Here is a 61,824-nt window from a genome sequence, read left to right on the forward strand (position 1 = left end):
ATATTGTATATGTATATATAAGTCTGATGATCTCAGTTTGGCCAAAAAAAGGCCATTGTAGGGACTATTTATAATACTCCCTTGCTTCCTTGCAATACATGGCCCGCTGACTTGTCATCAAAATAGAAGCAAAGCAAGCATCAGCTAAAAAATCAATGTACTAGGTTTTGAGAAACTAGACCCGCAGAGGCAGAGCCCATCCCTATGGATCAGGATTGCCCCACGGCCGTCCTACCCCCTAACTTCCCCTATTGTCTCCCTTAGGCCATCTCCAGTCATAGGCTATATCTCAAATATAGCCCTAAAATATTGTACAACTCATCTTCATTATGAGCTAACAAAATTTTATTAAATTTGGAGGCACATTTGGCCTCTAGCCCTCCAACGGGCCACATGTGACTCAACTTTGGCATATGCCAAATTTTTTGTGGGCCCCCTGCATGTGCTTTTAAATGTTTTCAATTCATGTTGTTTAAGAAAAAAAAAAGTATAAAAAAAGTATTGGTCATGACCGTTGCAGGTTAGACCATTGAAAACCAATCTTTTTTTTTTTTTTTTTTAAATGTGGTCGCCTTTTTAAATGTCAATTCATGTAATTAAGAAAAAATTATTAAAAAAATTATTGGCCATAACCATTGGAGGTCAGACCATTGAAACCCATCCTTTTTCTTTTCTTTTTTTTAATTTACATGTGGTCACCTTTTTAAATGTTTTCAAGTGTTGTTTAAAAAAATTATAATTTAATTAAACAATATATAGTTGTAGAATGTATGAGTATTGTATCATAATTTTTTCTCAAAATAATAAAATATGAAGGACCCTAAAATATAGCCCTGCATGGTTGAAGATGGAAAAATTTAACCCTGCACTATTCTTTAAAAAATTAATATTTTGGAGGCTAAATTTTTAGTCATAGACTACATTTAGCCCTATGACTGGAGATAGCATTATTATTGAGTGGGGTCAATTGGACCTTACTGAATTTTTCCTTTTTTGTCTGAATACCTTACTGACTTGTCACCTTAATATTTACATCACAAGTGCAAGAACACAATGGGATGCGAAGAGACCTTTTATTTTGCTAGCAACACGTGATTTGTTCGAAAGTTCTTTTAGAGTGTGTTGGGATGAGGTATTTAGAGATGGGATTTTAGGTAAGTGGATCTTGAAAGTCCCATATGACTAAAAGTAACTTTTAGTTGAAGTTGGCTCACCATAAATGTGAAAGGAGGAAGAAGAAACGTGACAGGACCCACCTCGAATTTCTCGAATTCGTGATGAATCTGTGGTATTTTCGACATCAAACTGATAACAGGCCCATTTACTAACAACATCCTCTTCTCCGAAAACAAAGGAAAAGAGGGTTGAGACTTTCTACCCAAAATTCGGCAGAGTCTCTCCTGAAAAATGGACTTTTCCCAAAATTTAAACCTGTCAAAACACTGTAATAATAATCTAACCAGCAGCACACACAATACAAAGGCACACAGTTTACAGAATAGGCCTCCGACCTTACATCCAACCATACATGGGCGATAATAGAGCAATTTTAAAGAAATTCAATTTACAACCAAAAACAAATGTTCAACGGAAACAAAAACAAATAGAAGTTGCCCTACAGAAGTTCAGGGCGTGGAAATGCGAATCTTGGCTCAGTTGCTCAGCTCAGATCAAGCTATTACCTGGGGGGCACAAAACATAAAATTGTGAGTAGACAAAACAAGTTTCAACATAGTTATAATCAACGTACTAACCCCAACTGTTTTAGAAAACGATGACAAAACATGCGTTCAAAACCGATATATAAATATATAGTCAAATTAAAACCAAGGTAAAACCCATATCCCGTAATGGTATACTAATACCCAAACCCACTCAAAACTTTTCCTTTTTTTTCCCAAACCACTCTCACCCAAAACGCGTGTTGGTGGCACAGTGAGTGAGCAAGGGCATAACCAGGAATTTTTCAACGGGTAGGCTAGCTAAAGTTATTAGCTTAAAATTTAATGATTATTTTTTTTGGTACTTACAATTTCTATAGTCTTTCTAGAAATAAAAGTAAACGTTAAATCATATAAACCAAGCTAGTTCATAGCTCCATAAACTAATTTTCAATAAATTTTAACATAAACAAATAGGGTTTAACACCATAGTGGATTGAACATCTAAGGCTTTTTACCTAGATTGACCTTAGGTTCCCTTCATGCATTCATATCATACATGAAAATTGTTTTATGTAAAAATATTGACTAAGTATAAAAAATAGGTTTTCGAAATAATCATTTTCTCAAGATAATGAGTGGGGTTAATTGGACATCAATAGAGCTTTGAAGAAAGTATGGTTGAGTTGGTAAGGTCTCTGTATTGTGTGTAGCCTCACCAGCGTTCAAGTCATGCCGCCAGCAGTCCTCACTAGTACGCGATCTATAATTTCCTACATAAATCCATACCCCGTGGCAGCTGGCAGCTGGATGCCACACGTAAGTCATTCCGGCTCAAGGTTGTGAATCTACCTTGGCGCTGGTGGTGTGAGTAATCAATCTCCCCTTAAACTTTTCTTCATTAAAATAAAAAATAAAAATAAAAAACCAAAAGTAGGTCCGGCCCTTACATAATATAGCTTTGTAATTTAATAACTTACTGAATTTTTATTTTTCGGTCTGAATACCTTTCCAACTTGTCATCTCAATACTTCAAATCTTCTTATTTTGTTTATTATGATTGTATTTGCAGATGACGATAGGATTATCAAGAGACACTTCTTTTCTTTTGTGTGTGCTATGCCGAACCTAAACTTTTGTCATGATTTTATTTTTTGGCAATTTTTTTAACGAAGAGAATCTTCTATAGCAACACGTGATTTCTTCATATATTTTTCTAGTGTTTGTGTTGGATATATCTTTTCATGTTAGAATGTCAACTCATATTATTATTGTTTTTGTAAATTAAAGCTTTCGGTGGATGCCCCATAATAATGTGAACATTAATTTTGATTGAAGCCCTTGGGTTAGCTAGGTGCAGCATGGTTTGGTAGAGATGTTATTAGGGTGGGTTGCAAGGAGCCTAAGCCCCGAACCTAATCCTAAAATGAATAAAAAGCAGTTACATTAATTGGTGCAATTTTATTGACTTACATTGAATAAATATCACTGATTTACAATTGATACGAAAATTCTGAGTTATTTACACTACTCCCCCTCAAGTTTGGACTTTTTCACAAAATTCCTTGAGGTTTTAATAATTACATGAACACCCCCTCAAGTTTTAAATTGTTTTCACAAAACCTTTTTTTGGTGATTTTTCATTCAAAGATTGATGATTTTAAATAAAAAATTTCTCCAAATGACAAAGTTAGCCTTTGAGATTATATTGCACATACATTCATTCATTGAGGTTGATTTTGTTGTTTGCACACATATGAAATCATCAAGTTTTGGATGAACAATCAACGAAAATTGGTTTTGTGAAAATAATTTGAAACCTCATGAGGTATTTGTGTAATTTCTGAAACCTCATAGAGTTTTGTGAAAAAAAAAAAAAAAAAAAAACCTATAGGTTGAAGACTACCCAACTTTTAATGAAAATACCAATCCTATCTAAGGATACTACCTAATTGATTATAGTACCAGTCATTAGTTAGACGTATTGTATATACTAATTGATTATAGTACTAGTCATTAGTTAGACATATGTGATATACAATACGATTCGTAAATATTGTGGTCCTTGTATAGAGTTACCCCAGAGCTATATAGACCTCGATTAGACGTAGTTGAAGCTTATGGCCAACAAAAACCCCGGGCTTGCACAGAAAAGATAAGGTTATAATAAAAAGGATAACAAGGTCTATATCCCAGTGGAAAAATATGTCTTAATTTGCATATTAGTGGTTTTAGATTCAAGTGTGTGAGAAAACCACCCTCTTTTAGTATCACTTATATCAAAAGAAAAGAACAAAGGACACTAAATAATAGAGTCCATGTAATTTTTGTTTGTATGGATTACCAAAGTTTTTTTTTTTCATCAAAGAGAAGAACTTCATGCAACTTTAAAAACATACAATAAAACAACTGTAAGGATGGGAGGGAATATATGTGGCCTAGTATGAACTTTGCCATACAAAACTCACTATTGAGGAAAATTCGGTCAAGAAAAAAGGGTACCACTCCACCTCCTAAAAGCATTCACAAACATGATAAAAATTACCCCAACTCCCTATCTTTTTCCATAAGTAAACCCAGTCAAGGAGGTGCGCCATCCTCCCAAAAGAACCTTGTTCCATCCTTCAATCAAAATTTGGCAAGGGCATGTACCACACACCATTTGCATTATCACCTCCCTATCAATTAGCAGCCTTCTAATATCTTCCACCACATTGCCAATGTTACACCACCAATCTTAACATGCCCTTAAGCATATATAGACATTGCTTCTGTATAATTCGTTGCAAGAAGAAATCGGGTGTAACCATTGAAGGCCATCATCATTAAGCCTTCACGTACAGCCACCAACCCTATTCCCAGAACATCCAATCCTAGCGCACTGCACATAAACAATTTCCCTCATTCTCACGATAACAGCTCCCCAAGCCTCTAGCATGTCCGTCCCTGCCCACCACTGGCGGAACTAGCCTATGGGCTACAGACCAGGGAGGTTACTTATTTTAAATATAGCCAGTGAAAGTCCAAAAAAGTTGGAGCGCAACAATTGGTGGTTTTTTTACTTTTAATTTTATGATTCACCTAATCTAAACTATACGGAGAGGGATATCGAGTGTAGAGTTGGTAGCACATAGCCAACTTGGCTAGCCCATCTCACATTTTGATAACGTGTTTTTCAAACTTGACTAAATATGAAATGCTTTTAAAATATAATGAATGATTTTAAGCTCTTTAGCTAGCCCACCCGTTGAAAAATTCCTAGTTCCGCCATTGCTGACCACTACGCCATCACAATTACACATGAAAGTTTGGATTGGTGGTTTGATTCACCTAATATGTATTGAAGAATATGAGTCTCACATCGGAAACTTGACTAAATAAAATGCAAAATATAATGAATGACTCTACTACTAATAACACCAAGGCCTTTCATGACACCTACTTTTGTAGGTAGTTAAGTTAGGAACAATATCGGTGTTGTTAACAGTGGGCCATTGGCCCATCTCTCTGAATTTAACATAATATCAAAGCGAGTTGATTGATTAGGCCTAAATTATTGGGTCTTTACCCTTACCCCTTACCCAACATGTGGTGTTCACATGTTAGGCTTGAATGTTTACCCTTACCTAATACGTGGTGCTCACATGTTGGGCTTGAATGTTTGATTCCGATGTGGACTTGGCTCCACATGTGGCCTACTATGTGATGGTCTCATGTGAGGGGGCGTGTTGAAGAATATGAGTCTCACATCGGAAACTTGACTAAATAAAATACAAAATATAACGAATGGTTCTATTACTAATAACACCGAGGCCTTTTCTAATAAAACCCTACGCCTACTGGACTTTATAAGTGACTAAATTAAGGACAATATCGGTGTTGTTAACAGTGGGCCGCTGACCCATCTCTCTAAATTTAACAATATGTAAGGAGAGATTTGAATCCTTCGCTCTCTCCAAACTAGCTTCTAAAATCGCATGCGTCTACATAGTCCTCTCTACTATCTCTTCCATCCTAGGCACTATCTTCCCATGCAAAAGTTCATTACATAACTTCCAAACACGTCAGACACTGCATGAAAATCTTGATAAGCCACAAAATGTTCCACACACCCAGCTTCATAACAAAGGACAAGAAACAACTCAAGACACCCAAACTTATCCACACAAAGCATCCAGCTCATGAAAACCATACGTGGAAACGATTTAGATGATGACCATCTGTTTGCCCGTTTTGCGTTTACTCCTATGATGGAAGGGCAAAGTTCCCCACTGCCTTGAGAACCATAGACTGGTCAACAAGTCAGCTTTCTTTGGTGTGCGAGCGTACCACTGCTAGTAATAAAAATTCTAGCAGACTTAGTTTGGAATTGATAACTTGCGCCCCAAGTTACTGATTTCTGCAAACAAACGATTGTGAATTTGGGTGAGGAATATCTCCCAAGTAAGTTCTTTTCTTGCCTCAGACTGGTGAGGACTTTAACAATTTATCTCAGTATAAAGAGGTTGTTCTGGCCAGAATGGTTGATGGAATTTAAACTGTTTTTAGGCAGAACTGCCTTTTACAAAACTATAACAATAAATACTCATGCTAGAGAGATGAAGATACAGTTGGAACTCCATTTCGAGATGGAAGGTTACATGCTGGACTGAAAATGCCCGGCTGGATCGAGGCGCTTAGGTGGATGGACCATTGACAACCTTGACTGCTAAGCTTCAACTATAAATCGATACCAAAGGTTGATTCTGGCAGAGCTTCAATGTACCTTAAGCTTTTGTGAAGCTTCAGTGGGCGAATGCGGCTTCTTGATCTGTAAGGGCAGTGGCTATTCTCGAGGACTTCAATGGGCTAGAGACTGCACTGTAAAATTTGTTGAGGTTTTCATGTTTGGGAAAAGCTCAAGCTCTACCTGTCTTGGTTTTTTGCTAAACCAAATTTGTAACGAGAGAAATCTCGTTTTGAATGACTTATTTTCTAAGTCTGAACCTTGGGAATTCTAATCTAAAGCTGGTTTTCACTTGGAATTCAAGTGAGCTTCTAGTTGATTTTGAGTTGTTTGTTTGATTGATGACTTGAGTGTTGGATTGATTGTTGTTGTTTTTGTGTCTTACCCTGTTCGCTCCTTCTTATATTTATAGTAAACTGTTTCTTCTCTGGAGTAGGGTGATTGTGTTTATTTATTGGGCGGCAAAGATATCTCCCCCCTTTTTCTCTTCTTTAATGGAAGGAAAGAAAATAGGATTTCTTCAGTTTTGGCAGATAGGCTCTCAAATAGGCAATCACTTCCCTGATTTTCTTGAAAAGGAACCTAATCTCTTTCCCAATTTCAACTGCCCCTTGTGATATTTTACCCGTGATGGTTAGTTTGATTCCTTTTCTGGACAGCTCCCTGCTTTCCTGCTTATCCCTCTCTGAGATTGTAACTTGCTTATCTCCTTGGGAGAATTACCTTCTCTGAAAAGACAGAAGAAAAATCTCTGAATATACATATATATATATATATGTAAGAGGGATTTGATCTTCAGTTTTTTCAGAATCAACTTGATGTCATGAACCCTTCAATCACTTCTTCTATGACAGTTGCCATTGCTGACTTTTCTTTATCCCAGAGATGTCACGTGGGATTGTTCCTATTTCTGGGCTCCCTCTTCCTATTATATTGGGCCTGTGAGGCCCAGATTAGCCTTGTTTGCTCTGATGAGCCTTGGGCTGGTCTCTTACAGTTTTTTGGGCTTCCATCTTTCTTTGATTTTTTGCAGCTTTATTCGGGCCTAATTTTATTTGGGCTGGGTGTGTCAATTTTTGGCCCAAACACCATCATATTTTGTGTAAATATATAGACAAGGGGAAAAGTTGCAGCCTTGCAAGAACCCTTGTTATACAATTCTTCGAATAGAAATGAACAAATTCCATTTCACACAATCAGGAATGATCTTTCCATCTTTAGTAAGAATCTCAACATGGTATCAACACCTCTAATAGCCCACGATTTTTATCATGGTCCTCCTATTTTCGTCATTCTTTCCTTTCCCTTTTCTCTGCTGTAAAACTCCTTTTTTTCACTTTATTTCCTGGTCACCATGGACGCCTCACATGATGCTACAAACCCATTCTCAGAAGTTCACGAGTATCAGACGTTGCGCCTCACACCTATATGCCTCCTATTACAGCTCAACATATAGCCTCTCGTGTTCCTCTCAAACTATGACTAGCTAGTGACACAGTTGGATGTTTCCAATGCCTTTCTTCATGGCACTCTCCAAGAAACAGTGTACATGCATCAATTGTGGGCGAGTTCGTACTTAGTTAGGATTTGGGTTCCTTACTATGTTAGATTTTGATTACTTACCCATTTATCTAGTCCTATTATAATTGAGATTTATTTCCTATTGTAATTTAGATATATTTCCTATTTAATTTAGGGTTAACACATCTTTGTACTTGTATAAATACCTTCATATTGAAGAAGAATAATAATATGACCATATAAGAGCATAATTGAATATATGCCCTACTTTGTTTGACTTGGTATCAGAGTCAGGTTTTCTTGTGACCTATTTAAGTGTTCTCCTCCCCTCTTCTTCAAAAAGGGAAGGGAGTGAAAAATATCTATTTCTCATTTCCATAAAGATATTGCCTATTTCTTGACTCTGATGACCCCTTCTCTTCAGGGGGAGAAGGGGAGTAAAGAGAAGTTATGTCTGCGTGAATTAGGTAAAGTAGATATGAAGGAATTCTCCTTCACTTTGGCTGTTGTTATCATTGCTGTTGTTGTGGTCGATGTTGCCTCCATTGATGTTGCCCACCGTTAATGTTGCCGCCACTGATGTAGCCTTTGTTTGCTTCGTTTTCCGTTGCTATGGTAATTGCCACTAATGTTGCTATGTTCTGCCTTATCTACTACCATGCTCACAGGGGTTTCGTGTTACGCCTTATCTACTGCCGTGCTCACATGGCTTCGTGTCCTGCCTTATTTACTGCCATGCTTATAGAGCATCTGTGTTCTGCCTTATCTACTGTCATGCTCATAAGGTTTCTGTGTTATGCCTTATCTATTGTCGTGCTCTTCTGTGTTCTGCCTTACCTACTGCCATGCTCACAGGGATTCTGTATTCTACTATGTGCCCTATTTTTAGGGTTTGCTCTTGTATTTCCACTGCGAACTTTGCTTTAGTTTGTCACTTGTTTCACTAGTGGTTGACGAAAAGGCCTTCTCTACAATTGGTGCTTCTCAAGTATGGTATTCTAAGACTCGCTTGTCAAGTTGGGCATGTGAAATATCTTTGCCCCAACTTGAGGAGGAGTGTTGGCGAGTCCTTGCTTAGTTAGGATTTGGGTTCCTTACTATGTTAGGATTTTGATTACGTACCCATTTATCTAGCCCTATACTATTTCCTATTGTAATTTAGATATATTTCCTATTTTATTTAAGGTTAACACATCTTTGTACTTGTATAAATACATTCATATTGGAGAAGAATAATAATATGATCATATAAGAGCATAATTGAATATGTGCCCTACTTTGTTTGACTTCAACCTCCAGGCTTCTGGATCTTTCTAAGCCAAATCATGTCTGTAACCTCAATCGTTCTCTTTATGGTTTTTAACAAGCTCCCCAAGCTTAGTATGAAAAGCTCTTCCACTGTTTGCTTGGGCTTAGTTTCAAGTCTTCCATAGCTGACTCCTCACTCTCTGTTAAAGCTAACACTTGTCTCACTTTGATTCTTGCCTATGTAGATTATATTTTGGTCACATGTACCTCTCCTTCCTCATGCCATCAACTCATTGCTACTATTATAGTCAAACAATATGGGTAGAACATTTTCAAATATATTCCATTCTCCAAAAAGATGTATTTATAATAAAAGGTTGTAACCCTAGTAGGGTTATACAAGGAAATAAGATAAATTCCTAATTACACAATATTTGTACCAAAAGGAAAGAAATAAGAGTCCTAATAGACTAGGAAATAAATCCCCTAATTAAGGTAGGATCTCACTAACACTCCCTCTTAAGTTGGAGCAAAGATATCACACATGCCCAACTTGTCAAGCGAATTGAGAAAGACAGTAGTAGACACAACTTTTGTAAATACATATGCCAGTTGATACTCGGATGATATAAACAGAAAAGAAACAATCTCACTATCCACCTTCTCTTTAATAAAATGTCAATCAACCTCCACGTGCTTTGTACGATCATGTTGCACATGGTTATGAGCAATCGCAATGGCAGCTTTGTTAACATAATACAAATCCATGGGTTTATGGGGTGCACACCTAAGATCTCCCAACAATTTCCTTAACCATAGTAACTTGCACACACCTTGAGCCATTCCATGATACTCGGCTTCGGCACTAGACCGAGACACCACTTTTCTCTTTTTACTCTTCCAAATAATAAGATTACCACCAACAAATATGAAATACCCAGACGTAGAATGTCTATCAGTGACTGAACCAGCCTAATCAGCATCGTATACCCTTCCACATCTGTATAACCATACTTGGAAAACATTAACCCCTTGCAGGAGTTACTTTCAGATATCTCAAAATATGCATCACAGCACCCATAGTGATCTTCACTAGGAGAATACATAAATTGACTCACTGCATATGTAATATCAAGACGTGTATGAGCTAAATAAATCAATTTCCCCACAAGTCATTGATAACGCTCTTTATCAGTAGGGACTCAATCAATATACAACCCCAACTTATGATTCTATTCACTGGGGGTATCAATTAGTTTACAATCCAACATTCTAGTTTTTGCAAGTAAATCCAAAACATACTTTCTTTGGGACAGAAAGATATCATGTTTAGATCTGGCAACTTCAATTCCAAGCAAGTACTTTAAATCACCCAATGATTTCATCTCAAACTCGGAAGTCAGATACTTCTAAAGATTTTGCATTTCTACCTTTATGACGCTTTAGAAACAAAGTATAATCTGAGTTACTCTGCACATACCCAAATTTCTTTATAGATATTGCAAACCTCCCAAACCATACTCTTGTAGACTGCTTTAATTCATATAAGGATTTTCACAGGTTACGCGCAACACTCTCCTTGGAAGTCATAGGAATACTAGGAGGAAGATCCATGTATATTTCTTCCTTGAGGTCACCATGTAGGAACGCATTATTTACATCAAACTGTAACAAGGGCCAGTCATGACTAGCAGCCAGGGACAAAAGCACACACACAGTATTGAGCTTTGCTATTGGAGAAAAGGTCTCCAAATAATCCACTACATAGGTCTAAGTATAACCCTTTGCTATCAATCTAGCCATGTAACGATCAATGGAACCATCAGCTTTATGCTTCAAAATGAACACTCATCTACACCCAACAGCTTTCTTCCCTCTTGGTAAATGGACTAAATCCCAAGTTTCATTCTTATTCAAAGCTTCCATTTCAACATTCATAGCATCTACCTATTTGGGTCAGAAAGAGCATCCTACAGCTTAGTTGGCACATATACACTAGATAATTAACACAAATATAATGCATATGACTTAGACAAACGATGAGTTGACACATAATGGCTAATGTGATATTTAGACATAGCATGTATATCGGGAGAATATTGTACTTTAGGTTTCCCATGAGTGGTTCGAAGTGGTTCGTAGGGATAACTGATAAGTTGACACAAATAGATCATCAAAAATTACATCACTTGATTCACTATCACGAGTAGATTGGGGCACTGGAAGGACAGATGGGGGTATTGCATCAAACACATCTTACAAGAATCACTGTCACTCTTTTCACATATAGGCGACCGGTCGCTTGCTTCAGTGCGACTAGTCGTTTCGACACCAAGAGCATTTACTTCATCTCCAGATATGGGCAACCGGTCAAGTTCCAAAGGACGACCAATCGTTTCTTCACAAAGACCACATGTTTCATCTTCATATATGGGCAACCGGTCCTTGGCTTTAGTGCGATCGGTCATTTTCTTCCCTAGAGTAGTATCTTCAAACACATCATTCTCCAATTCAAATCCAAGATTATCCAATCCAACACTCTCCAATTCACTCCCCCTCTCCCCTGAATTGGAGAGGATGGAGAAACATAATAAGACACTTCTTCATGGAAATTCACGTCCAAAGTAACATATACCTTCTGGGTAGGTGGATGATAGCACTTGTAACCCTTCTGAGTAGAAGAGTAGCCAACAAATACACAACGCAGAGCATAAGGATCAAGTTTACTTCATTAATGAGAGTAGACTTGAACATAAGCAACAAACTTAAAAACTTTATGGGGCGACTTGGAGACGGAGACAAGGGAAACATGTTCACCAAACACATCATGCGAAGTCTTGAAATCAAGAACCCAGCTAGGAGTGCAATTAATCAAATAGGCAACAGACAGAACAGCATGCCCCAAAAGATGATGGCGAACAGACATATCCAATATGGGTGAGCGGGCAACTTCAAGCAATTATCGGTTCTTCCTTTCACACACACCATTTTGTTGAGGGGTTAAAAAGGGTTGTCGTTTGGTGAATAATACCTTGAGCACGGAAGAAATAAACCAAAGTACTTTTCACATATTCTCCTCCATTATGAGTCAGGAATACTTTGACTCGAGCCTAAAATTGAGTAGACATCATAGTACAAAACTCTAGACGGATGGAAGCAACATCCTGTTTATTTTTAGCAAGAAAACCTAAGTGAGACAGTTACAATCATCAATAAATGTGACGAGCCAACGAAATTCGTTCGAAGTAACGCGAGCCGGACCCCACACATCATAATGCACTAAATCATAAGGTTTTGCAGCTTTACTGTCACTCAAAGGAAACACAGAGTGAAGGATCTTAGCCAAAATACATGTCTCATACTTAAAGCTAGACTTATCACAAGAGCGGAATAAAAATGAAAATAGACGCTTAAGGTAGCCAAACTATAGGTGTCCTAAGCAACGATGCCATAACCAATTTTTTTTTTTTTTTGTCTTTGACACTGCAACTTTGAATAGTACTAACGACATGATCACGAACTGGTGCAGAAGGCAATGTCAAATAATATAACCCCCTATCTGTTTACCATGCCCAATCGTCTCGTGAGTCTTGAGATCCTGAAAAGAGTAATGTGTAGGATAGAAAGTAGCAGAATCATTAAGTGTATAAAGTAATCGACCAACAGATAACAAGTTGCAATGGATATTGGGAACTAGTAACGCACGAGACAATGACAGAGTAGGAGTGAGAGGGATTGTGCCCTTGCCAGTAATTGGAGAGGGCAAGCCATTAGCACAAGTTATGTATGGGTCACAGGTGTTACTAGACAACTCATAAAAAAATTTAACATCTTAAGTCATATGATCAGTGTAGGGGCTTTTTTCTTCCGGCAGCTACAAATGGGTTGGGCCGACGTAAAGGGAAATTGCTGAAATTGCCCCCTGTGTCTGAGTTCCCAAATCAAGCCCCAAAAGAGCTTCGAATGGGCAGTAGAGCCTTAGGAAGCGTTCTGGTTACCTTCACCAACAAAAATAAAGGCTGCTTACAAATGATTTCTTGATGCTTACAGATAAACTTTTAAGCTTGGCATGAGAGGCATGTGACATGGAAGCAAAATTAGCATGAGTTGAGCACCAAAAAGGAAATATGGCTTTCTAGGGAGAAAGATGAGTGTTTAAGGTAAGGAAGAAGAGGTTTGCAAGCAGATGTGGCTGAGAAGAGGAAAAGAAAGATCTATGTTCTTACGGCAGCTTGCCAAAAGAAGAAAATGGGGAAGGAGGGTGAATAGTGCACGAGGTTGTTGGGCTTTTGCAGGTAAGAGAGGAAGCTTGCTCTCCAGGCTTGGGTTGAATTTGTTAGGTAGGAGAAGCCTCAATTTATAGCCGTTGGAAACCACTAATTTTCAAGAAACCTTAATGGCTTCTACCCATTTTGGCTAAGCTTTTCCCTCCTTTCTATATTCCCATGGCTTTGATGAAATCTCTTCTATCTATTTGCACCAGATCAGAGTTTTTAAAGCTCAATGCCCTTTTTTCCCGCAACTGTCTCAATGGCAGACTTCCATTCCCAGCCATCTCTTTTATTGCTTTCTTCTCTTTTTTCCATGGCCAAGTCTGATGGGGGAATGAATTGGGGTATGTATGCTAGTTCGAAGAGTGCTTCTCTTCCTGGTAGCTTACATGCTAATATCCCTTGGGTCTTTGCATGTTTCTTTTGCTTTGAAACTTGTTTCTTCCTTCCTGTTAACCAACGTGGTCTTCCATGGCTTCTTCATGGTTTTATCCTTCAGCCAATATATGGGGTTTGTTTGCTACCTCTATTTGTATGGGTTTTCTAGGATAGGAAGTCAACCCTATAAACAAATGGGCCACCCCTGTCAAATATTGGGCTATATGGGTTAATTTTAGTGGATCATTTTGGTTGGGCTAGTTTGGTTGGGCTATTTTGGTTTGACTATTTTCCCATTTTGTGCTTACCCATATGATTGGGCCTAAAAAATGGGCTTGGGTTCCGAGGCTCCCAAGCAACCCGGAACCTCCACTTCTCGGTCCATCAATGGGCCTCATGACAATTTAGTACCATCCATACCACAACCCACTCAAGCAAGCCTCGGGCATTTGAGTGGCTTGGGCCCACTTAGGCTTATAGCGTGGTTGGGTGTGAGGTAACGATTTTGTGCTTGGCATGGCATGTCGCTTGGCATATTTTAAATTTATCGTCCTTGGGAAGGACTGCGATGTTTAATTTCGGCATGGGCTTGTAAAGCCAGTATACTTTATCTCAACCCCTAGCATGGCGAATTTATTTAGCATGGCACGTGAACTACAACTCACATATGGCGAGTTTTTGTGTACTCCGCTTTATGTTTTTTCTTAATGGAGTGTCGTTTTGGGCTGATAATTTATTCGGGCCCAACATGGATTGTTTGGGCCTCAACATTAGCCCCCTTAATTATAAGGGCCATGGGCAAGTGCTAGAATGGCCCGAATAATTAAACCCAACCCAAAAAAATCAGATTTGTATTTGTAGGGAACCTCTCCTCTTCCCGCGTGCGAAATGACGACGTATCATAATTGATCCCATCAATTATTTGCAGTTTCCCAACACCAAATGTCTTCTTCCTTTCTTTTTTATTATTTTCTTTCTTTCTCTTCCCTTTTCTTCCTCTTTTCTCCCACCAGACCCAACTCAAAACTGAGTGAGAGAGTGAGATCAGGCGAAAAACATCTACCTCCACCATGGGAAAAGAGCCCAAGTCGATTTCGACCCCGTCACCCTTCTCCCTTCGAAGAAGCACCTCTACCGCTGCTAGAAGGGACCTTTTTTGCGCAGGTTTTCCTTTAAGTTTCTCAATTTCGCTCCCTTTCTTGGTATATTCAAGGTCACCCGCTGGGATTTTAGCAAGGAATGTCCCTTCTCTAGCTTTCTCTTGGATTTATTGAGGAATTTGTTGGGTTCCTTTCATCCATGAATATTGCCCTTTGTTTTGGTAGTCAAGCATCCACTCCTTTTGACCCATCCTATTTTTTGTTGGAGTAATCGTTTAGCAAGGAAGAGTTTGCGTCAGATTTTGGGATTATTCCCCCTTTTGATTTCTTTCTTTTTGCACGCTGCCGGAAGAGTGTGAACTTTGTGAGAATAAATCGTTGGTGTAGATTGCATCCTTTTCTTTTCTCCATTTTTTCTTCCCCTTTTTAATCATGTGGTGGCCCTTTTTTGAGCTAGTGAAAAGCCTAAATTTTGCATGATGCTTTTTTTCTATGCAGGTGTATACGTCTCTAGCACAGCAGGGGAAGGTGAGTCTTGGAAGCTTTGACGTTTTGCTCTTTGGAACCTCGAATCTTCCAGCCTTCTAACTTGGATATTTGGGGCTTCTGCTTTAATCTTTTGGTAAGTAACTCCGCAATTTGAATATCCCAGGAATAAGTATAGACTGGTGCTTGGCCTAAGCTTACTCTCCTCTTGTGGAAATAGAAATTGACAGAATGCATGCTTTACAATGCTTGAATCTTTTTGCATTTTGAGGGAGAATTTGCTTGTCATGAGAATTGCTTGAGAATTTTGCTTGCCATGGATAAATTGCATGCTGCTTTGATATTTGCTTAAGCGTTTTCTTTGGTGTGAGCTTGACTTGCCATGCTTGGTGTATATTTTGCGTGTGCTATGTTCTTGACCACCTTTTTTTTATTGAACTCTATGCATCACGAGCGTATGCTTGTAACCGCATGATTAATACATAGGATTAGAGGCTATTGAAAGCTGGAGGAAAGCACCATTTGTTTCCTTTTATGAGCTTTGAGCTTGGACATGAATAACTATTTATTTTTTTGGCTTTATAGGGATAGATATAAACATGTGTATGATGGGTCTGCAAGAATGCCATGTAACTCATAGGGATTTTTCTTGTTTTTGTGAACAAAGTTACTAGGAGGTAAGTGGTGTTCAGTTTGTAACACTTTCTTTGTGAAATGATCTGCTGGAATGATTGATTGAGCATGGAATGAGAACCTTGCTTGTCATAAGCTCGAGTAATAGATTGCATGATGCTTCAAAAATTTTGTTGTTTATGCATTTCGCGTGGCATGAGATAGCTTGGTTTGCTTGGCCTGTAAAGTTCATATGGCTTGCATGCTAGTGTGGAGATTTCTTGGCTTTTAACACAAAGATGCTTTGCCCTTTTGCAGCATATTCTTTGTTGCTAATTCTTGTAGGAATTCACCTAATAAGTCACAATGATTTATGTGATCAGTGGTGGCTTATTTCCCCTTGCACGATGGGTTGAAGCATGGACGACTACCTTCATAGCTTAGAAACACTTGCCAAAACTTGATCATAGGCACTGGGTAAACTTTGGAGGCTACTCTCATTTCCAGGTGCTGTATAGAGAAAATGCATGTTTCCGGCGGCTACCCTTGCAGCATCACTAAGGGCTGGCCAGAGTGGTTCGAACACGAGTTAATGGACCCAACTACCAAAGACGTTTTGTGGATGATTGAAGATCGCAAAGGAAACATCGTTTTTTTACCTTACAGCAGACGTCTTTGGAAGTGCTTAAGCATGTGTCTTATTAGGACCTTGCGTGGACTTCCTGCTGGATACTTAAAAGAAGTTATAACACACTGTTTTTAGAGCACGAGCTGCTTTTAGCATGAAGATATATCCATGATCCCCTTAAGCAAGAGTTGTTAAGCCTTCAGGAACACGAATTGGAGAGCCAGTGTCGTAAGCTACGAGACCTTCTCCTTGACAAATGATTGACTGAGAATGGCCCTTGGTGCATGGTGGAAACATCAAAAGGATCATCTCATAGCGCTTCTTCTATTCTGTTTTAGTCATGCACCGTGATCTAGTTGAGGTACCCGATTCTCCTTCTTCGCACTGTAATATATATATATATATATATATTTCTTTTAATAGAAAAGGCATATCTTCCAGCACCATCTTTCTTTAACACTTGTCCTTATTTCACTTTGCATGTTGCATTTCTTTGTTGTAGGGGCTGGCTGGCTCAGTGTGTAGTAGCTTTTACTTTTGAAACTGCATGGTGTATCGATCTTTAGCACAGTTGACTGCATTTGGGCTTGAGCTGTACCCTTTTTTTTTTTTTTTTTTTGGAGAGCTTAAAGCTCATGTTGTTGGAAACTTGAAACAAAGCTTTGTTGCATACTTTCTGTCAGAACTTTTGATGTAGAATGCTTGAGATATTAAGCTTCGGCATGTTTTGTACACTTTGCTTGGTTGGAAATAATGAAATGCATGAATTGTTGAGGTTCAGAATGCATTGAGATAATGATTTCCAGCTTGTTCTATACACTTTACTTGGTTGAAATGCATGAGTTGCTTGAGATTTTAACAGGTTGGGTTGTGGTAGGTGCAAGGTACATGCTGCCAATTTTTTTACAGGATCACAAAAGTGTTTGCCCCATTGCCTCTACGTTTTTTTTTTCTACTTCCACAAGGCCTTCCTTATGTGATCTGATTTTTCTTCCACAGCACCCCAACACATACAGTATCTTCAAATATTGCAAGGGCTTGGATGATTTTCCTTCATAGCATGACCTTCCCCTTTTTTTTTCTTTTTCTTTTTTCAGGCTGAGAGCATCCCACAAGTCGCGGAGGATACACTTCTTACTCCTCCTCTTGGGATGTCCAGCGTAGCTGCCAACACTTGCCATGCGCCTTCCAGCAACGCAGCCTCTTACTCCTCCTTTCCTAAGCATATCGACACAACTGCCGGCACCTCTCCACACCTCCATGATCGCCTCATACTCCTTTTTCCTAAGCACATCGACACAACTGCGGCACCTCTTCACGGCTTCCAGCGATCGCCTTACTCCTCCTTTCCTAGTCACATCCGACACAGCTTCCAGCATTGCCGCCTCGTGATGAGATTAATGATGACAGCCATAAAGACGGTGATGTTTCCACCTCCGTGAGGCATTTATCGGAGAAAAGCATGTCTTGGCAAGATTAGGAAAATTCATTCATGGCGTTCAAAGCCTTCTTTGATGGTAGTGCTAAGATCCTCCGATCTATCAATAAGCTTCTTCCGCTCTTTTTGGGCATTCTTCATAGCCTCCAGGTACATAATTTTTCTTTTCTGTCTTTTTTTTTTCTTTTATCGGGCTACTTCTTCCAGCATCACTTAGTCTTGACACATGCCTACTTTCTTCTTGCAGGTTGTCTTTCCTTTTCTTGGTGATTGATTATCTTGGCACATGGTTTTGTTTCCTTTGAGACCATATGATGCATGGGTCTTTAGCATGTGTAGTTTTATCTTGCTTTGATTGGAATTTTTTTTTTGGCCACTCTAATGACTATGTCGTTTTGACTTTGTAATGTAGTATTGAACCATCGGAGCTTGTATTAATTTCTGAATGCTTAAGGCAGGTTGTAATCTACATGCCTCATATATATATTGCTTGGTTGGCAAAATTTTTTTTTTTTTTTTTTTTTTTTGTGCACTGCTTGAGATTTTCTGATAGGTTGGATATCCTTAAAAACAAGGTGCATGCTGTCAAAATTTTGTCTAACCACCGAGTCTGAAAAACACCTTCTTGGCATGCATAAAAAATGCCAGACTAGTATGTGCATGGTTTTTGCCAAGGTTTTGTAAAATTCCTAGATGTCTTGCATATTCAGGTTGCTTATCAAAAGGGTACAATGGTTTCGTTGTTCCAGTAGCTCAAGAATGCATGCCCCATATTATTTTGCTTAGGCATAGTGCTTGTTGATGGTCCGGGACCCTATCCAAGTGACTTCGCTTGGCATGTCTTACTGCTAAGTAGCGTGTTTTGTTTTGTTTTGTTTTTTTTTTTGTTTTAATGTAAAGGAGGTTTAAAATATATAAAAATAAAATTCCAGAGACATATATATATATAGTTTTTTTTTTCTTTTCAAAATAATCCTTCATTCTCATTGCGAAGCTCCTACTACCATGATGGTGCACCATGCAAAAGAGTCTTTTTTCAAAATATGAAGATAAGACGAAAGGAGTTCATGTCTAAAACAAAAGGAAATGCAATAAATGAAAGTGCTTGACATAAGATTAACTTAGCAGTAGTAAGGCTTGAGCAACTTTGCATTGATGAATACTCCAATCAAATCAAGCCCCCAAGTATAAAAGAGCTAAGGAGTGTGCATGATTTGCAATAGCATGAAAGCTTGTGGCTTAGGTTGGCATGTATTTGGCATGTGTTGTACAAGGCTGTCATGCTCTGTAGAGATATTTAACAGAGCCAAAGCTGCTGTTTTACTTGCATGCGGTTCATACCCAAATAATCAAAGAGTGATTTGTAGCTCATAACCCATTGTACTTTCTTCAACCTCTGTGAGGTTATGAGAGGTTACGAAAGCTATCTCTTGATAATCTTGCTGACCAAATGAAGCCCCCAAGTGGTGTTCTTCCGGCATGTCCAATATGAATACTTCGCTGTTGGGACCATCCTCCCATCCATCAGCAAGTGGCCATGGGGTGCTATAACTTGAAGGTTTTGAATATTTACAGTAGTAAACTTTCTCCATATTTCCACAGGGTTTTCAAGTACCCTCCAATGGCTTTGGATCATTCTTCCATTGGTGACGCAATACGTCGTCGTCGAGCAAGTCATCATGGCATGTAATAACAGCAGCCATCTCCTTTCCCCTTCATTTTGGCAAGGGATCTTCGTCAAAAGCTTGCTTCCTGGAGGGCAGCTCAAGAGTTCCATCACGTATCTCGGCATGCAAGATTTTCCTCAAAGTTTGACAAGCAGTGGTTGGATGACCCACAAACTGATGATAACGACACTACCTAGGATCACACTTTTCTTCTCTGGTAAGAATTTTGTAGGGCTTGAGGGGTTCGATTGCACCATGGACAAACATTGTATCAAGAATGGCATGGAATTCTCCATCTTTGCACGGCAGTGGCGGGTACGTCTCCTTGCCTTCTCTTTTGCATGAATTGTAGTCATTGGATGATTTAGCATCCTCATCCAATGTCTGGTGTGCTTCTGTCTCTTCACTCTTCCAAGCTTCCTGGCTTTAACTTAGTTCTTTCTCCAGCATAGCGATGACGTCTACTTGGGCAACAAAAGATGGACCTTTTTGTTCAGAACCCTTTCCGGCAGCGGCAGACTCCAAGTTATCATTTTTATAGTGATTGTGCTGCTTGAAAAGATTGATATTGTGATATCTAGTTTGGCTTGCTTGAAATGATTGCATCAAATGAAATGCTTGAGTTGCATGATTTTGGAGATGGATTGTTTCTTCTTTGGCACGATTCCTCTTGAGACCACCTCCTATGGCACAATTTTGTTGTTGGCTTGGCTTGGCGCCACTGAGCGTGTTGAGATGCTGATCGGTACAAGAACATAAGGTCACATGCTCCTTGAGGCTTAAGGTGTAGAGGAATGTACTCATCGTCTTTATAAGAACAAAGTGCTTGACAAATATATAATTTATTGGCATAGAAAGTCAGGGCATCCTGTGGGCAGTGCCAAAGATGGAGGCGATACAAGCAGTGTTCCGAAGAGGACTTGTTCAATTTTTAGTTGATGCACATGCGTAGTTTTGTGCCAGATATAACTATATTGTTCTTGAGTTAGTCAAGTCTCCTCTATTGGCCAGAGAAGATGACCTCTCCGTATCATATGCTTGGCTTGTGTTTGGCTTCTTCTTCTTTTTGAAAAAATTTGTTTGGCATGAAACTATCAAGTATTTTGGGGTTTGCATGTGTAGTTTGCTCAAAGGCATGAATGATGGATTTACCAAAGCCCTCAGCCCTCTTACAAGATTTTGTTTTGCTTGAGAATGGAGATCTAAGGCACAAACAAAGGGAGCATGTGAGCAATCTATATCATGTTTGTTTTGCAAAGTAGATAGCCAACAAAAGGGAAAAAGAAAAGAAAAGAGGGAATATTCTTATCTCTTTATTTTCTCTGGTTTATTTCTTCTGGTCTTCTTCCTTAGAGGCATAGGTGAAGATAACGGCCTGACCCCCAGTGAAGTCGTCAATTTATGTAGGGCCTTTTTTCTTCCGGCAGCTACAAATGGGTTGGGACGCCATAAAAGGGAAATTGCTGAAATTGCCCCCTGTGTCTAAGTTCCCAAATAAGCGCTTGAAAGGGCAGTAGAGCCTTAGGAAGCGTTCTGGTTACCTTCACCAACGAAAATAAAGGCTGCTTACAGATAAACTTTTAAGCTTGGCATGAGAGGTATGTCACATGGAATCAAAATTAGCATGAGTTGAACACCAAAAAGGAAATATGGCTTTCTAGGGAGAAAGAGGAGTGTTTAAGGTGAGGAAGAAGAGGTTTGCAAGCAGATGGCTGAGAAGAGGAAAAGAAAGAACTATGTTCTTCCTACAGCTTGCCAAAAGAAGAAAATGGGGAATGAGGTGCACGAGGTTGTTGGGCTTTTGCAGGTAAAAGAGGAAGCTTGTTCTCCAGGCGTGGGTTGAATTTGTTAGGTAGGAGAAGCCTTAATTTATAGCCGCTGGAAACCACCAATTTTCAAGAAACCCTAATGGCTTCTACCCATTTTGGCTAAGTTTTTCCCTCCTTTCTATCGCCTCCCATGGCTTTTCCCATTTTAATGAAATCTCTTCTATCTCTTTGCACCATATCAGAGTTTTTGAAGCTCAATGCCCCTTTTTCCCACAACTGTCTCAATGGTAGACTTCCATTCCCAGCCATCTCTTTTATTGCTTTCTTCTCTTTTTTCCATGGCCAAGTCTGATGAGGGAACGAATTGGGGTATGTATGCTGGTTCGAAGAGTGCTTCTCTTCCTGGCAGCTTACATGCTAATATCTCTTGGGTCCTTGCATGTTTCTTTTGCTTTGAAACTTGTTTCTTCCTTTCTGTTAACCAACGTGGTCTTCCATGGCTTCTTCATGGTTTTATCCTTCAACCAATAGATGGGGTTTGTTTGCTACCTCTATTTGTATGGGTTTTCTAGGATAGGAAGTCAACCCTCTAAACAAATGGGCCACTTCTATCAAATATTGGGATATATGGGTTAATTTTAGTGTATCATTTTGGTTGGGCTTTTTGGTTGGGCTATTTTGGTTGGACTATTTTCCCATTTTGTGCTCACCCATATGTTTGGGCCTAAAAAATGGGCTTGGGTTTCGAGGCTCCCAAGCAACCCAGAACCTCCACTTCTCACTCCATCAATGGGCCTCATGACAATTTAGTACCATCCATACCACAATCCACTCAAGCAAGCCCCGGGCATTTGAGTGGCTTGGGCCCATTTAGGCTTATAGCGTGGTTGGATGTGAGATAACAATTTTGTGCTTGGCATGGCATGTCGCTTGGCATATTTTAATTTTATCATCCTTGGGAAGGACTGCGATGTTTAATTTCGGCATGGGCTTGTAAAGCCAATATACTTTATCTCAACCCCTAGCATGGCGAATTTATTTAGCATGGCACGTGAACTACAACTCGCATGTGGCGAGTTTTCGTGTACTCCGCTTTATGCTTTTTCTTAATGGAGTGTCGTTTTGGGCTGATAATTTATTCGGGCCCAACATGGATTTTTTGGGCCTCAACAATCAGAAGCACCAGTGCCAATTATCCAAGTATTGGAGCCAGTACCTAAAATATAGTCAGAAACACACAAATTTGCAGAAGTAGCAGCAACAACACCAACAATGGAGTTATACCCATGATTGCGGCAGAAACTCAATAGCTCACGACAAAGTACACAGTGGAACACAGCAGAAGCACAAATACAACAAATGCACGAAGATAGGCACGAACACAATAGAGGCATGAACACGACAGAGTAAATAATGGAACATAGCAGAGGCACAAATATGGCAGATGCACAAAGATAAGAATGGCATGAACACTACAACACAACACACAAACTCAAGAGGGCACACACATCATAGGAAGGAAAAAAAAATAAGGGGCTAAAACACGGGTAGGCACAACACACAGGTCACCAGAAAGTCGGCTCTGATGCCAAATCAAACAGTGTGGGTAGAATATTTTCATATATATTTCATTCTCCAAAATGAGGTATTTATAATACAAAGTTGTAACCCTAGTAGGGTTATACAAGGAAATAAGATAAAATCCTAATTACACAATATTTGTACAAAAAAGTAAGAAATAGAATTGTAATAGACTAGGAAATAAATCTCATGATTAAACTAGGATCTCACTAATACTATTTTCTCCAAATTCTCCATGAAGAATCATGGCAATCTACACTACTTTCTTGGCATCGAAGCTACTCATACATCCAATTCTCCCTTCCTCTCACAAACCAAATATGTCACATTCCTTCTTTCCAAAGCTAAATTGCTCGAAGCTAAACCTTGCGCTACTCCATATTCCACCACCAAAAATGACACTATATGTGGATATCTCCTTGATGATCCCAACCTCTACATATCGCTTGTTGGAGCCTTACAATATCTCCACTTGGACCAGACCTGATATTGCTTTCTCAGTAAATCAAGTTTGTCAGCATATGCATCATCCTCGAACTCCTCATCTTACTGGAGACAAACGGATCCTTCGATAAGTTAAAGGCACACCACAGTAAGGTCTACTTCTCACAAAAGGTCATCAAGATCTCACTGACTTCTCTGCTGGAGATTGGGCTAGTTGTCCAATTGATCGCAGGTCCGCCACTGGGTATTGTATCTTCTTTGGTCACAACCTTATATCCTAGAGTGCCAAGAAACAACCTACCATTGCAAGATCTTCCACAGAGAGTGAGTATCGTGCTTTATCTTAAACTGATACTGAAATTACTTGGTTATGTTTCCTTATCAAAGATCTCCATTTCTTTCTACCAAACCCTCCATTGCTTTTCTCTGACAATATGAGTGCCCTTGCTTTCTCTCAAAATCCATCTTTCATGCTAGAAGAAAGCATATGGAAATAAACTACCATTACATCTGTCAATTGGTCACTAGTAACTCCATTTCCATCAGCCACATTTCCTCTCTCCTCACCAAATAGCTGACATTTTCACCAAATGCAAATTTGAGCAGTTCAGTTACCTATATGCCGCAACTTAGCTTGAACGGGGATGATAAGCCACGAAATGTTCAAGACACCTAGCTTCATAACAAAGGACAAGAAACCACTCAAGACACCCAAACTTGTCCACAACAGCAGCCATCTCATGAAAACCAACTTGGAAAGGATATGGATGATCACAAGCATATTCCTTTCTTGATATATATATATATATATATATATATATATATTCATTTTTGGTAAATACATAGATAGGAGGAAAAACTGCAGCCTTGTAAACCTAGCTAGACAATTCTTCGAATAGTAATGAACAAATTCCTTTTCACACAATCAGATTTGGTCTCTCTCTTTAGTAAGAATCTCAACAATAAATATGTCTAAATCTATAAGAAATTAAGCCGATAGAAATTTTATTGTCTTTTTTTTAATTTCCTTGTAAAACCAATGTAGATGACTTTTGTTTAAATGAAGTTTATGTTCAATATTCTCATCTCATATTACTTAAGTTTTTAGTTTTGTTATTGGTTTACACATTTAAAATGAGGGGATTTAGTTGGATTGGCCTAGATCTTTGGTGTGTTTCCAAGTAATCATAAGAGTTGATGTATAAATGTAAACGAAAGTAACTTTTCCTTTCACAAAACACGCGTGAAGTAAAACTTCCAACATCATGTCAATTTTATTCATAGTACACAACATCACTTCCATTTCCAAAATTAAACACTCTTCATAGCTGATTGTTCTATAGTACAACAATAAGTAATTATTTTAGAAGCCAAAGAAATACCACTTGAGGCATGAATATTGACAACATCACTAACGCATATAGGATTTGAAGCTAGTAACGTTATCCATGATATACATAGCTGAGTAAATCTTCAAAACCCTATTTTTGAGTAGCCATGATTCTACCATTTGAAGCTTTTCGTTGCTGTTGAATTTCAGTTGGGACCTTGACATCTGTTGCCAATCCAATAGCTTGAAGAAATCTTATTACGTACCAAGTAATATCAATTATTGCCACCATTCCAACCCATGTCTAGCTGAGTATTCAAAAGCACGGTGGTTATTATGCCATCCTTCTCCAAGCGTAATAATTGACATCCACCTAAATTATTAAAAATATATCACGTACATAAAACAAGTTAATATCCCAATTTTACATTTAGCAAGGATGAAATATAGCAGAGTGGGGAATAGATCCGATATACCAATTGTTTGTAGACATGTCACCGGTGTTCCATGGTTTCTTTCCCCACATGTGGCCAACTGAATTTATTATGAGAGTGGCGTGGAAAAGAAGTACTGTCCTCACCCCCTGGTATAGAAGGTACTTGTTTAGCTGAATAGGGAAATTTTTAAAAAGAAATTTAAATTTTGGGGTCGTAAAAATTAAAGGAATTATTTAAAGTAATTTAAGAATGAAAATATCGGTTCGTATATTTACTTTATTACTTGCATTTTTTTTTTTATATCAAGGACAAATATCTTTTCTCATACTGTATGTATTCTCGACCAGCCTGAAATTGATGTACAACAGAAAGGAAAGAAGGTGAATATGTGCTTATGTGTACAATATGTTTAATGACTCGCGGAACCACTCTAATGGTTGTGGTGGGCTATAGCCTAGGGAAGTTTTTGGGAAAGAAAAAATAAACAAGCCTATAAACGAGTTATTTTAAATATAGCCCAGTATGTATTAACTTATTAAAATTCAAAAAAGTCCAAATTTTTTATGAATTGAGTTGTAGGGCAGCAATGAAAATACATATTAGCAATCAAAACTTGCTTATTGATTCAGATTCAAAAACAAAAAAATTTAATTCTATCAAGGATTGCATAGCACAACTTGAATAGATACACTTTTAATTCTATTGCTGAACATATTTTAATTTTGATACCATGAATTTTTTTTTGTCTCGTTTAGTATATATTTGTTTTATGTTTTATTGAAAAGCAGTCAATGAAACTATGAACTAACGTGGTCTATATGATTTAATATTGCACTTTTATTTATAGAACAACTAGTAGAAATGGTAAGTAAAAATAATAATCATTAGATTTTAAGTTAGCCCACCCGTTGAAAAATTCATAATTTCACCCTTATGTTTAGTATTAAAATACGTGTATATTGTATCTTATTTTTTAAGAGTCAAGGAATGATTAACAGAGAGTGATTATTTAGGAGAAGAACTAAGGTACATTAATGAGTAAGCGATCTCACCACTGCCCAGACCAAGAAGGGAAATCCACCCACAGCATATAGTAAACCTCCAAGAGCAAATGAACGTAGAAAGTTAGTACGAAAAAGAAACCTATAGAAGGGCTGCTTCTTTAATTCTTCAACGTTCTTCAGTCCACCAAGCTGTAAATTTCTCATTTAAAAAGTAAATAAAATAAGTATATATACGTATCAGTTGGTGTGTGCACGAGAGAGAGAGAGAGAGAGAGAGAGAGAGAGAGAGAGAGGAGGATTATGTGTGTTTTTCACATGTTCACATCGACGACGACGGGTATCAAAGATCCAACCAATGTGAGTCAGTGACTATGCCATAAGCTCAGGATGGGGCTGTGAGGGTCCTTCTCTGTGTCAGTAAACTGATGGTGGTACCGATGGTTACTCAGAGCATTCACAGTGGAGAGGTGTATATGGGGGTGTATGTTAAATATACACCCCGAGTCACCGGATTCGTCTCCAATAGGGAGATGTAAATGAATGTAAATATACATCACTACCATGGGGATGTAAAATAAAATGTATATTTACTTCTATTTTTACATCCCTTGCATGCGGGACCCACCTGAGAAAAGAGAAGAAAAATGAATAAAAGTCAACATAAAAGGCTGGGAGTCACGATTACACCTCCGAATTTACACCTCCCATTATAGCAAAAAACATATTTACACCCCTCGGAGGTGTAAAAGGAATGTAAAAGTGGCTTTACACCCCCGAATTTGCATCCCCCACTGTGGATGCTCTCACCCATTCAATTGGACTACCCTGAAAATCCAAACACACCAACAAATCCTTGAATAATATATGTACATTTTTTCATTATAACCTTTTGATTAAGTGCGTTATCATAGATAGAAGTATAGAATAATATAGTGAAAGTTATAAATATTACCGAGATTATACATAACATGAAATAACTAATTTTTTTACACATGTCCTGTTACTATGTTTTTCTCTGTGTGGGTGTAATTCATTTTCTTAAAGTAAAAAAGTCATTACCAAGATTACCTTTCATAGAGGTGAAACAGAATGTTCATATTTTGTAACAGTTTTTGTCTATATGGAATCCACTTAAGCATAAAAGCGGGACCCACAATTTTCCGCATATGCTCGTCTTATTAAAGAAGGGGACAATTTGTAGAGTTTATTCGAATTTGTATATGCGATTATATGATAGTTCATGCCTTTAAAATATATTTAAAATTTAGGGACTTTTCTATACTTTTAAGCATAATAAGCATTTCCGAACATATATATACACACACCTGAAGTGACAGAACACCACAATAGGCAAAGAGGTACTCAAGCCATTTTGGAAGCCTCAAACCTCTGTGGGTAAGACTTCTATGGTAGCACAGCGTGAGTCCTAAACCCGTCACAACGTACAAAGTGACGGCCACCCAAAATGCAGGCCAATTGAAATGAAAGGGCGCAAATGCACAAAGAGAATGCAAGGCCAAAATCACAGCCAATGTGTATGTTCCATGTCCTCCCCCAAAACTCTCCACATGACTTCATAAAAAACATGCCCAAAAGCCCCATCTTAAATATATATATATATATATATATATATAATTCTGATTATCTGAGTTTGGCAAAAGAAGATGGGCATTGCGGAGAAGTATACTACGTACCTCGCTTCCTTGCAAAACAAAGCATCTGCTAAAAAACATGTGTCGGTAGCTTTTGACTAGAGTGGAATCGCATATGATGAGTGGTGATGAGTGGGGTCAATAATTGGACCTCAATAGAGGTTCGAAGAAAATAGGCCCGGCCCTCACGTAATATAGCTTCGTAATTTAATACCTTAACTTTTCTTTTTTGATCTGAATAACTTACGGACTTCTTGTCATCTCAATGTGTGCACCACAAGTGCATAGGGATGGCAATTTCTTCCGTGGGTAAGGGTCTACGCGGGAATTCGACCCTAATGAGTCGGGTATGAAGGACAAAAACGCGTATGGGGAAGAGTACGAAGAATTTTTTAGGTATGATGTTCGAGGAGGGGCGAAGATGGTATTTTAATCCCCAACTTGAACCCTCCCCGTTTAGTATATATATATTATAGTATATATAAATATGTTATTATAATATATTTTCTATTATTATATTATGTACTTATATAATGTATACAAATACCACACAACTTATTTATTTAGTTAACTTCCTGTCCATATATAAACATTCTTATATTATCTTATTATCTTAAGCCATACAACTCATTATCTTGCCTTAATACTTCTTCTTTCTTCTTTTTTCAACAAATTAGTTATAACTGGTTATTTCTTCCATAAGAACCCATTCACCAATGAAGGTGGGAATGGGGAATCCCCAATATGAATATGGCAGGTATGAAGTGGGGGATGAGGGAAAAAAGCTTAACGGGGATAGGGATGGGGATGGAATGGCATACCCAACCCCAATTCGACCCATTGCCATCCCTACAAGTGCAAGAACACGATGCTAACCTCTTTGTATGTGCTCCCGTGTGTGTGCGACATTATTTTTTCTTCATTTTATAATCATGCGTGACTTAAAATTCTCTTATTTTATTGATTATAATCGCAATAGGTTTGAAGGAACATTTTCTGTGAAAATTATTCAAACTGAAAGTTTGGGAGGGGGAGGGGAGGGTTAGGGTGGCCATCCCTAGTGGTGAGAGTGGTGGTGCTAGTGAACCCAAGATATAGGGTCATTAATAACTAATCTAAACTGAAAAAATAGTAGGGAGAAGCATGATTTTGTCAACTTTGGTATTTCCTTCAAAATCAAAGATTTTTTCAGTGCACCTGAACTTTTGTAGGGATGGAGGAGGGTGGTGGTGGTGGTGGAGAGGTTACCCTTTAATGAGCTCAATCAAAGTCTACTATCAAGAATCACATGCTTTACCGTATCACTTATTCTTCCCTATCTTTAATGAGCTCAATCTTCTCCTTCCTTTTTCACCCTCCCCACGGCTCTTATCACAAACCCTCTTCTAAGACTCATTTCTATGGATGTCATATGTCCAACGGTCTACCTACTGAATCCCAGATGTAAACAAAAACAAAACCACATATGTATTGGAATATAAGACAAATAAAAGCGAAACCAATCAACAATTTGAAGGAATAAATCATGAAAGAAAGCGGGAGAATTGGATGAGCATAAAATAAAATCAACACTGATATACATGAGCATTTAGAAACCACATTAGTTATAAGGAGGAGCTCCTTCTCAGTTTCAAGGAGCCAAATTTTTTCCCCTATACATACATATGTAGACTCAAGATTAATTAATTATTAATATTGTTTTCGTAATCTTTATACTTTGTGTTCTTTTTCTTAAGGTCTAATTGATTAATCTTGAGTCTACATATGTATGTATACGGGAAAAAATTTGGCTCCTTGAAACTGAGAAGGAGCTCCTCCTTATAACTAATGTGGTTTCTAAATGCTCATATATACCAGTGTTGATTTTATTGATTAAGCTGGGCCTAATCTTTGTAAACCAATTTGCCATTAAATAGTGATTTAATTTGGACAAGTCAGTTTCTAATTGATTTTAAGATTAGGCCCAGCTTCAAATCTCTCCAAAGGCCCAAAAATTTGGTCATCACCGTTAATCTCAATTCCAGAGTTCAAATCAGCAGATATTTTGGAAGATCTTTCTCTCAGAAGAAAGCCCATGTGACTCTAAAAGTCAAAGTTTTCAACTGAGGCAGAGGAAGTGATGGGAAGTAGGAAAAATGGATTAATCAAAAGAACACTCATAACCATTTAAATACCAGAAAATGGGGGCCAAAAGTTTCCTTTCTATGCTCGTGAGGGCACTCCATCAGAACAGGTTGTGTTTACAAGAAATAAAAAGGAGACAAGGAAGTGATTCGTCAGAAAAGCAAATAGACCATCATAGAAACTGACTGTTGATGGGTTTTGGTTTGTTTTTTGTCAGAATAATAACTCCCTCTTTTTGCGTTGGAAAAGGAAAATCCTTTCAAAAGATCTACCCTCCCGATATTAAAGATATTAAACCCTCATTCAGATTCTCTATAAATATGAGAGGAGGTAAACAGGATTAGACACATCCAAAAATTCAATTAAAACAAAACTCTCAAAGTCATACTGACAAATTCAAAACAAGGTAAGTCGATCTCAAAAGTCTTCAGACTCTGACGCAACCAAACTCTTTGATTTATAACAGACAAATAAGCCAAAACTCAGGTTTCTGACTTCTGTTCAATTTAAAGAAGTAGTTTACAAAGGAAACAAGATTTCTATCGTTACAAATTTGGCAGCATAAGCCAAATCAAGCAGAATTCGGGTTTTTCATAATATGAAAACTTCAACAAATTCACAAAGATGCCTTGGTCTATCAGAATTGCTAGAATAGCTCTTGGATGATTCATAATCAAGCAGAACATGTACTGTAATGCAGCTACAATTCAGCAATCATCAATCCAGCCACTTCCAGCCCCGTCCAAAATGAAGAAATCTCAATTTTGCCCATCCAGCAAGCCTCCCCATGGCTAGAATAGATTAAAGCTCTACCAATCTCAACATTGGTATCGATTTTCAGCTGAATCTCATCAATTGAAGGTGCTGATGTTTGAATCTAGCATAGATACATCCAGTCCAGCATGAGTCACATGCAACAATTCAAGCAGAAATCGAAGCCCAATGTTCTGTTGTCCCTTTAGACATGGCAGTCCCCTTTTCTTTTAAGGTCGTGTAAATAGGCAATTTTTCTTAAAACAATTTGATTTATTTTCAATATTCATTTTGGCCTGAACTACTAGTTTACTGTGAGAAATTGTGAAGTCATCACCAGTCTGAGGCAATAAAAGAACTTACTTGGGAGATATCTTTCACCCAAATTCACAATCATTTGTTTAAAGTCAGTAAATTGGAATGCAAGTTATCCATTTTTCATAAGTCTGTTAGGGTTTTTAAACTGCTAATAGTGGCACGCTCATACACCCAAGAAAGTTGACTTATTGACCACATATGATTCTCAAGCCAATAGGGAACTTTGCCTTTCCATCACAGAACTAAATCGAAAGGAGTAAACAGTGCCCTTCCAGTCGAGATGCAGCTGAAAGTGTTATGAGATTGGGTGACTGATAAAATGGGGTAATTTGGATAAGAAGGTGTGACTGGAAGGATGCGCTGGTTCTTCTTGAAGAGGAAAGCTTGATAGAATAATTAATCTCAAAGATAAAATAGACTTTGGCTGGAAAGGGATAATGAAATTATTGAAAAAGGCCATATGGCCCTTTGTTGTTTTGTTGCGGACAAGAAGAATGCAAATTGGCCAAATTAATATATATTATATTATGCGCACAATGGCCATATATGCATACATGTTAAATATATATATATATATATATAATGATTGTTTATTTAAAAAAATTAAAACTAATTGCCATGTAATATTTAATCTCAACCATTGAAAGTGGAGTAATCTAATGGCCCAAAAATTATGTCAAAATTTGTGTCAAAAGCGTAATGCCACGGATCTCATGGCTTGATCCAAACAAAGGCCAATTATTGGCCTCTACTATTCTATAATATATATTTTTTACCATGCCAAGTGTTATGGTGAATTCTCAGTACGTAGATGAGTTTTTGAAGCCAAAATGACCCGAATGGCTTCTAGCAAGTTCTAAGGCCTTACGGCCTGATGCTCTAAAAGCAAGAAGGCCAAATTAATATAATCATATATTTAATAAAGTGGAATGGGGTGATTGAAGAGTTGATACATCCAAGCTTCCAAGTCAAGTTGGAAGCCAAGTCCAAGTCGGATTGGAAACTAGAGACCAAGTCGGGTTAGAAACCAAAGTCCAGGTCGCCAAACTCCAAGTCAGGTATAGGTAAGGCAAGAGCTCTGGGAGTCACAATGTTCCACCATATGTCATACCAAACATCCACAAGTCTAGGCTCAACCCATGATGTTAGGATTGGAAGTTCCTGCAAAAGCCTCCTTGCAACTGGCGAAGTCCAAAGATTGAAGGATTAATATTGTCAAAGACTTATTGCATCTCAAATCAAGAGAAGAGTTTCACAATTCCAATGTCATTTCATTGACCAACCAGATGGGTTAATGGTGGTTGGGAAGTTCTCATTAAATGCCTAGAGCTCCGGAAGACATTAATCTCAAAAGGATATTTTTCAATGAAAGCACCAGTTGAGGACATTTAATGGCCAAACCCGTGAGCTGAAGAAAACTCTATAAATAGGTCGTTAGAAGAAGAGAATAGGACCTCCGACTCAACACACAAAACCTATTTTTTATCCTGCACCTTTCAATTCCTAATCTAGGATTTTATCTTTCAAGCACTTTAGTTTTTCCAAATTCTTCATTTTCTTAGTGTAAGCTTACTTTCTTACAGTCTAATTTCAGTTGTCTTTAAATTCAAGTTTAATTCAAGTCTTTATTTCTTTAATCTATTTTATCGCATTTACATTTTTGTCATTTCATTTCTTGCATCTACATTCATTGCACTTATCACCAAAATCCTAAAAATAGTCATACAAAGCTCAATCATCCTTGATCCTAAGGAAGTGAAAGAACCTAGGCCAAGAGGAGGTTCCTTGCTTGGCCGATCAATTGTTTGATTAGAAATCAGAAGTGCAAACACCCTCACACAATCTTTCCATCCAAGCCATCAAGTGACTTAGTGATGACACACCTACGTATTTCAAGAGAAGAAAGACCAAAAAATCCTTCCTTTGGCCTACTGGGCCATAAAGAGGGAAACAAACAGGTTATGTTGAGGGGATTTAGGGCTCTCACATCCTCAAATTGGACCTTAATTATGTAGGTCTATTTGACAAGTACAGTGGTTCCACAAAGACTTATAGTTTCATATATACAAAGACGATTCTGCTGATTTTATATATATATATATATATATATTCTTTTATTTGGATGTCTGCATGTTACTATCGTGCATATGCTATTGTAAACAGGTGGGAAGGCAGGGAGGGATAGTACAAAATATATAACATCCATACGACAATAACATCCAGATATATATCCGCATAAGAGAATTTCTATATATATTGATATTGCCTCAGAAGTTGGATATTTCTTTTCCCGTGTACATGAATGGATATTGAACATGATCTCTGTTGTGGAAGTTGAGGAGAAAACCTTAACTGGAATTGAATTTATACAAATTTATCATAGAAACTACTCAAGAATCCATCAAAGTCCACAACTTTTGTATTTCGTACCAAATCAAAGAATTTTCCTTCCAAAAAAAAAAAAAAAACTATAGGTTGAAGACTTGCATAAAAAATATAAAAAATTACAGTGGACCTTATTATTCAGTGTCCTTTTTATTTAATTGGTAAAATCGAATTTGTGTAGTCCTTAATTGAATGCAAAGTTTAGGTGTGACATTAACCTCAAAAAAATTAAAAAATTCTAGGTGGTATTCACACACACAACCCCTTTAGTCCAGGTGGTATATGTGCAAAAACCTCTTCTTCTTTTTTAAATACAACGATAGTCTAAATTATTCTAAATTAATCTAATCTACAAAGAAGGGGATTCGAACTTTGGTGCAAAGGGGTCGAGCTTACTATCCTGATCAACTGGCCTAACTCACGTCTGCAAATTTGTATTTGGTTTTGGGTGGCTTACATCATTATCTTTTCTGTGCAAGCAGGGGGTGTTTGTTGGCCATAAGCTTCAACTTCTACGTTTGAGCATGCTGATACACCCGATCCTTCAAGACCATTGTAATTTAGGTTGATGTCCGTGAGCTCAATCTCCTGGCAGGGTGAAGTTTGGCTACATTTGAGAGTAACAACATATTTTGTGCTTGAAGTTCCCCAAATGTTTTTAAACTTAACATCTTTAATCTGAACTTTGGAGAATTCCTGCACACAATAAAAAAGCAATTAACCCAATTATATACATTTATAATCAAGTTGTATATAGCACTAGCATAAATCTATATTTATCCTCATTAAAGCTTTCCATTTCTATCATCAATCTATCATCAATCTCTTAACAACTTTGGTTCCCACGCAGCTTCTATGGAACGAATGAGTTGATGATAGAAAGTAACGGAATGATTTTAATGAGCATATATCTGGAAGGGAATCAATTTCAATTCTTAACATTTTAATTAAAATAATTAATCATAGTTATTAACTCACATATCACATAGTTTATAGTTATCACTTACCTCTGCATTGCAACTCCGAGAAGGGCAATACTGTTGATCGATGATGATAGGATTTTCGACATTATCCATTTCAATGTTCTCAACGTTAAGATGTGAAACTGTGCCTGCTTCAGAGGGAGCCCATGTTTTGACTCTCACTCCATTTTGAGTGCCGACGAAACTGCAGTTTCTTATGTCCACGAATGAAACATCGTCACCATCAACCTTGCCAAGGCTTCCAATGCTGATTCCATGGCCTGGTCCACAGCGAACGCCGCTAATGTTCACGTTGTTTGTTCCGGTGCTAAAGGATATGCAATCGTCGCCAGTGGCGATCACCGAGTCCAAGATCTGAATGTTGTGTGATGAACCAAGGTGGATGCCGTCGGTGTTGGGGCTGTCGCCGGGAGCTGATATCTTGATGTTGCTAATTGTTATGTTTTGGGATGCGAAAACGTTGATGTGCACGTTCTTGCTGTTGATCGATGTTATGCGATCTATGCTTGCATTAGTGACGAAATCCAATCGCAGTGACTGACCAAAAAGAAAAGGAGGAAACACAAACATTAGAATGAGCATACATATTAAAAAGAAATAATGCTAACAAACTCGTATTTTCTAACCGTATTACTTTCCCACTTTCTGTGAAACAAATACGGTCAGTGAAACTTTATCACAATAATTATACGTAATTCTAAGACGGTCATGAACCACATTTTTTAAAATATTAAGTCTCCTCAGATCAATTCAACATGTTGTTGTGTTTGGTCACCGGAGAAGTTTTTCCTATATTCAACACATAGTTGCTTTATACATCAATAAAGCACGTAAATCTCTAATAGAGATAGAGCACGTCTATTCAAGCATATCTTAGCTCTATTAGAGAAGTAATTCATATCGTAGTTCATTGTACAAATAATTTTATTGCATAAGCTACTCAATGTAAGAAATGGATTTTGGACAGTTAATAATATTGTACTCTTAGCATTACTTAATTAGAAAAATTCATAAAAGCTCATTTCTCATGCAAGACCATGATACAATGACATATATATTGAACAAATCAAGCGAAAGAACTTACAGTAGGAAGTCGTTTGCACTGTGGATTTTTCAAGCAGTCGTTGAAGGGCCAAGCAGAGGGTCCTTGTCCATCAAGTGAACCACCACCATTGATTACCAAGTTATCAACGTATTGGAAGGCGATCCAATGGTCGATATCAACCGAAGATTCCAGCTCCTCGGGAGCCAGTAGGGTCCCCTCTATCTGCACCCCAATTGGTCCCTTGCATCCCCCATACAAAACCACTGGTTCCACAAAGTATGTCCCAGTTGGAAATAAGACCACACCACCTCCATTGTTTTGGCAAGCTTGATTCCATGCATCAGTGAAAACCTTGAAATAAAAATTAAAAATTTACATCTTCATCATAATCTTAATTCTGGATTAAGATAAACTCATAAGAATTACCTTGCTGTTATCAGTTTTTCCATCCGCAACGCCGCCGTGATTCATCACATCAAAAACTGCTGGCTGAGCTCCAACTTTGACAATGGATACTAGCAAGAACACTAGGCAAACAAATTGCACAAATTTGGAGCCCATTTTTTTGCAAGTGTTCAATTCATATGTCTACAATGCATATGCGTTTTTTTAATAGGCTGTTTGTGCAGATAGAAATGGAATGGTGCTGCCAAAAGATTTTTGTTTTTTATTTTGCTTTAATTAATTTGCTTGTTTTAAGGGGGATTAATCGCAAATTAAAGTTTTTTATTTTTAATTAATTTGCTTATATTTGATATGTATCAGAAGAATGGCTAATTGTAAGGTTGATTTTAAGCCAAAATTTATTGAATATGATAGCATTACTGCCTATGGTACGCTTTCTTCTTCTTCCAATATAGACGTTTTTGTAATGTTTTTTTTTTTCTTATTAAGGAGATTTGATTTGCTATTAGAGAAAGTCAACGTATGTGCTGGGAGACAAAACAAATTTTGAATTAAATCCTCTTCATTATTAGATATATATACACATTGTTCATCACACCCGAAATATTATAGAATAATGCTACTCTTATCACATTTATATACCACATTTCCATACCACCTTATACGACAGATGAGGTGGACAACCACATCAATTAAATTTATACAAATTTATTTATTTAACTTTTTCTTCTTCTTTTATGATTTATTAACACTTTAAAAAAACACTGTTAATTAAAATTTCTTTATTAAAATACACTTCATTGATTTGATTGTTGTGGCATATGATATGGACATGTCACATCATATGGTACAGAAATGTGAAATAAAAATGTGATAAGTATAGCATTACTCAATATTATATATATTCTTTTGTAGACAACACCACAATCTCGTGGGACATCAACTCAAGTATGTTCTTATTACTTTTTTGACAATTAGAGTTTCAGTATAAGCGATATTAGGGAAGGAGAATGAAGCGCAAAACATTCCAATAGGAGTAGGGTAATTATATACATATATGTATACATTATGCTTCAACTCCAATCACTCACTTAATTATTTCAAGGGGTTAATTAAATCCCACCCTTCTAATTAATTTCCTGGACTCATAACCTCTTTGTGCAAAGTCAACACGCATGCATAAAAATGGGTATTGAACCAGAAATACAAAGAAATTAATGTGACTGATTTTCCCTTCAAAAGGCGACACGCATGTATAAATGCAGATTGCCCGTAAGTCGGTGGCAATGAATCAATAGCAACAGATAGCCTTCTTGGAATATCAACTTGAGTCATGGCTTCAAATGAGCTTGTATTTCCTTCGTACTACTCATAAAAACAAATTACAATATAAATCCTTGAATAATTAGGATCTGACTTTTTTTTTTCCCAGTGTTAGAAAGGGAGGGGGGAACTCTCTCACACACACGCTGGACCCTAGGACTATTTGCAAGCACACCAAAAGTCCGGGGCAATCCAACTAACACCCCATTGATAATTAGGATCTAATACCAATCAGTTCCAATCTTCTGTTAAAATTTCTTTTTCTTTCTTTCTTCTTTTTTTTTTTTCTTTTTTTTTTTCGGTTAAAGGGTAAAATAAAAGTATTTAGGATAAGTTAGATTTTATTGGGTTTGTGAGCAATTTAGGGTCCATTTGGAACATGCCAAAATTAAAAAGAAAAGGTTTTACAATCCCAATTTTCCATATTTCTTAGTACAAACAGACCAAAGAATATCTCACGAGTACAATTACACCCACCAAAAACAAATAAAAAGAAAAGATAAATTCCGATGATGATATGATATCTACTTCTACGTGGTTTCAGAGTCTCTGTATCCTTAATTTACGAGGGGGGGAAGAATGAGCATTACCTACAACATCAAATGCCTGAATACACAGCTGTTCAGTAATAAAATTAACGATGAAAAATAAAAAAATAAATGATCAGCCCTGTATATTCTTTCGGCAAAAAGCTCCAAACAAGAGCAATGAAATGGGAAAGTTACAAGACCACAATTTCAGAGCAAGAAAAAAGTGGCAATAAGCATAGCCAGACTTGAGAGAAAGAAGCCAGCAGCAATCTTAGGCTGCCTGTTCGGTGGCGGTGGAGCTCCTACTGTAGAATTACCGGTTGGGCCAGGGGCTGGGGCTGATTCAACTGAAGGCAAAGGTGGCTCGATTACATCACTAGCTGTCAGGGGTGGATTTGGGGCCTCAGCAGGTGGCAAGTAATCACTAGTCACAACTTGTATCAAACTGGCTCCCTGAATGGGGCTCATGTAGTTAGGTAGCACTTTTTCACTCAAACATCGGTTCCCTACAACAATCACGCACCAAAATATTAGTTACTATTGATCAGCACACATGGATAGCCCTTAAGAAAGCTTATTTCACCCCAAATGATGCCTCAAACAGTAAAAAATATATAAAAGGGCAAGCTATAAAAAATTGCTGTTAGTAATAAATTCTTTATCTATATTTTAATAAGCATAAAACTGACTTGGTAGAATATCTGAGGCATAAGAGCACTTTCTAACACCAACATATATTACGTTTCCCGAAATTTAACATATATTTGATCACTTGAAAGGTTGATTGCATCAAAATATGTCACGGTAATCTAACCAAAAGAACAATAATAATCTACAGAACGCTAATGTATCTAACATCATTCAAACAGCAAATGATTGTATAGAAGTACACACTTACTTTTGTATCTCGCAGCTGTTTTTGGGAAGTCTGTGATAACACCATCAATATTTACCCCCGTGGCAAATGAATTGATCTCCACGGTTGGATCTGAGAAGAAGTCCCATGCTTGAGATACAAACTCATTGCTGAAGAGTTCAACATAAACCTGAAGCTTAGCTGCTTGTAGTTCTGGTACAACATTAGTTACTCTAGTGACGAATGCCTGAGTTTCAGGAAAGATAGAGGCCTTGTTGATGACCACAGAATCAGCAAACTTCTTGATGTCCTCAATAGTTGAACTAAGGGCATCACCAATATCCTCTTCAATCTTGTAAACAAGTTCATAATTGGTTTTCTCTTTAAATTTCATTAGAACAGAACTATTAGTGGACTGAATCTTGACATCTGGCGCTGTCTGATTAATCAAAACCAGCTTTGCTCAATGCATCAATGACTGCATCAGTTACACTTAATCTCTGCTCCTCTGCAAGATACGCTGCATGCTGAAAGAAAACAGTACTATAAAATGTCACCATCATAAGAAAGCTTTGAATAGGGGTAGCAATGCACAAAAGTCACTTTGGACCATTGTGAGAGAGAATTTTGAGCATCAAGCCAGCCCACTGTTCAAATCAAATGACTGTAGATGAGACATTTACAATGTAACTCCACTTGGATCAGCCATATTTGCAACCATTAGTTAGTTCTCTCAGATCCCCCTAGTTCAATAAGATCCCCAAGCCCATGTTTGAAGTTGTAAGGAAAGAAGCAAAGGAAGAGAAAGAAGGGAGAATGACAATGACATAGTAATGGTAGACACAGTGAAAGTTCATTTGGAGTCCCAATTAGGAAAAAGATATACTGAATCTTCAAACAATCAAAGCATGAAATCATAGACCACGCAGTGAAATTTTGAGAAAATACCGACCTCTATGCCAATCAGGACACCTGAGAGAGAGCTCGATTTCTGTGCCAAGGTCAAAAAATCAGATAATGTCAAGTACTTGCCAGCATTTTTGTTCCTTGGACTCCGGAACAATGTGTAGCTTGACCAGGGATTTGATATAATTGCTGCAGTTAAAACAGGAAACAACTAAAATTTAATACAGGAATGTAAAGTTATTGTTCAAGAAAAGAGTTCTTGTTTATGAATTCTTCCGAGGTACAATTAATAGAACATGCCAGTTGCACAGGCAATCATGTAAGAGCAAAATTAGAAGAGTGGTGAGGACAAACATTCTTGAAAGGGTCTCTCTACATGGAATATAAAGATTTAGGATGCCAAGCCAAGTTTTCATGTGTGTTTTTCCTCTGGAGTCCACAGTTACTTAGAAGATTCTTACCACTTTATGTGTAAAGTAAAAACAGAGTAGCACTCAAGACATACAACTGTATTAGAAACTTGGTAGGCTTTTTTCCAGTAACTCGTTTAGAAGAAAAAAGGAAGACTATTTATCCCCAGTCTCCGATATAAAAAATAAAGCAAAACATTTTACCTCGAGTCTAGAACCATAATGTGTGAAATGAATTTATGTATGACTTCTCTTATACCCTAAAAGATTCTATGGTTTGTGAATAGTTCAGAGAAATATATAAAACAATAAAAGTTGAAGGTACCATACTGACAAGCAAGCAAATGAAATTCTATTTCAACTTACGGGTCAGGCTTTTAATGTTTTCCCATGTTAGGCTAAACGTATATATTCCACTGCCTGCCTTAATTTCTGGAATAACTGTTGTGAGGTTGCTAAAACTTGATTGAGCAACTGTTGTGCTATCTATAAGATTTATATTGCTCGAGCAAAATGGTATGCCATCCTTGGAAATTTGGACGGGACAATCAAGTACATCTACACCATCTGCAATTGCTTTCAAGTATGCCAAGTCAGTACAACTAGGGAAGTCTCCACTTGCACCATATTTCGAGATAACCAAAGGCTTGGCTGAAGCATGAGAAAGATGAAAGGATAGATTAGCAATAATGCTCAGATGTTTGTACACATCAATAAAATATAGAGTTTGACCACATGAAAATCAGCTCAGTGGGAACACCATAAAACAATGGCATACCTTGTCCTGAAGTATTCTTTCCAAGGTGAGCAAAACAATCTGCAGTAGTTAAGAGATAACATCATCATCAAACAGAAATTTAATGCTTAAATTGGAATGAGCAAAAAAAATTTAGCACTTGCACTATGACTCCAAGATATTCCTTGTGATCATCTGTGAAGCATCTATAACTACCTTACATAAGTTAGAAACAGAATCATTGTAGAAAAAAATTGTTCATAATATGCTGCATTAGATAAATATAATTTTCTTTCAAAGGGTACTTGGTAAAAGATAAGTAAATAATAATCCAGTACTTGAAAATTTGCACATAATAACATGTAGCTTAGCACAATTCTTATGAATAGGAAGAAAATAAGTTACCTATGGCCTCTGATGGAGTGATTGGGAAGTCAGACAGCACACCATCAACACTGAAATCATCCATTGTCAACAAAATTCAGGTACTCAGAAACTGGATCATAACTGTAATTGTAGGCTAATGGTACGTCATTTACAAAATCTGATGCAAACACGGTTAGCCCTGCTTTATGAGCATCCAAAACAATTGAAGTGTGAGGTTCTAAATAAAGATCTTTGGTGACCGGCCATATGTAAATTTTAGGAATTAGAATTCCTGAGGCAAATGTCTTGATATATGTGAGATTCTTTAAAAGAGAACCATAAGTTTGCTTGGTTGAAGGCTCAGTGTCATCTTGTCCCAGAAACTGAAAGACCAGCTTTGTTGTACTTGGACTAACACGTGCTTTAATACTGTTCAGGAAGACCACCTCTGGTGATGAGATATAATTGACAACCACTTTTCTAGATACAGAAAGCACATAGTTTCTCATACTCAAGTTGTGTTGTGAGAAGAATATATCATGCTGCAAAAGCATTAGAGAAAATAAGTTGCTTCAAGCAGATTACAAATCTAAATGAAAAGGTTAAAACAAAAGTCCACAATTTTAAAGACAGGAGAGAGCTGTAGTGTATCATATACCTGAACATTCAACCATAAGCCTGGTGGTTTGAGCATAGCCACATCTTCGACAGTGTCAAAATTGGGTACGAATTGCCATCAAACTTATTAGTTCGAGAATATACACCCTGAGTAACTGTATGGGTAACAAGTAATCAGTGAAAAATTATTAGCATGCCACCAAAAAGATGTAGTTAGCATATATACATTTCTATTGCCACAATAGATAGTAGTGGAGGAGGAGGGATGTGGCACCGCCCCCGAGCATATGCACATTAAACATCTCTTTTAGGGCTATGACATATACTTTTTCCATATGATACACATTCCATATGATATTATTATAAACTATATACTATATATGTATATGACATTTGTTTTAAGAATAATTATATTATGCACCATACTAACAAATACTATATCATATGTATATCTGACATAACATGTTTGGATTATACTAAAATGATTTTGGATTCTTATTGAGATTTTTAGGTTTCTAACAAAGGGTTAGGTTTAGTAGTAAATTTTTACCTCAGTTTGAAAAGTCAACTTGAAATTAAATTGAACAGTAAATGACATGGGATCCTCCTTAATACCAAAGTAAAACTAGAGACCTTCCACTAAAAATCCCTTAATAGATTTAAGAAACAAATAAGCATGGATGCCACGTGGATATTCGGTGATTGATGTGGAAACTGTAAGATAAGAGCTACCACAAATATCAATTGCATCACTTAAATGTTTTAAAAGTTCTAAAGACCAACAATTCAGAGTTCCAAAATGACAAAGATAAAAATATGATAGAGGAACATGGTCAGCTAATTTTTGCAAGGGTTTGGAGTGGCCCATTTGCTCTCAAGAAGACAGGAAAAAAGTTAAATTCACGTGTGGGACTTGGTAAAGGCCTCTCAATCATTTGTAACATGATGGACTCATACACATAAGTGGAAAAATCCATTTCCTTAAAAACAGCATGAAAAAAGCATATAAATTGCACATGCACAGGAGTTTTAAGATGACCATTAACAATATAAGGGAAACAGATTCAGACAATTTTCACTCACCAAAGACACTTGCTAGGTCATTGAAAGTATAATCCATAGTAAACCATCCTCGGGTACTAACCCCATTAACTAGGTAAGTCTTATCCTTTTTTGGGAAGACAACGCTCGATATCAGAATTATTATTCAGCAAGAGATCTGGAAAGCAAATTCCAGCTCCATCCCTTGTTAACTGAACGTCACACCATAAGACCACATCAGGTACACTCGTGACCAATGCCAAATTGAACGCAGCTGTACTAAAACCAGGAAAGAGCCCTGAAAAGCCACCACGCGCTATGACCAAAGGAGCATCTCCTGCAAACCAGATCAATCCAGTTAGCTCACTGGAACATAAGGTGGAGGGAAAAATCGCACATATGTTTGTTGTTCTTCTTCTTTTTCGGTCTGAATCCTACATACGCTTGATGATGCAAAAATTGTACTACAATGTAAAGTCCCAATTGGGAGCAGTAATAAATTCCAGCAATGCTTTCCATCTCCGACCACTGGAAATTATGACAACTTTTAAAATATTGTCTCTTCAGGATGTTTACAATTAAAAGGGACTGCAGTTTAAAATCCATGTTTCACAATTCCTGAAAACCAAGATAGTTACGAAAGCCCAATTTTATCAGTGTCATCTTCAGCCTCTCTGTTTATAAAACCAAGAAGCCTTTCTTTCCGCTGCCAAAATCAAAACCAAGGGGAGAAAGCTTTACCCCCGGAAAAAAAAAAAAAAAGCAAAGCTCTCAAAGTTTCCTCTCCTTTGAATAATGAATTTGCAAACTTTTATTCCCGATATGCAAGAAGCAGTAGACTTAATTTCAAACACTGGTAGTGAATTGCTTTAAACATGCACACTCATTACATATAGATACCGAACAACTACTTTCTATTTTTTCCCTCACTTTCATAATTTGAGAACCAACGGAACAAAACCGTCAACAACATCCGAAATAATAAACAAAACTCAAATTTCCGTTTCAGAATTTCCTCCATTTTCCCAGCAACCAAAAGCAAAATTAAAACCGAGGAGAAAATAAAAAATACAAGCAAAATACACGAAAGCAATAGAGCCACACTCACAGAGAGAGAAACCTGAGAGCAGAAGATTATGGATGCTTACCGCTAAGTGTTTGCCATTGACTAGTGGAGTTAGATCCCTTAGCAGAGACCAGAGCAACTACTGAGTGGAGAAGAAGAGCTAGCACAACCAGAGCGCGTGAGTTAAACATAGCCGGAGAGGCGTCGCGGGCCTGTTACAGAGCTCAACAACTTCCGGCGATCTCCAAACGGTGTCGTTCAGCTCTTCTTGGAAAATGTGTGAGATTTGCTCAGCTCAGAGAAAGAGAGAGTAGAGAGCAGAGAGAGAGAGAGAGAGAGAGAGAGAGAGAGAGCTTAATGAGCTCTACAGAACCTTTTCAGGCTGGCTTTTCAGGGCCTTTACTTATATAATTTTTATTCTTAATTTATTTTTTTGTAATTAATAAATTAAATTAAATTAATGTTTGGTTTGTTGTATTGGTTTAATTTAATTAAACGAAATGTTTACATCAAATGAAGAACCTGGTCTAAGTGTGAGCTAATTAATACGCGCTTCCACGTTGTTTCAGTGAGCGAGCTGAGCCGGCTTCGGTGAGCCGGGAGCGCAATACGCCGCAGCGGTCTTCGTCGGAACGTGGCCTCATTTTGAGTGGAGCTGTTTCAGTTTAGAGGAGAGAAAAGGATCCAGAGTGGGAGGGCCTCCATGTTTCGTCATGAGCCCCTGTTACAATAAAATGACACCTCCCGCAACAGATCAAAACCATTTCCACAGAACCGTGTAACAAACACCGTATCTTGCACGACGAAGGTGAGTCAATGAACTGGTCAACAGAGCTGCGTCGCGGCTCGAGCCAGCAGCCCAAGCCAGTTCGGTGGGCGCACCAATTTGATCATCCGCTGATTGGAGACAGCTAGAATCGGGGGGCCCACAACATGGGCATCACCAATCTGGCAAAGTCCACGTGGCGCCCAATCATTCGGTGACAAACCATGAGGTCAGCGGAACGGAACGCGCAACTTGGTCACGTTCAAGGTGGGGACGCACCACGGAGCCCGTTTGCAAGTCAGAGCAACGCAACTTGGGGTGGGTGGAGATAGATTTTGCAAATTACAACTTTATTTTAGAATTTTCTTCCTTTTTTTTATTTTCTGGTTTTATTTTTTTTAATATAGTCAATTTAGTCTGGGATCAGAGCTATTGCCATTTGTCTTTTCGAAGTTGTCTTTATGCTTTGCGCTTCTTTATATTAAAATGGGTTATAAAAAAAAATTACATGACTAAAAATACCGAAATTTAAAATAACAGGAACTAAGGTGAAAAACACTGGATGATCAAAAATGTAATTTGATCTAAAATTATTGTCATTTTCTTAATAAATTCAGAGAGTAAATGTGATGCGATTACGAGACATAAAACAAGAACGATATAAACTCATCCAAATACTTTAATAAAAAAACGATCAGTGACAAAGATTTTAGATTTTCATTACAACTTTTACACACAAAACACACAAGTTGTATGACTCATCCGAACTCGTCCTCTCTAAGAATGATAGGCAGCTAACTTGCTGATTTAATACATCTTTAACATATTTAAACGAAAGTTGTATGTTGACTAACCTAAGTTTGGCTATATTCACTCGTTTTAATATAATTTGTTCATTTTATAAGTAATTTTCTTTGAGGATATTTTAAACAAAATCTTATTAAATGACAGCTGGACTGAAAAAACATAACATCAAATGAGTTACAAGACAAGAAATGAGTTTGTATTGCAGAACCTTCCTAAAATAAGTTTTCTGCGGCCGACAGACCATCCTAAAATCAGTTCACATTATTCAAAAATACAAACTCTCTTTTCCCTTTTTAATTTTAAATATTTTTTTACCAATGCCTCTCATGAGATTAGCTAGCTATATCATGAATAACCCAGCTAGAGAGTCATACATCAACGACAAGTCGACAGCAAGACCCAATAGGCTAGAAACTTAAAGTAACTTTCGAACATAGAATCTTAGGTGCATTAGTAGATTGTTTTTAATCACTTGAGCTACAAATTTTTTGCTATCGTCAACATGCAATTTAGCAAACATCTCGGAAACATAAAAATAAAATACAATCGCAGTATACAAAGTGGTAGTGAGGAGGAGGGATGAAAGGCCATAAAGAGATCATGCTTTGGTGTAAATTGAACGGAAAGTGAAAAGAGATACCTCCTTTCCAATTTATCACCTCAAATCAAAGTCTTTCTTTATAAATAAAACAACGAGCTTTATTGCAAGTTTGTATCCAAAAGTTCAAAACAATTGTATGAAAGATGGGACCCTAACTACGTATTCATTTTCCTTTCATCGTGTAAAATACTTTTCCTTTCCAACGGACATGGGACCCTAACGAGCTTTATTACTTTTTTTTTTTTTTTGTTTTTGTTTTAATAAAAGGAACTTCACTAAGAAAGGGTAATTATACACTCCCGATGTCATGTATTCGAATTCCCTCTTTTCAGTATCGCTTGTATAAAATAAAAAAATTCATTTATTTCTGAATTTTATATAATATAAAAGAGGCTTTATTAGCAAGCACCTGAAGGTGAAATGCATTAATGTCCAACAATTCCTTTCTACATCAACAATTCATACATATTCAAATGTAAAATCATTATCCATCAAGATGACAACTAGTAAGATCAGAATTCGAACGTCTTCCTTCCCCATTGGCTTCCAAAAAAAAAAAAGAACTCTTCATGGTCCTATTGCATTGCACAATTTAGTATTTTATAACCTTACCCAACCGATCTTAGAATAATAATAATAATAATTTTTACTAGAAGCCAAAGTCAAATAGTACGACAAGAACAGAGATTTTAGCCTCTCTTTAAAAAAAAAATAAATAAATAAATAATGGCCTTTTTGTTTAATAAAGTAGAAATTTAAACCCTAATTACGATGAATATACTATCTACAAAGATGCATATGGCAGCACATGGAAAGGGAAATAAACAATTAATCCAACGGCTCTGATTTCATCAAAACGATTTATAAGATTTGTTTTTGCAATTAAAATTGTGGGCCAAACTAGGTTTAATTATGGATTTAATTTTGGTTTGTGGTTGGAAGAAAATTTGATATTAGTGGAAGCACGCTAGAAGCCGCGTACAGAGGAGGCCAGCAGTGTAGCAGGAGGAGTAGAATTAATCAAAGGAAAGGGACACTGAGGTTGTGAATGTTTGTTTCATTGGCAAACCTTCCTTCCTTCAGACGTAGATATCATCATCACTGGAATTTATCATTAGACCAATACCATTTCAAGTTTTGACTTGGGTACGTTTGACTTGTTAGAAAATAATATCACGCCCTACTCTAATTTTTTTGTGATTTTTTGTTCTTTTATTTTATGCAGATAATTATGTTTGATGGTTAATGTGGTCGAGTCGAGTGGAAAAGGGCCTTAACTTACATACCAGTAATCTCATGTTCGAATCATCACAGTGTATGTGTGAGAAAACCCCTTTACATGTCATTTTCTTTATAATATATATTTTTTTTTCCCATTTGGACTCTGAACTCCAATTTTATCCTTCAACTTTAATGACCCTTTATATAGGGAACTCACCCCTAAGGTTTAGTGACGATTTCCTATCTTACCATTACTCTGCAAAATTACTTCTACATCTCATACTTAAACTTAGGCATTGAATGTTCTTGGACCGGTACCACACCGGTATCATTACTCTTAACGATTTACACCTTTGCACGTTAAACCTCACTGGTTGAAGGACACTTAAGGCCATATCTCACTTGAGTTGAATTCATTTTTGTACATCAACAAGATGACATTTAAAGTTGGAATTTATGAGCTCCAAATTCCAAATTGTTTTTTCCATATAAAATGTCAAAATTTCTTTGTTAATGCATCCAAACAAGGTAATAGAGATGACAATGATGATCATGGGAAGGTGGCGGAGATGGTGGTTGGAGCGGTGGTGATCTTGTTGGTCATGATAAGGTTGAGGCAAAGAGGTGGTACATGATTTATTTATTTATTTTAACTCTAAACAACTATTTAGTTGGAATGTATGAGCTCCAAATTCCAAGTTTCTTTCCACATATAATTTTAAATATTTTTTGTTAATGAATCCAAACAAAGAAATTAGTGTATCTCAATTTAAAAGTTTTAACTTTTGTCTAAAATTAATTTCTCCATCCAAACGCATGGAAATTTTCCAGCTAAATATGAGGTGCTCCTTCGATTGAAACTTCCTCTAGGAAGTGGATTCTGTTGTTATTGCCCCACGCATTCATATTATTGGCAAAGATGGTGGTCCAAAAGCAGTGGTTCATTTAAAACAAAAAAAATCCTAATCTCTTTGTTGTTTCTTGAGCAAAGAAAAGACCCCAAATGCCAAAAGCGAATTCCTCATTTTTTTGACAAGTCTTCTTTTGGGTTTAGATTCTTAAACAGCATCAGCAACAGCAATTTTAGTGTTTGGCCTTTGGCCATGAGTGGACCAGCTAGCCCTCAATAATTTCTACCAGTTGTGCACAGAGGCACATGGGAAGATAAACCCTAAAATTTATATGTATTGCAGTATTTGGCAGACTGAATAATAACTCTCTTTACTACTCAGTACTATAATGAGGATGTTGAAGCATGCTTTACGTAATTGACGACGACCAGATAAAAAACAAAGGAGGATGGTAAATGGTAACTATCATTGCTATAATATTATACCATTTTTCTTCTTTTCACTGTGTCTTTGTAGTGAGTAGGGCAATTTTTCTGACAATTAAGCCATAATTGAAAAGGTAAGCAATTGAATTGAAGGCAGTTTTAACCTAATTTATATTAGAGAAAGCAAGAAAAGTTTGGAGGCCCCTCTTCTTCTTCATGGAAATTAAAGGGGGGAAAAATGGTCGTGGATTCGAGTCCTAGCATTCGTTGTGTGTGTGAGTTTAATATGATATCGCTCATTTCCTTAAAAAAAAAAGATAAAAATGGAAGAGGAAACAGTAAAATAATTGAAGCCCATTTTGGGTGCATGGCTTAGTTTTTTCTCACTTATGGCAGCAAACAACGCGGGAAATGGCTGCTAAAGATGTCAAACAAAACAGATTTCCAAGGAAATACAAACAAGACGAGACTATGAGCCCAAACTAATATTGAGACTCTTTCTTTTGGGCCCGGCCAGCACTCACGCTTATATCATAAATACTAATTTTATTTTAGTCAAATTTTAGTTTTTGCATGAACTACTTCTTACTTTGAATTCTGTAGTTTTAATTTTAGGGTCAATTCGAAGTTAGTTTGAGGTAAAAAACTTTGTTGAAGCCGGAGTTCTTTTGATGTTGTCATCAATCAATTGATTGGTAGACCTAATTGAATATGATATGTATTTGCAATTTCATTCTCTTTTTTTCAACTTGGTTCACCAGTTCAATTGCCCATTCTTATTGAATAGGATTATGAAAATTTGGCTATTTTTTATTATCTTTTAAAGATATTCAAAACATATAATAAACGCTAATCAGCCATAAATCTAATTAGACTTGCTCAACAGAAACAATGCTTGAATTATTTTAACCAAAAAATCTGTTAAGTGTATGCATTTTGAGTTTTTCTTTTGACTTTCCTGGATAATATTGTAATAGGACATACATTGTAATTATCCAAGCTCAAGTTTAGATTATGAATAGTTTCTCTAAGTGTTCTTATCTAGCTGCTATATTATGGAAGATCAATCATATTGGTAAAAGTAATTTGTGCAGTGCATCATATTGCATTCATTAGATTTCTTAAGATTATGACTAGTCATCTTATTTTCGTATGACTAGTCATTCTTTGCATCAGTAGGATTTCCAGCTCATTAGTTTCCCACTAGATCCTAACAAATCTTTTTGTCATATTCTGCAAACACTCAACATTCTTTAAAACCAAAGTAGGATTTAATTCTCTCCAATATCTCAATATATATATATATATATATATATATATGGGTGTTACCTACACTATCCAATTGTTCTTTTTTCTTTTGCTAAAAGTCACTAATCAAATCAAACTCAAAAGTCATATAATGAAGTTGTAGTATATATAATAAACGCTCACGCAGAATTGACAACTACTGCCACAAGTCTTAGTCTTTTATCTTTTATTTTTGTATTTGTTAATTTTTCTTCTCCAAAAGACATGTTACTTTTATAAAAATAGTATTTCTACGTGCATGCATCATACATGCAACATGTCTTAGTTACCGAACATTGGAAATGTGTGACCAAACACCTTCTTAGAGAAATATCAGTATTAGTAGAGTTATTAGTATATGCCACCTGGCGCCCACAGTTTTGATAAATTTTTTTTTAAATATAAGTGATAGTCTAAACTAAAGGTATGTAGGCGGATATCTCAACAAAAATACTGTCATAGGAATGTGAATTTGAGACCTCTTATTTGCAAGTTAAGGCTCTTTTTCACTGGGCTAGATCCCGTTGATAATTTTTTATTTATTTTTAAATAAACCATAGCAACGTAAGGAAGTAATATAACTAAACTGAAAAATTCACAAACATGTGATGTATGTGTGGATGATTCTTTTCTAAGTATGCAGATAGGTAGATGAGGTTTTTTTTTCCGCTTAAAATTGTCACTCTCTTTGAAATTTAGAAATGATAACTATTCAAATATAATTTAAAGTTGAAATTTATAATCTCCAAATTTCAAGTTTTTTAAATTTATAGTAAATTTAGGTTTTAGCAAAAAAAAAAATTTAACTTTTGGAAAAAGCCAAAGTTTTTTAAAAAAAGACAGAAAAACCTCTCAACTTTCAAATCAAAGACATGCAAATGTAAAGGATTTCTTGGGAAATCCAAAAATAAATAAGGGCAATTTTGTCAATTTTGGCTTCTTTTACAAAATTTCTCTCTCCTTTGTGTTTTTCCAAAGTCTCCATAAATTTATTTATGAATTCAAAAAAAAAAAAAGTGTATTTCAATTTAAAAATGCTTTTTTTAAAAAAAAAAAATTTCCAAATTTGTTTTCCAATCAAAATGCAGGATTAAGAATGAGTAACAACCTACTTAATAAAATGGCTCAGAGAGGCTATGACATGTCACAAAAATTCTCTTGGGGAGTTTCTTCATCCTGCCCCTCGATCTGGAGAAAAATTTATGATCAATCTAGCATTGTAGTTGGTTATGCAATAAATGACAAAAAAAACAGTCTAGTTTAGCGTATGCTTAGCCTAACGATGATGTGGGCTTCCGCCACATGTCACTTGCATGCATGTTCTCCCACGCGTCGACCCCAACTGCGAACACTCAACAACACTCCGTTTACCAGGCAATAGCAAACAAAACAAGCTCTTTCCCGATCTCTCTCTCTCTCTCTCTCTGTGTAACATAGGGTGCTGCAATTGTTTGTTTTGTTGCATATGTACGGTGTCGTTTGGTGGAATGCAGAGGTACCACTGGTTACTAGTGTGGTGAAAGCTGAGAAAGAGGACAGAAATGGCGGGGAATGAGGGTGTGTATGAGTTTGCAAAGAACTTGGCTCACGAGCATGCGCAGGTGATACCAGTCTCGGTCTTTGTGGCGGTTCTCTGTCTTTGTTTGGTCGTCGGCCATTTGCTTGAAGAAAATCGATGGGTCAACGAATCCATTACTGCCATTTGCATCGTAATAATTACTAATTACTAATTACTGAATTAATTAACCCCCTCCTCAATTCCCATCTCTATGCTTTTTTTTCTTTAATTTTTTTTTTAAAATTTTTTGTGGGTTTTTTTAGTACAAGCGATAGTCTAAACTACAGGGGATAAGATTTCACACACACAACTACGATATCATTCGAACTCGAGACCTCTAGCCTGCAAGTCAAGACCCTTTTTCACCAGACTAGACCATGTTGGCTGTGGATTTTATATTTTTTTAGTGGTTATATCAAATGCTCTTAACCTCCATTGTCACTGTCTTTCCCTATTTCATTTGGCCAAGAAATAACAGATTAATTAGTAGCCATTGATGTTCATTAAGTTTACACCACATGGTACATTGTGTGTGTGTGTGTATAATAAAGTGAGATAGCTCAAACACTTGGGAATTTAATTTGCAAAAGATGTGCGGTTCTATAATATTTGTCAAATTTGTGTACTAATTAACTATGAGCTCCATATAAATCAAGTTTAATAAGTACCCTTTTTCTTCACCTACTCTCCTAGAAGATTGAGTTTTTATGCGGTTATTGTGAAAGCATGTATATATGGTAACATGGTCAACTCTCTGCTTCACCCTCTGTCCCCAGGAGCTCATGGTCAACTCCCCTAGGGCCCTAAACTTTCTGCTGTGTTTGGTTTTTGTTAGATTTTATATCACTATAGAAAACAGAGAACCATATCGAAAATGAAAAATTATGTGAGCTTTTTCTGCCTTTTTAATGCTGAAAATTATGTTGGGCACTGTTGAATTTGCAAACTTTTGGGATATTGCTATATATATGTTCTGTGTCTGATCATTTCCAGTGTCTAAAGTTTTTTACTTTTTTTCTGAAACAGGGATGCATAGCTGGAACAATAATCTTGCTTGTGAGCAAGGGCAAAAGTTCCCACATTCTGAGATTTAATGAAGAGTTGTTCTTTATATATCTCTTGCCACCTATAATATTCAATGCTGGGTAATTCAGCTTCCTTATGGCTTATAATAACCCTGTACTAATTTTCTTGTCAGCTTCATATGCAGAAACTTTACAGACAATTCACTTACTTTGTTTACTGACTATGTCAGATTTCAGGTCAAGAAGAAACAGTTTTTTCGGAACTTCTTAACCATCTTAATGTTTGGCGTGATTGGTGTTTTCATTTCAACCTCCATCATAGCAGTTGGTAAGATTTAATCTGTTCACTGCATATTTTATTGTAGTTTATAGCCAATTCCTCAAAAGATTTCAAACTTTTAATTTTGCATTGTGCTATTATAGATTTATATAGGATCTAAAATGATTCTGCGTGTTATTTTTTGGTTTAGGCTCCTGGTTGCTGTTTCCTAAGTTGGGCTTTGTTGGCCTGAATGCACGAGACTATCTCGGTGAGAACTGATAATCTTATCAATGAAAGGATTAGCTATTTGTATCATATGAACTTCAATTTTTATGCTATAATATTATAATTTTGTTGATGAATTTCGGTTTACATCAACATTTTGTTTTGAAACAGCTGTAGGAACAATTTTTTCATCAACTGATACAGTGTGTACACTGCAGGTTTGTCATGTTTTAGATGTTCTCTTTCATTTAATTTGGGCCAGCCGCTCCCATATTTGGATGTGCTATGACATTCTATCCAAATGTAGGTTCTTCATCAAGATGAAACTCCTTTACTATACAGCCTAGTCTTTGGGGAAGGAGTGGTGAATGATGCAACATCAGTTGTCCTGTTCAATGCAATTCAAAAGATTGATGTTACTAGGCTTAGTGGCGCAAATGGACTGCATGTCGTTGGAGATTTTCTATACCTATTCTTCGCAAGCACTGCCCTTGGAATTGCAGTAAGTTTACCGCATTATGGGTCTAATATTGCTAAGCAGTATTCAGAATAATATGATCACTTAGCTGGTTTCAAAATTACAGCATTTGTGATAAAGTTTGTTTCTTGTTTTATTTTCAGTTTGGACTTTTGGCAGCATATGCCCTTAAAACCTTATGCTTTGGAAGGTTAGTAACCTATTCACATATCCCTCTGATAAAAGATATCTGTGAATTGCGATAGATGTAGTAAGAAATCTTTTATACTATTTTACAGGCATTCGAGCATTCGTGAGATTTCCTTAATGGTTCTGCTGGCTTATCTGTCTTACATGGTGGCTGAGGTAACTAAGTGCACTTAAAATTAAGATTAAAAGTTTATTCAACTTATGTTTTATTTTTCAAAGCTGAATAACTCGCCCGCACTTGAGTATAATCCCACAGATTCTTCTATTCACTGTTCTTGTAATTTGTGCTGAAATGAACTTGGAAGCTGGCTTGTTATTTCAACATATAGCTGAAAACCTCTCTAATTTTAATTGACATGCAGCTGTTAGACCTGAGTGGAATTCTCACCATTTTCTTTTGCGGGATTCTCATGTCACATTATGCATGGCATAATGTCACTGAAAGTTCAAGAATCACAACCAGGCATGTATGGATAGATTAAAGTCCCCATAAAGTCCCAGCTATTTCATCTGACTGCTCTCACCTTCTCATTTTTAGGAATGTATTTGCAATGATGTCATTCATCGCAGAAACATTCATATTTCTTTATGTGGGAATGGATGCTCTTGACATTGAGAAGTGGAAGATAACTACATTAAGGTACTCTTCCTCGTGAAATTCTATACTGTTGTTTTCCATTTCCCTTGATAACCCAACTTGGGGTACTTTTGATTGTTTACTGGAGAATGTTTGCTGGTAGTTTGAAATTTTGGCTGCATACTTTGATGTGAAAAAATAAAGAGCGAAATCATTCATACGGATATTATATATCTGAACTGAAACACTTTTCACTATATATATCTGACTTGCTTGTAGTCAGACACAGAACTAGCAGGTGGCTGGTTGATTCAAGCAAGTCACATTATTCAGCGTCTGATTAAAACTAGAGTACCTTCTAGTGTAAAGGCACATTATTCTGCACTAAAACTAGGAGTACCTTGTTGATTCACAATTGAAGAATAAAGGGAAAAAACACAGAGTTTGATTGAATTGATGGTGCACTTAATAGGCTCTTTTCAAGAATATATGTATCAAGTGAAGCCAATTTATAGAATTTTTCTTGAACTTTTTACTCTTGCAGCGTTGGGGATTCACTGGGCATCTATAGTACAATACTCGTATTAATATTGCTCGGACGTGCTGCATTTGTATTCCCTCTCTTAGCAATCTCCAATTACATGAATAGACGAGCTACGGGATCATCTTCACTTTCATTCAAACACCAGGTTAGTATAAGCATACCCAATCTGATAATCTTTTTATGCATCCCCTTAGAGAAGAGCTTGAAATTGATATTTGTGTAGGTAATCATATGGTGGGCTGGACTAATCAGAGGAGCTGTCTCTATTGCTTTGGCTTTTAAACAGGTGTGTATACTCTTTTTTTATTACAAGTTGTTGAGTTACTCTAATGAAAATAACCATACTGATTTTCTGATGGCTCGGAATGCTTTTGTTGACTCATGAAGTTCACACATTCTGGTGTCACATGGGATCCAGTCAATGCTACGATGATTACTAACACCATAATCGTTGTCCTCTTCAGTACACTGGTATGTAAATCATGTTTCTTCTTGTGATTTCGTTTACAGTTTATATAGTACAGAAAATTTGGAAATTATAACCATTATCATTCCGTACACACTGGTTTTACCCCCTTATTGAGAATAATGTCAGCAAGCATTAATTCTGTACCTCAAAAAGTTTATAATGGGATCATTTTGATATTAGGTGTTTGGCTTTCTGACAAAGCCGCTTATAAATTATCTGCTTCCCCACGCTGCAACTAGCACCCTTAACCATAAAGAATCAAAGGACATATCAGAGGACATGAACCTGCCTTTGCTCTCCTTTGATGAATCTGCTGAGACCAATATCAGTCGTGCAAAGGATAATTTGTCCACGTTGATGGAGAGACCTGTATACACCATACATTTTTACTGGAGGAGGTTTGATGATGCCTACATGAGACCAATATTTGGAGGGCCACTTGCCAATCAGTCTGCTGCTTGAGTGAATGACTTCACAGCGTCAGTCCATCATAGCAATGCATCCAAAGTACCCAAACGAAACACAAATCCCAGTGCTAGTCGAAGCGGGTAGGTGAACTTTTTGTGCATGAAGATGTTTAATTTTCTAGGACGCCGTAAGTGTTAACTTTTCCCTGTTCGACATTATCCAGCTAACACTTTTCCCTGTTCGACATTATCCAGCTGCTAGCGTTACTTTTGCCTATGGGGTACAATATATGACTCATTGAAGCTGCAGATTAACTGCTTGGAAAAGTAAAATTGTGTGTATATTATGCTAAGAAATGTGATACCAACTGTTGACTATCCCGATTAGTGGTTGAACCAAAACTAATCTGGGTTTGGTATTTATTAGAAAGACCAACTAAATGTTACTTGCTACCAGATGGATGTTATTTATTGAAGGTGCAGCTTCGACTGAAGCAGAACTAAAAGCAACTTCCAAGTACAGAAAAAGTATTCGACTTGAACTGCAAAGCAAGCAGCAATGACGTTTTCGCATTGCCTAATATTATTGTTGGGGTTCCAACAAAAAGAAAATACTGGTACAAACCAATGCATTTGGCAATTACAGAGACGGATTTAACAACACAGGTAAAGGTAACAAATAGATGTTTTCCAAATATACATGGAAAACATTATAAATATTTCAAATCTAGGAAGGACTAGGAAATACTAAAATCACATAGTTGTTGAACCTGTCGCAGCCTCAAGTGCTTCAAACCACTGCAATGAACCAAAGAGAACAATGGTTAGAAACACACCATACAATCAGAGGCATATTAGTAGTAACTATGCAAAGCTTTGGTATCTTACCATGGCATTCTCGTGGTGTGTTCATGCCACATTTCTTAGGCAACGCCATAGCTAGCGCAGGGTTGATCCCAAACGCAGGGAAGGCAGACTTGTAGTTGCAGAGGCAGGGCAAGTTGGCTTGGTGGACAACGTCACAGCATTTCTTGGTTGGTGGTTTTGGTGAGTTTCCAGTCACTGCCGGGCGACATTCATTCAGCTTGGCGGAGTCAATGTTACATATGGAGACTGCCCTGGCTCCACCCACAAGTGCTATCAAGAAAATCGCCATTACCCATTGCAAGGACCGCACTTCACAAGTACTACCCATTTTGTTTGTTTTATTAACTGATCAAAGACGTTAATTTATAGGAGAGAAATGGGATTTGTTTATAATTTTCTGGCAATATTTGTCATGTGAATGAAGTGGTTAGGAGGAAGGAACCAAGTCACGGGATGCAGATGCCAATTCTTCTAGTATTGAAAGTCAGTCACGGGGTTTTAACCAATAAAATAAAAAGTCAGTCACGGGAATTTCTATACATTTACACTCGACAAAGAGAAATTCTTCTGCAGAGAATAATACTATTCTTTTCCCCAGAAAAAAAGTAAGCAATGAATAAAATTCAGGAACAAATTAAGATAACTTCTCAGAGAATACATTATTAATACAAGGATTAAGAAAAGTGCATTAGGATTGTTGTACTGAAACTAAGTTCTAGATCTCGATGACACCCTCATTTTCAGGCTCGCTCTCCACATATATAATTCAAAACCAAAACCTGAATGGCGCACTGCATACGCAACTCTAAGCTGCATCCCAATGACTAAATAAATACATACATTCATAATTGAAAATAAGTTAGGATCTCCTTACATTTGCCTTTGTTTCCTACTGTCAGATATTTTACAGGTGTTAGAAACTCCAAAAGCTCTCAGTCTACCCTAACAGCAAGGTCAGACAAACCATGGCGCCATTTGCAAAATAAGACCTGCCATGAACCCTTAGTACATTTTCATACTATTACTACTTACAAACATGAGCTAAAAACATGCCACACAAGTTGTCAAAGTACAAGACATTGAGGAATGCCAATTTCCCCCAACGTTGCGCACAAGTTATCACGCCATATATCTGCAACTGCAACCAATGACCAGCATTCTGTCAAATCTTGTGGACTAGTATCTAAAATAACTAAATAAAAGATAAATCCAAAGTACCTACAAACCTATTATCATCTCCTGAATATGTGATGACGTTCCAAAATATCTGGTATTTCCAATGCACTGATGCTTTCACAACCAAAGATCTCTTGAAGCTTTGCATCACATTGTATAGCCATTTGATTTTGAGGATCCTAGATATGTATTTAAACAAGGAGAAAAAACAAGGGTTAGTATAGTCAATTGCCACTTCCAGTGATTTCTCAACTTCTCTGGTCCCAATAAATTACTGGAGGATAGACTGACAAATAAATTTCTTAATCAGACAGGACAAAAATCAGATTCTTGCACAACCTTCACGCCATTAAGTGTAGGTACGAATTGTTCTCTCTTTAAATGCTGAAACTAAGTTCTACAACATCTTAAATAATCTATTGATAGACTATTAAGTAAAAGACTTGAGAAACCCAGCCATCATTTTGATTACCATCCACCATACTTTCACAACACAAACATAAAGCTTGCATAAGATAAAGGCAATTGGAGTGAGAATAATGTAAAGTAAACAGTTTAAAAACTCTACAAAACAGTTTTCAATTTCCTTGTGCTAGAAAAACTTCAAGTAATTCGAACAGCCACTGCACCAAATTCAAGCTCAATTGTATTTAATAACACCTCAAGCAAATAAAATAAGTAAATAGATAAAGACAAACCCAGCTGAAGCATAACCCATGTAAACTATAAAAATATAAAGACTCCATAAAAATATCCCGATTTCCATTTGTGCTAGAAAACTTCAAACAGCCACTGCATCCAAATAAATTTGTAACTTATGCACCAGTTACCTACCTCAGTGATTTTTAATTATTCATATAGCTATTTATTTATTTTGAAAATAGGGACTGTGGGTCGACTTACCTCCAGATGGTTCACCTTTATGTATTCCCAGATACGCATTAAAACCTCTGATTGGAGCATCTCCCTTACACCAACACCAAAAAAATTTGCAAGTGCTTCAGATATTATTAGAGAAGGACCCGGCTCAGTACTTTTTGTTCCAGACTCCACAGCAACCTTGGGCACCTTGGGCTTCTTGGGAACTGACTGTTCTGAGAGCACCAAAACATCAAATCCTTAGGAAAGTATCAAATTTGACACCCATATCACAAAACACACAGAAAAGTACTGGTCCCCCACACACAGATAGGGGGAACTGTTACACCAAATACATACTTGATGGTTCAAGTGCAATAATATGTTTAGCAAGCAACTTGTTCATCTTAAACATGTCAGTACAGTCTGTCTCAAAAACCAGTCGGAGCTCCTCATTGCAAATAATTTTCCTCTTGTTACCAGGATCTTGGAGATTGTTTTTCCTTATGTAAGCCCACAGTTGCTTCACAATCTGAACTCAACAGTAAAAGAAAAACAAAAACCTAAGTCCTTCACATTCAATAAACTAACTTTAACAAATAACATTAGTGGATGAGCAAACCTCAGTCCTTGGGAGAGTTGGGTGGCCAACAATGGCCTGAAGTTCAGGTGAAACACCACAAAGTTTGTTTAAACCCCCTGGGCCACCTTTTCTCTTAGCTTTAGGTTTAGCGCTGCAAAAGTATGATAAAATGCACAGAAACATTAGCCCAAGCATCAAACTACTACAATGCACCAAAGTACTACAACATCTGCGCCGTGTAAGCATCTTTCCATGTTATTTGCTTGCAACCCAAGACTTAACTGAATACAACTTGATATATGAGAGACCAAATATCCTCCAAAAACAAATACACCTTACATACAACATATAAAAGACCAAATGCGTAAAAATAAGAGACCAACGAATTGCTTGCGCTAAAAAATCTACAGCCGTACCCTGCCAAAATCAATGCAATTGAAAACGGCAATTTAAACTGAAACCTAGGGAATTTATCACTCAAGGCCCACTTGAACACTGCACGATCCCTCTCGAGATCCCTCGAGCAGTGCTCCAAACCCTTAAGAGTGGTTAAAATTCTAAAAATCTAATATTAAAAACTGGCTTAAATATCTTTTAACATGTCCAAAATCTGGCTACGTTTCGAAATTTCCCTAAAACCTACCTACCAATGTTAATGGAGAGAGAAAGAGCACTGGAATTTGGTTTATCGACTTCCCATGCCCCGAAACATAAAGCTTTAGACTTCTACAACCGTTAAAAATGAAATTATCGATTTTCTTTTTGTTGCTCAAATTTTCTCGAAACTCTACTAGATGGCAGGAAAATGAAGGAAATGAACTTAGGAGGACCTTTCTTAATACAACAAACGAAATGTGACTGGACAATTTTCCAATTTGCCTAAACCCTAATTGCCTCGAAAACACAAATTGGCAAGGCGAACACCAATTCCACGGTAAGCTGAAACTTTGCAAAAATAACCAAACTCAAGATAACATGCAAAGCCTATCATATTATACCACTTTCCCTTCCCCCAATTTTCTAGGCAACCAAACAGAAATTACCCAAAGAAGAAAGAAAAAAAATAGACCTGTCCTTGGGCGTGTTAGAGCCAGAAACCGATACAGGAGCGGCGGAGCCGGGTTCGGGCTTGAGAAGTGGAGGCGGGGGCTGGGACGAGAAGGTCTGGAAGGCGGAGGGAGTGGGGTGGTGGTAATTAGGGGGCTGGTTGAGGGCAAAATGGTCTTTTGGGTGCTGCGGCTGAGGTAGTTGGTGTTGGTGTTGTTGTTGTTGTTGTTGTTGTTGGTGCTGGGGTTGGGGTTGGGGCTGAGGAGTTGGTGGGTGGGATCGGAAGAAATAGTGGATCTGGGTGCGAATGAAGTCGGTCTTGTGGGAGAGGTCAAGCCCTAGCCTGGACTCTAGCTGCTGGACGACGTCGTTTAGCGTGGTGAAGGTCGGGGTGGTGGTGTTCGGGTTGGAAGTGGTGTCGTGGATTAGGGCTTGTAAGGCTTGCGATATCTCTTGTTCTGTCACCATTCTGATTTCTTCTGCTCTCTCTCTCTCTCTCTCTCTCTCTCGAGTGCTGTTGAGAGAGCTTATCTCTTTCTCTCTCTTTGTTTTCGGATGTCAAATGACCGAACTGCCCTTGGTGAGTCAGCTGGTAACCTGTTGGACATGTTCCTTTCTGCGTCCCACACTCCTATCACATTGCCCTTGGTTTTGTTTCAATATTTAAATAGCCACGTCAATCTTCAAGTTGAGCCCAAGGTTAGTTTATGATGTTTGGAATGGCAATTTTTCCCTGGGTCTTTGCGACCCTAATGGGTCCCCTAATATATACTATGGGGACCCTATGTTTTATTGCAACCCTTTTTAGTGAGAAATTATTCTACGCACAATACACAACTTGGTTTTGGAAAATATGGTACCAAGGGTTGTAGCTTTCGTCGACTTTTCTTGCTTTAACATCAATGATAGATAGGTCTTACGACATTCTAAATCCAACTCAACTTGTGTACTACTTGAATCAGCAACTTCAACCTCGTGAGAGGTGATTGCGCTAGTAGCAAAAGAGATTTCATGATAAATGGAATGCTAGCAACCTTCTCTCTAACCTTCTCCTTACGATTTTCTCCCTTTTTTGCTTGATATGTGTCATTCTCCTTTCACTTTAAACAATGTCATTAATATATTATACAAACTAACTTTTGTTTTCCAAGTTTACCCTTATTAAATTTATCCAAAAAAGTTCACAACTTTCTTACCATCTGTAGGGGACTTTTTCTTCCTGCAGCTATAATAGGCTAGGCTATCATAAAGGGCATGAGAAGACTGTCCCCTTTGTTTGGAGCCCCAAAAATACTTCGAAAGGGCAGCAAAGCCTTAGGAAATATTTTGGCTATCTTCACCAACCAGAATAATGGTAACTTACAGATGGTTTTGGCATGCTTACAGATAATCCTTTTAGCTCAGCATGAGTGACATGTGGCATGAGAGCAAAATCAACATGAGTTTAGCACTAAGAGAGAATTTAGGCTTGCTTTAGGATAAAAGAAAGTGTTAAGGTAAGGAATGAGATGTTTTGTGAGGGATTTGGCTAGGAAAGGAAAAATGAAGGGCAGAGTTCTTCTGGCAGCTGCTAGAAGAACAAAATGGAGAATGAGATGAACAGTGCACGAGGTTGCTTTGGGTTTTTGCAAGTTAGAGAGAAGGCCTGCTCTCTGAATCTGAGTTGCTCTCGTTAGGTAGGAGAAGCCTCAATTTATAGCCGCTGGAAACCATAATTTTTCAACAAACCCTAATGACTTCTACCCATTTTGGCTAAGTTTTTTCCTCATTTCTCCTCTTGTTC

At 37.3% G+C, this 61,824-nt stretch overlaps 6 protein-coding genes and 1 pseudogene across 6 annotated transcripts in view; 1 reads left to right on the forward strand and 6 right to left on the reverse strand.

Annotated features, from left to right (window-relative positions):
- Window positions 1-22, reverse strand: part of LOC103326615 (palmitoyl-monogalactosyldiacylglycerol delta-7 desaturase, chloroplastic-like) — a 2,477-nt gene extending 2,455 nt beyond the window's left edge. The window contains exon 1 of the mRNA XM_008228859.3: window positions 1-22. This exon is cut by the window's left edge and continues 280 nt beyond it. The gene's annotated coding sequence lies outside the window, so the exon portion shown is untranslated.
- A 24,989-nt stretch (window positions 23-25,011) lies between these two features.
- Window positions 25,012-27,903, reverse strand: LOC103326614 (palmitoyl-monogalactosyldiacylglycerol delta-7 desaturase, chloroplastic-like; annotated as a pseudogene).
- A 6,083-nt stretch (window positions 27,904-33,986) lies between these two features.
- LOC103326613 (exopolygalacturonase-like) lies at window positions 33,987-36,122 on the reverse strand. Its single transcript, XM_008228858.2, has 4 exons — window positions 35,988-36,122; window positions 35,601-35,912; window positions 34,541-35,053; window positions 33,987-34,229 (listed from the first exon to the last, which is right to left on the reverse strand). Exons 1-4 carry the CDS (start codon window positions 36,120-36,122, stop codon window positions 33,987-33,989), a joined length of 1,203 nt encoding a protein of 400 aa, XP_008227080.2.
- A 1,569-nt stretch (window positions 36,123-37,691) lies between these two features.
- On the reverse strand, window positions 37,692-44,155 carry LOC103326598 (glycerophosphodiester phosphodiesterase GDPDL3). The gene is given in 13 exon segments (XM_008228838.3): window positions 37,692-38,325; window positions 38,718-39,120; window positions 39,122-39,202; window positions 39,628-39,770; window positions 40,358-40,642; window positions 40,770-40,808; window positions 41,133-41,190; window positions 41,192-41,635; window positions 41,752-41,805; window positions 41,808-41,866; window positions 42,795-42,897; window positions 42,899-43,089; window positions 43,901-44,155. Coding segments are annotated over 13 exon segments (2,268 nt in total). The 5' UTR covers window positions 44,010-44,155; the 3' UTR covers window positions 37,692-38,026.
- A 6,926-nt stretch (window positions 44,156-51,081) lies between these two features.
- Window positions 51,082-55,699, forward strand: NHX3 (Na+/H+ (sodium hydrogen) exchanger 3). The gene is made up of 14 exons (XM_008228837.3): window positions 51,082-51,485; window positions 52,361-52,479; window positions 52,590-52,687; window positions 52,830-52,889; window positions 53,018-53,064; window positions 53,154-53,348; window positions 53,468-53,514; window positions 53,603-53,669; window positions 53,876-53,976; window positions 54,052-54,153; window positions 54,635-54,779; window positions 54,858-54,920; window positions 55,022-55,105; window positions 55,284-55,699. Exons 1-14 carry the CDS (start codon window positions 51,318-51,320, stop codon window positions 55,563-55,565), a joined length of 1,578 nt encoding a protein of 525 aa, XP_008227059.2. The 5' UTR covers window positions 51,082-51,317; the 3' UTR covers window positions 55,566-55,699.
- A 348-nt stretch (window positions 55,700-56,047) lies between these two features.
- Window positions 56,048-56,777, reverse strand: LOC148918983 (putative lipid-transfer protein DIR1). Its single transcript, XM_089048213.1, has 2 exons — window positions 56,399-56,777; window positions 56,048-56,308 (listed from the first exon to the last, which is right to left on the reverse strand). The coding sequence occupies exons 1-2, from the start codon at window positions 56,703-56,705 to the stop codon at window positions 56,301-56,303; spliced, it is 315 nt and encodes a 104-aa protein (XP_088904339.1). The 5' UTR covers window positions 56,706-56,777; the 3' UTR covers window positions 56,048-56,300.
- A 421-nt stretch (window positions 56,778-57,198) lies between these two features.
- Window positions 57,199-60,699, reverse strand: LOC103326595 (uncharacterized). Its single transcript, XM_008228835.2, has 6 exons — window positions 60,064-60,699; window positions 59,034-59,145; window positions 58,772-58,943; window positions 58,457-58,647; window positions 57,604-57,732; window positions 57,199-57,515 (listed from the first exon to the last, which is right to left on the reverse strand). The coding sequence occupies exons 1-5, from the start codon at window positions 60,507-60,509 to the stop codon at window positions 57,610-57,612; spliced, it is 1,044 nt and encodes a 347-aa protein (XP_008227057.2). The 5' UTR covers window positions 60,510-60,699; the 3' UTR covers window positions 57,199-57,515; window positions 57,604-57,609.
- Window positions 60,700-61,824: the final 1,125 nt, after the last annotated feature.

The sequence above is a fragment of the Prunus mume genome, linkage group LG3 (genome assembly GCF_029339155.1).
Source record: "Prunus mume cultivar Tortuosa linkage group LG3, ASM2933915v1, whole genome shotgun sequence".
In the NCBI taxonomy this organism is placed as follows: domain Eukaryota; kingdom Viridiplantae; phylum Streptophyta; class Magnoliopsida; order Rosales; family Rosaceae; genus Prunus; species Prunus mume.

What these genes read in the sequence shown, in the direction of transcription:
- LOC103326613 (XM_008228858.2), bottom strand. Translation starts at nt 36,122, where the DNA reads ATGGGCTCCAAATTTGTGCAATTTGTTTGCCTAGTGTTCTTGCTAGTA. An exon ending in GAAAAACTGATAACAGCAAG is followed by an intron (nt 35,913 to 35,987) that starts GTAATTCTTATG and finishes TTTTATTTCAAG; the next exon opens with GTTTTCACTGATGCATGGAA. An exon ending in CTCGGAGTTGCAATGCAGAG is followed by an intron (nt 34,230 to 34,540) that starts GTAAGTGATAAC and finishes TATTGTGTGCAG; the next exon opens with GAATTCTCCAAAGTTCAGAT.
- NHX3 (XM_008228837.3), top strand. Translation starts at nt 51,318, where the DNA reads ATGGCGGGGAATGAGGGTGTGTATGAGTTTGCAAAGAACTTGGCTCAC. An exon ending in GCACTGCCCTTGGAATTGCA is followed by an intron (nt 53,349 to 53,467) that starts GTAAGTTTACCG and finishes TTTTATTTTCAG; the next exon opens with TTTGGACTTTTGGCAGCATA. An exon ending in CACTTTCATTCAAACACCAG is followed by an intron (nt 54,780 to 54,857) that starts GTTAGTATAAGC and finishes ATATTTGTGTAG; the next exon opens with GTAATCATATGGTGGGCTGG.
- LOC148918983 (XM_089048213.1), bottom strand. Translation starts at nt 56,705, where the DNA reads ATGGGTAGTACTTGTGAAGTGCGGTCCTTGCAATGGGTAATGGCGATT.
- LOC103326595 (XM_008228835.2), bottom strand. Translation starts at nt 60,509, where the DNA reads ATGGTGACAGAACAAGAGATATCGCAAGCCTTACAAGCCCTAATCCAC. An exon ending in CAACTCTCCCAAGGACTGAG is followed by an intron (nt 58,944 to 59,033) that starts GTTTGCTCATCC and finishes TGTTGAGTTCAG; the next exon opens with ATTGTGAAGCAACTGTGGGC. An exon ending in TATTGCACTTGAACCATCAA is followed by an intron (nt 58,648 to 58,771) that starts GTATGTATTTGG and finishes TGGTGCTCTCAG; the next exon opens with AACAGTCAGTTCCCAAGAAG.